General features: G+C 37.3%; 1 long non-coding RNA gene across 1 annotated transcript; it reads left to right on the plus strand.

Annotated features, from left to right (window-relative positions):
• Positions 1–29,046: 29,046 nt before the first annotated feature.
• LOC145540860 (uncharacterized) lies at positions 29,047–50,719 on the plus strand. The gene is made up of 3 exons (XR_014078601.1): positions 29,047–29,184; positions 34,664–34,783; positions 50,540–50,719. It is a non-coding gene; the product is annotated as an uncharacterized LOC145540860 (long non-coding RNA).
• The last annotated feature ends 21,370 nt before the right edge of the window (positions 50,720–72,089 follow it).

The raw sequence follows: 72,089 nt of genomic DNA on the forward strand, positions 1-72,089 counted from the left end.
TGGAAACGAGAAATAGATTTAAGGGACTATCTCTGATAGACAGAGTGCCTGATAAACTATAGATGGAGGTTCATGACATTGTACAGGAAACAGGGATCAAGACCATCAGCATGGAAAAGTAATGCAAAAAAGCAAAATGACTGTCTGAAGAGGCCTTACAAATAGCTGTGAAAAGAAGAGAAGGGAAAAGCAAAGGAGAAAAGGAAAGATATTCCCATCTGAATACAAAGTTACAAAGAATAGCAAGAAGAGATAAGAAAGCCCTCCTCAGCAATCAGTGCAAAAAATAGAGGAAAACAACAGAAAGGGAAAGACTAGAGATCTCTTCAAGAAAATTAGAGATACCAAGGGAACATTTCATGCAAAGATGGGTTCGATAAAGGACAGAAATGGTATGGACCTAACAGAAGCAGAAGATATTAAGAAGAGGTGGCAAGAATACACAGAAGAACTGTGCAAAAAAGATCTCCATGACCCAGATAATCACGATGCTGTGATCACTCACCTAGAGCCAGACATCCTGGAATGTGAAGTCAAGTGGGCCTTAGAATGCATCTCTACGAAAAAAGCTAGTGGAGGTGATGGAATTCCAGTTGAGCTATTTCAAATCCTGAAAGATGATGCTGTGAAAGTGCTGCACTCAATATGCCAGCAAATCTGGAAAACTCAGCAGTGGCCACAGGACTGGAAAAGGTCAGTTTTCATTCCAATCCCAAAGAAAGGCAATGCCAAAGAATGCTCAAACTACCACACAATTGCACTCATCTCACATGCTAGTAAAGCAATCCTCAAAATTCTCCAAGCCAGGCTTCAACAATACGTGAACCGTGAACTTCCAGATGTTCAAGCTGGTTGTAGAAAAGGCAGAGGAACCACAGATCAAATTGCCAACATCCACTGGATCATCGAAAAGGCAAGAGAATTCCAGAAAAACATCTATTTCTGCTTTATTTACTATGCCAAAGCCTTTGACTGTGTGGATCACAATAAACTGTGGAAAATTCTGAAAGTGATGGGAATACCAGACCACCTGACCTGCCTCTTGAGAAACCTGTATGCAGGTCAGGAAGCAACAGTTAGAACTGGACATGGAACAACAGACTGGTTCCAAATAGGAAACGAAGTACGGCAAGGCTGTATATTGCTACCCTGCTTATTTAACTTACACGCAGAGTACATCATGAGAAACACTGGGCTGGAGGAAGCACAAGCTAGAATCAAGATTGCTGGGAGAAATATCAATAACCTCAGATATGCGGATGACACCACCCTTATGGCAGAGAGTGAAGAAGAACTAAAAAGCCTCTTGATGAAAGTGAAAGAGGAGAGTGAAAAAGTTGACTTAAAGCTCAACATTCAGAAAACTAAGATCATGGCATCTGGTCCCATCACTTCATGGCAAATAGATGGGAAAGAGTGGAAACAGTGTCAGACTTTATTTTTTTGGGCTCCAAAATCACTGCAGATGGTGATTGCAGCCATGAAATTAAAAGACACTTACTCCTTTGAAGGAAAGTTATGACCTACCCAGACAGCATATTAAAAAGTAGAGACATTACTTTGCCAACAAAGGTCCATCTAGTCAAGGCTATGGTTTTTCCAGTAGTCATGTATGGATGCAAGAGTTGGACTGTGAAGAAAGCTGAGCGCCGAAGAATTGATGCTTTTGAGCTGCAGTGTTGGAGAAGACTCTTGAGAGTCCCTTGGACTGCAAGGAGATCCAACTAGTCCATCCTAAAGGAGATCAGTCCTGGGTGTTCATTGCAAGGACTGATGTTGAAGCTGAAATTCCAATACTTTGGCCACCTCATGCGAAGAGTTGACTCATTTGAAGAGACCCTGTTGCTGGGAAGGATTGGGGGCAGGAGGAGAAGGGGATGACAGAGGATGAGATGCCCGGAGCATCACCAACTCGATGGACATGAGTTTGGGTAAACTCTGGGCATTGCTGATGGATAGGGAGGCCTGGCGTGCTGTGGTTCATGGGGTCACAAAGAGTCGGACACGTCTGAGCAACTGAACTGAACAAATTGAAGGTCATCTAATTTTACTATGTGTCAGGTGGACTGCTATGATATATCAAAATGTTTATAGCTTCTGCACTGAGAAAGAAAATTTCCTTTTCAGGTACACAGCATTGAAGAAAGGTTTATATATAGTACTTACATTTTCAGCAACAGCTAAAAATTGCTAAAAATGCTGATCAAAATATTTTTTACAAATTCTCCTTAAAAATATCAAAGAACTGATTACATTTTAAAACTGACAGGATACTTTAAGAGAAAGAGCACACTCTGATTGCTACATTGAGTACTATACAACAGAACTCACACTTGTCCCAAAGAAGTATGATAATCCAAACTTGATTTGTGTTTTGATAGATTTCCACAGTGCTGAAATAGAAATTAACAGCCAAAAGGGTTTGCATACCATGGAGAAGTGGAGAGGAGATGTTCTCACATAGATTTGAGGCACTGAGTGTAACAGCCCTAGTATATCTGTAAAATAATATCTTCCACAGAATTTTAAAGGTTGTCTTGACACTGGGAAGCTCATGGGAGAAAGTAACTGTAAAAACATGTGAGTTCAGATCATCTGTGACCACAAAAACCTACATCTATGAACTTAGTGGTATTTATTACTAAATAAATGCATTCTTGCTTTAGTAAAGGCAAAAGGAGATATTCTCTAATGGTGAATTAAAAATAAATTTTCGTCCTAGGCCAAGAATCTCCAACAATAATGAGTACAGATGATAACCCTTAGCAGACAAAGCACCATGTGTAGAAACAATCAGAATCAAAACAGTAGATAAAAGCCCTCAAAGATTTCAGTTTTGGAATTTTTAGACATGTTACAAAATAATTATCACTTTTTAAAAAAATTTAAAGATAAGCTTGAAAATGTTTTTAAGTTTTAGACAAAATAAAATAAAAGCTAATGCATTAAGAAACAAAACACACTTGCAAAAGCAGGAAATAAATTTTTAAAATGATAATTACAAAATTTTTAAATGATAAATACAATAGTTTAAATCAGAAAGTGAACTGGAAGTTTCAACAGATTAGTCACCACTAACTTTATCTTTCTGATACCACTGTCCTCCTTGATTTGATGTCTGTTCTAGAATTAAACTGTGAAGAACATTTATTAAGCTTGATATATTTATATATTGTTAGTCACTATGGTGCTTATGCTTGGATATTAAAGAAATCTGTTTTGTGTATCAAAAATAATAATTTACCCTGCTGCTTTTAAGTTTGATAGTTTTCAGTCAGTGACTGAATTTGATCATTGCTATGGGCCAAAGGATCTTTCTCATACTCATATTTTAAAGAATAATAAAAATAATTAAATCTTCCCATTTTAAAACCATTTCTTCTTTATCCATTAATGAAAATACACATTTATTATTATTTGCATATAATATTGGTTCATATGTTCACCAACTTTAATATAACTATATATTTCAAGTCATAACGGAATGCTTGCTGACATTCTAGATGGTATTAAATAACCAGTTTATATGAAGTAATGGATAGATCTGTCATCCTGGTTTTCTGACCAAATGCCTTATGAAATATTCTTTCATGTTTGAGCACATTTGCCAGTCTAACAAAATCATGGGTCTTCAGTTGTTTTTTATTAAGGTCATGATATGATCATTGGTCATATGCAAGACTCTTTTTAAAAAGCTCCCATATATTTGCCACGATGAATGGATTGGAGAAAAACCCATATACCTATGAACTAAAAAGTGGATAGCCCCTTTAAAAATAAGAATCTGAAGCCACTGTAGTTCAGTTCAGTTCAGTCGCTCAGTCATGTCCAACTCTTAGTGACCCCATAGACTGCCCCACGCCAGGCTTCCCTGTCCATCACCAACTGCTGGAGTCTACCTAAAACCATGTACATTGAACCCGTGATACCATCCAACCATCTCATCCTCTGTTGTCCCCTTCTCCTGCCTTCAATCTTTCTCAGCATCAGGGTTTTTTCCAATGAGTCAGTTCTTCGCATCAGGTGGCCAAAGTATTGAAGCTTCAGCTTTAGCATCAGCATCACTCCTTCCAATTCAGGACTGATTTCCTTTAGGCCACTGTAATCATGTTTAAATTTCTTATATTAAAACACTTGAGTCTTCTTTAGAAATTTTATTGGGATCCTTTCAGGGGATCAAAAGGACTTTTTCCTAATAAACCATAATCTATTTTTAAATAATTTGTAAGAAAGCTACAAATATGTTATTTTATATCATTATTTATGTGATCGTAGATGAAAACATTGTTTCCTTAATTTCTATGTCTATAGTATTAGCTCTTAGTATTGATACTAATTTCCTAAGCTTGTTGATACAATTCTATGCAAAACACTTTTAATGAAATCTGTACTAAAATAAATGATTTAATCCACCAGTTCTATGTTATATCCCTTGGTAAGCTTGAGATGCTTACTATTAAATGGCATTCTTCTCTAAGGACTCTTTTGTCTCTAAAACTTCTTCCTAGTTCTAAACAAATATCTACTCTTTTCTATTTTTAATTTGTGAAGCTTTTGCAGGATCTATTTCTAAACATAACTGTTAGTTTTCCCATTTCTTAATTTTTCACTTCCCACCTCTTCACTTACAATTCAAGATACTCTTTTATTAGCCTCCTTTTCGACTCCTCACTATTTACTACAGTGGCCAGTAATGTCATATACCTTATACACTCTAGGGTGAAACTTATACATGTAAATGAACACTGAAGTATGTGAGAACAAATTCATTCTCATATTCTTCCAATATACATTTGTGAAAAATATGCTGGTTTGTCATTTTTCTGATATTCACTTAGATGACAGCCTGTCTTTTATGATCCATGGTTAAAGCAATTAACTTCAGTTTGTTTTCTAGAATACTTTTGTTCCACTTTCTATTATCTTCCCCATACAATTAACAAAATGTGTAGAATATGTGAATATAATTTTTACATTGTTTCAAAACAAAAAAGAAGGATAAATTTACCCACATTTTACCTCAATTTATTGTAGTGTTTCTGCTCTATTGTTGTCATTTCCAGGACTCACCTTTGAATGAACAGAAGTGAGGCATACTCTGCTTCAAGAAAGAGTTTTAGTAGCTGAAACTTACCACTACTTTACATAGTATTTTCACAAGTTGTAGTGTTCATTTTTATTTATAGACCTTAGTAAACTAACAACCATGTCTTGACTTTGAGTATATAAAATAACAAATAGTTATGTTATCATTTTGGAGAAGTTAAATCTATTAGTTTCAGATAAACACTCTCTGAAGTCACCAATTTTGGCATCAGTTCAAGATATTTGTTATTTGGACGTATTTTAAACTTAAATACTTTTTCCTTTTACAAATGTCATTTGGATAAAGATAATAATCCAAAATGAATAGCCATAACATTGTTTTTATCTAATTTAAATATATAAAAGTCAGAAAGAGACACAAACATATGGTCTCTCAAAATAGCATTAACGGGGTTTTCCTTCAGAATACAATGAAAATGTACACGGAAAACTAGCTATGGATGCTACACACATAAGCGACCTATCATATAACTCAGTGAGCATTCTTTGCTTGTTTTCATTCACACAAACAAGCAAACAAACAAAAAGAACAAGGGTCATCCCGGGGAAAAAGTTCAAATACCACTAGGAGATACTCCTTTTGTTTTTACTGTGAGTCATAAGTCATATTCCACTGCAGTGACACAAGAATATCATAACTGTTTAGCGAGTTATTTATACTTTTATTTGCAATGAATCTCTTTCAAATTTTATTGTAACCATTGAAAACTGCCAATTCAATTTGTTTTTTTAATAAAATTAAACGAAAAAGTTCAATTTTTGGAAGTAATGAAGATTTAGGATTTGAGAGCTGATATAAAAATCTCCATATTGTTCAAAGCAAGTAACTTGCAGGTTATATTTTATTTATTATTCACACATTACTTTGGGGTCATATCTACTTACAATGAAAAAGGAAAAAGAAAGGAAGAAAACTGTGATTTAACTTTTGTGGTATGTGAATAATATAGGAACAATGGCAATTTCTTTCTTAATGGAGAGATAAGCAAAATTCATTTAAAAATTCTCTGGATGTTCTTCTCTGAAAAGTAATTCTTATAGAATTTCTACCACTTCAGAAATTATTTGTCTCTGAACTTCATCTGCTACTCATAGTAAATAAAATGTATGAAAACATGATAAGACTAAATTATAAATGTCAGTTTCTAAGACCTAAAAAAGTTGATTTAGTTCATCAGTCTGTAATATGTCAAGTAACTCATCATTATCAAAGTTTAAAATGAGTATACCAATATTTTCAAAGCAGAGCTTCATTCATTTCAAATGGTATTTCTGAAATTCTAACAAAAACATGTTATTTCTGTATTATTAAATATTGGATACTATACTTATTACTTATATTGTTATATTTCATAAAATTATATTACATTTATAATATATTATTACTTATATTAAATATAGACTATAATTATATGAAAAGTACAGGTGTCCTCAGAGATATTGTAGGTTTGATTCCAGTCCCCACAATAAAGCAAATATCACAATAAAGCAAGTCACACAAATATTTTGGTCTTCCAGTGCATATAAACATTATGTTTATACTGCACTGTATTAACTATGCAATAGCATTATCTGAAAAATATCAATGTACATACTCAATTTAAAAATTCATTGTTGTTAAAAATGCTAATTATCTTCTTTAGCGAGTGGTAATAGTAGCGTTAAATATCACAGACTATCATAACAAATATAATAATAATGAAAAGATTTGAGATATTGAGAGAATTATCAAATTATGACACAGGAAAGCTAAAGGAGTAAATGTTATTGGAAATGGTGCTGATAGACTTGCTGGACACAGAGTTGCCACAAACATTAAATTTTTTGAAAAACAGTATCTGCAAAGCCAAGTATATGCAGTAAAGAGAAGCACAGTAAAAGGAGGTATGCCTGTAAGCATTTTCAGTGAATATGTTTTTTGAGTACTATTTATTAGATTTAGAAATAAAACTATTATGGTGAATACACTCCCAGAACTTCCAAGTTACAAGATGAGATGGACAAGATGAGATGAGATACAGTTCTACTGAGGTCCTGTTCAAGAAAACCAAAATCTGCAAATGTGCTGAAAAAATCCATTGTTTTCATGTAATGTAATTCTGAATTAGAAGCATTAAAAAATTTAAATGCACATTTTTCAAGGTTAAGAAGTACTATAAAGTAAAATAACATAAAGGATATTATTAATTTTCAAGTAAAAATATACCTTTTTTTTTTTGGCCATGATGGAGCAATTTTATAGCATTTTTCTGGAAAAATTTGCACTAGAAACATACAAGTTCCAGATAGACACAAGCAGTTAAAAAGAAATACTTGTTAAGAGCTTCCCTGATAGCTCAGTGGTAAAGAATCCACCTGCTAATGCAGGAAACACAGGTTCGATCCCTGGTCGAGAAAGGTCCCACATGCCACGGAGCATCTAAGCCTTTGCACCACAGCTACTAAGCCTGTGTTCTAGAGCCTGGAAGCGCCAACTACTGAGCCTGCATGCCGCAACTACTGAAGCCCACATGCCCTAGAGCCCACTCTCTGCAACAAGAGAAGCCACTGCAATGAGAAGCCCAGGCGCTTCACAACTAGAGAAAAGCCCAAGGAGTAGCAAAGACCCAGCACAGCCCCAAATAAATAAATTATGTTAAAAATACATATTGAAATAAGATATGATAATTATGTGAGGTAATATGGGTGCTGACTATCGCTACAACAGCAATCATATTAGAACTTATAACTATAAATTCAACATGTTTCAAACCTTAAATTTATGTAAGTTACACAGTCAATCATATTTCAGTGAAAATATAAACTACTAAAACTACTTATTGAATAAATGAAGTAAGCCATAAAATGTCATCTTATCTTCTCCGTCATTTTTCACCTGAGGAAACATGAGTGATACAGCAAGAAACCCAGTCTGGTCATTAGTAGGGCCAAGTACTTACTTGATCTTTTCATGTCTTCTGTAATACTTTGCTGAATTTGTGTGAAATAACTTATTTGTCAACCTATCACTGTTTTCCTTTGCCATTGATTATTACATATGCCATGCTCCTGGTAACATAGTTAAGACTATTTTAATAACATTGAATACACTATTAAAAAATTCAAATTGCATACATAGTGGCTAAATCTTTTGATAATAGACAGAAATCTGGACATAGGCACTGGAAAAAAATGTATTTCTAGTGCTGCAGCACAGCTGGGAGTGTGATCATGTCTTGTTTCATTGATGTTTATCAATTCATTATTAGAGTGATACTTAAAAGTAAAATAAACCGTGGCATTTTAATTGCACTGGAGATTTAAATGCTAACATACACTTTTTTTTTTTTTTACCTTAAGAGGAGACTTACTGTAACTTATTGTTATTCAGAAGGATAGAGCATTCTTATTATGGGTCATTCCATAGTCAGAGTGGCCCAGATTAGCTGACAGTGCAGAAGAAAAAATAATTTGGAGTTTAGCCATGTTCATTTTAACTAATGGATCATATTAAACAAGTTTTTGACATGTTAAAAAAAAATCCAATTCCCAAGTCAAGTTACTGTGCATTTAACATCTTGCTCAGCTAATAAAATTATCTTACTCTGGAATACATCTTCCTGATTTTTACATGCAAATAACATAATTAAACATTTTTGTCTGTGTCACAGAATACTGCCTAGACATGAATACTGAGAATAAGCAGGAAGGATATTGAAAAAGTGTAATGACTTATATTTAATAACTAGAGATTGTATGGGGCATTCCCTTATTAAATATTTACCATCTGCCAGAAAACCAGATGGCCAAGTTGTTCTTTGATAATATGGTTCACAATAATGCATTAGCTTTGCTCTGATATAAACAAATTTTTTTAACAAAAAGGAAAAGAAAAACAATCAATCTTTTTACATCAAGATTTTAACTATTAAATTTTAATCTTTTAAAAGTGAAATTTATTACGGTTTGTTACTAGGATACATTTTTCTTTAAAAAAGTTACATATTTTTTAATAAGAATGATTGAGCCAAAATGATTGCAACGTTTAGGTGCATTGGAATATCTAAGAACTTAGCTAAATAATGAGTGGGCTTCCCTGGTGGTTCAGTGGTAAACAGCCCACCTGCCAGTGCAGGAGACATGATTGATGTGGGTTTGATCCCTGGGTCTGGAAGATCCCCTGGAGAAGGAAATGGCAACCCACCCCAGTATTCTTACCTGGTAAATCCCATGGATAGAAGAGCCTGACAGGCTACAGTCCATTGGGTCACAAAGAACTGGACAAGCCTCAGCACAAATAATGAATACTGAGATAATTTGCTCAATCTGTTCGAGATTCATGGATTGTGTCTATTTGACCTATTAACTCAATATAGAAGGCCAAGAAAAATTTCCCTTTCCAGTTTTCACCTGAGACTACTGGGTATTAAGGATAACTAATATGTATCAACAGTAGATATGTATCATATGCTTTATGTGATTACCAATCACTTTGCCTGACTATAAAAAATTAACTTATTTTCAATTTTGAAAAAAAATCAATGGAATAAAATGTTTAAGTAAGTTTGAATTGTCTACACAATAAGGAAATTATGTGGACCTATGTAAATTAAAATATAAATGTAGTGAAATTCAGCTAGGAAATTATAGCATTCATGATTTCTTACCGGCATGAATTAGGATAAACCTAGAGGAAAATAGCACATTTATTTGCAGACATATAAGATATTTTATCAGCATTACACACAAAATGAAAAATAGATGACATAAGAAAAATTATGATTGATTGACACAGCCTTAAAATGATTTGTGACCTTGTGAATGCCCTCCCTTTGTTACACTTCTATAGTTAATAGCCCTTACTCTTCCGTCAGTAAATATCACAGTGAACTTGGAAGCGACACCTATAAACTTTGATGTTGATAATGTAACTAATTCTACATATTTTACATTTAAACACAAATAAAAGACAAAGGAAATTGGTTTCAAGGAATATATTTAAAATTTAATTGTGGATATAGCCTTAACGGCTTGATTCTAGTACATTTTTGGGCTATGGTGATTGCGTGATTATAATATTAGTGTTTTACACATTTCTCTCTGTAGAACTTGGGTGTTGTGTTGTATAAAAACCAAAGGAAGACCAATAACAATCTGAGTAAATTGTACACATCTCTTTCAAAGCCCACACGGAGAAGAAATAATCAGCTCCTTTCTTCAGTTCACTTCAGTTGCTCAGTCATGTCTGAATCTTGGTGAGCCCATGGACTACAGCATGCCAGGCTTCCCTATCCATCACCGACTCCCAGAGCTTGCTTAAATTCATGTTCATTGAGTCAGTGATGCCATCCAGTCATCTCATCCTTTGTTGTCCCCTTCTCCTCCTGCCTTCAATCTTTCCCAGCATTAGGGTCTTTTCCAATGAGTCAGTTCTTCGCATCATGTGGCCTAAGTATTGGAGTTTCAGCTTCAGTATCAGTCCTTCCAATGAATATGCAGGACTAATTTCCCTTAAGATGGACTGGTTGGATCTCCTTGCAATCCAAGGGACTCTCAAGGATCTTCTCCAACACCACAGTACAAAAGCATCAATTCTTCTGCACTCACCTTTCTTTATAGTCCAAATCTCACATCATACATGACTACTGGAAAAACTTTGACTAGACGGACCGTTGCTGGCAAAGTAACGTCTCTGCTTTTTAATATGCTGTCTAGGTTGGTCACAGCTTTTCTTCCAAGGAGCAGTTCAGTTCAGTTCAGTCCCTCAGTCGTGTCCAAATCTTTGCGACCCAATGAGCTGCAAGACGCCAGGCCTCCCTGTCCAACATCAACTCTCGGAACCCACCCAAACTCATGTCCATTGAGTCGGTGATGCCATCCAACCATCTCATCCTCTGTCGTCCCCTTCTCCTCCTGCCCTCAATCTTTCTCAGCATCAGGGTCTTTTCAAATGAGTCAGCTCTTCACATCAGGTGGCCAAAGTATTGGAGTTTCAGCTTCAACATCAGTCCTTCCAATGAACACCCAGGATTGATCTCGTTTAGGATGGACTGGTTGGATCTTCTTGCAGTCCAAGGGACTCTGAAGAGTCTTCTCCAACATCACAGTTCAAACGCATCAGTTCTTCGGCCTTCAGCTTTCTTTATAGTCCAACTCTCACATCCATACATGACTACTGGAAAAACCATAGCCTTGACTAGACAGACCTTTGTTGGCAAAGTAATGTCTCCGCTTTTCAATATGCTATCTAGGTTGGTCATAACTTTCTTTCCAAGGAGTAAGCATCTTTTAATTTCATGGCTACAGTCACCGTCCCCAGTGATTTTGGAGCCCCCAAAAATAAAGTCTCTCACTGTTTCCGCTGTTTCCCCATCTATTTGCCATGAAGTGATGGGACCAGATGCCATGATCTTAGTTTTCCGAATGTTGAGCTTTAAGCCAACTTTTCACTCTCCTCTTTCACTTTCATCAGAGGCTCTTTAGTTCCTCTCCACTTTCTGCCACAAGGGTGACGTCATCTGCATATTTGAGGTTATTGATATTTCTCCCGGCAATCTTGATTCCAGCTTGTGCTTCCTCCAGCCCAGCGTTTCTCATGATGTACTCTGCATATAAATTAAATAAGCAGGGTGACAATATACAGCCTTGACATACTCCTTTTCCTATTTGGAACCAGTCTGTTGTTCCATGTCCAGTTCTAACTGTTGCTTCCTGACCTGCATACAGGTTTTTCAAGAGGCAGGTCAGGTGGTCTGGTAATCCCATCTCTTTCAGAATTTTCCACCGTTTATTGTGATCCACACACTCAATGGCTTTGGCATAGTCAATAAAGCAGAAATAGATGTTCTTATGGAACTCTCTTGGTTTTTCGATGATCCAGCAGATGTTGGTAATTTGATCTCTGGTTCCTCTGCCTTGTCTAAAACCAGCTTGAACATCTGGAATTTCACTCCGAGGAGCAATAGTCTTCTAATTGCATGGTTGCAGTTACCATCTGCAGTGATTTCGGAGCCCAAGAAAATAAAGTCTCTCACTGTTTCCTCATCTATTTGCCATGAAGTGATGGGACTGGATGCCATGATCTTAGTTTTTTGATTGCTGAGTTTTAAGCCAGCATTTTTACTCTCCTCTTTCACTTTCTTCAAGAGTCTCTTTAGTTCCTCTTAGCTCTCTGCCATAAGGGTGATGTCGTCTGCATATCTGGGGTTATTGATATTTCTCCCTGCAATCTGGATTCCAGCTTATGCTTCATCAAATCTGGCATTTTCATGATGCACTCTGCATATAAAGTAAATAATCAAAGTGACAATATACAGCCTTGACATGCTGCTGCTACTTTTAAGTCGCTTCAGTCATGTCCGACTCTGCGACCCCTAGACGGGCACCCACCAGGTGCCCCCATCCCTGGGATTCTCCACGCAAGAACACTGGAGTGCATTTCCATTTCCTTCTCCAATGCATGAAACTGAAAAGTGAAAGTGAAGCCGTTCAGTCGTGTCCAACTCCCAGCGACACCATGGACTGCAGCCTACCAGGCCGCTCCGTCTATGGGATTTTCCAGGCAAGAGTACTGGAGTGGTTGCCATTGCCTTCTCCACAGCCTTGACATACTCCTTCCTAATTTGAAATCAATCTGTTGTTCCATGTATGATTCTAACTGTCCTTTATTGTGCCCATCTTTGCATGAAATGTTCCTTTGGTATCTCTAATTTTCTTGAAGAGATTTCTAGTCTTTCCTATTCTATTGATTTCCTCTTTTCTTTTCATTGATCACTTAGGAAGGTTTTCTTATCTCTCCTTTCCATTCTTTGTAACTCTGCATTCATATGGGTATATCATTCCTTTTCCACTTTGGCTTCATTTCTCTTCTTTTCTCAGCTATTTGTAAGGCCTCCTTAGACAACCATTTTGCCTTTTGTGCATTTCTTTTCTTGGGCATGGTTATGATCACCACCTGCTGTACAATGTTATGAACTTCCATAAATAGTTCTTCAGGCACTCTATCAAACCTAATCCCTTGAATCTATTTGTCACTTCCACTGTATAATAATAAGGAATTTGACTTAGGTCATACCTGAATGGTCTAGTGGTTTTCCCCACTTTCTTCAATTTAAGTCTGAATTTTGCAATAAAGAGTTCATGATATGAGCCACGGACAGCTCCCAGTCTTGTTTTGGCTGTTTAGAGGTTCTCCATCTTTGGCTGCAAAGAATATAATCAATCTGATTTCGGTATTCACTGTCTAGTGGATATCCATGTGTAGAGTCATCTCTTTTGCTGTTGGAAGAGGGTGTTTGCCCTGGCCAGTGTGTTCTCTTGGCAAAATTCTGTTAGCCTTTTCCCTGCTTCATTTTGTACTCCAAGACCAAATTTGCTTGTTACTTCATGTATCTCTTGACTTCCTATTTTTGCATTCTGTTCCCCAATGATGAAAAGAACATCTTTTTTTGGTATTAGTTCTAGAAGGTCTTCTAGGTCATCATAGTACCATTCAACTTCAGCTTCTTCAGCATTAGTAGTTGAGGCATAGACTTGGATTATTGTTATATTGAATGGTTTGCCTTGGAGATGAACAGAGATCATTCTGTTATTTTTGAAATTGCACATAAGTGCTGCATTTCAGACTCTTTTTTTGAATATGAGGGCTACTCCATTTCTTGTAAGGGATTCTTGCCCACAGTAGTAGATATAATGGTCATCTGATTTAAATTCACCCGTTCCAGTCCATTTTAGTTCACTGATTCCTAAAATGTCGATGTTCCCTCTTGCCGTCTCCTGTTTGACCACTTCCAATTTACCTTGATTCATGGACCTAACATTTAAGGTTCTTATGCAATAGTGTTCTTTACAGCATCAGACTTTACTTCCATCACCAATCATATCCACAACTGGGCATTGTTTTCACTTTGGCTTAGCCTCTTCATTCTTCCTGGAGCTATTTCTCCCCTCTTCTCCAGTAGTATATTGGGCACCTACTGACCTGGGGAGTTCATCTTTCAATGCCCTATCTTTTTGCATTTTCTTACTCTTCATGGGGTTCTCAAGGCAAGAATACTGAAGTGGTTTGCCCTTCCCTTTTCCAGTGTACCACATTTTGTCATGATTAATATGTTTAAGCAATTATAAAGAGATGGAGAATGCAATTAAAATTTTGTTGATGGAGTACTCCACTTCTGGTTAGTAATGTATTAATAAGGACTAGATTTATGATCTTGCTTGAGAAAAAGCAAAAAGTGTGTGCATGTGTGGTGATTTTCAAGACATTGGACATAAAGCAGTATATGGCAATGTATTAGGTTTCTAGGACTTCTGTAACAAACCATCAAACCGGATGGTTTAAACAAGAGAATTTTATTGCCTCATGTTTGGGAGATCAGAAATTCAAAATGAAGGTTTCATGGGGATAATTTTCCTTTGGAGGACTGTGAGGGAAAGACCTGTTCCATGCTTGTCTTCTAGCTTCTTGTAGCCTTAAATGTTCCTTGACTACTAGATGTCGTTCTTTCTGTGTCATCATGTCTTCCCTCTGTACATATCTGTGTCCAAAATCCTCTCTTTACATGAACAATATTCATACTAAATTAGGGCCTACCCCAATAACCTCATCTTAACTTGATCCCTTGCCTATTACTAAACAAGGCCACATTCTCAGATTCTGGGGGTTAGGACATAAACATCGTTTTGTAAGAAACAATTCACCCCATAACAAACAACTAAGGAAAGTAATTCTGAAAGACAAGAAACAAATGCCACATGAGCGCTAGCCCACACGAGCGCTATAGTTGCTTTAGCATACAGCTCCGAGGCCATTTCTAGAGCAGTACAAGAGAGGTAACTCATATGGAACCTAGTGAGCTCCTGGACTGAGGTGATAAAATAGATGCACCAAGATGGTAAAGTTTATAAGACAGAGGATCAGAGTAGAGAGAGCTGCATCAGAGCAATACTGGTCATTTGGAGGAGATACATTGAATTTTCAGCTGGTATTTCTAAGCAAGAGGATGAGAGGAAATTACCAGAAGCTGTGAAAGAGCTACATAAAAGAACTTGACATATAGTACCCAGTGCGCACCATGGGCCAGAGAGAGTTCCTGTCCCCACAGAACAGAATGGAGAACTTAGAATTCCTGAAGCATTGGGTAGAATATAGATAGGGCTCTTATCTGCTGCTGCTGCTGCTGCTAAGTCACATCAGTCGTGTCCGACTCTGTGTGACCCCATAGACGGCAGCCCACCAGGCTCCCCCGTCCCTAGGATTCTCCAGGCAAGAACACTGGAGTGGGTTGCCATTTCCTTCTCCAATGCATGAAAGTGAAAAGTGAAAGTGAAGTCGCTCAGTCATGTCCGACTCTTCACGACCCCATGGACTGCAGCCTACCAGGCTTCTCTGACCATGGGATTTTCCAGGCAAGAGTACTGGAGTGGGGTGTCATTGCCTTCTCTGGCTCTTATCTGAGTAGTGGTGAAATATTAGCCTTTAGCCTTAGACTGAGCACACTTAGGTTCCACTTAAAAATAAAAGCACTACTTGACATTTCCAAGTAGCTTAACTGTGGACAAGAACAGAGATGAGAATACTCACAGGAATAAAAAGTATCTGGAGCCAGACAAAGTAAAATTCACAATTTCTGGTGTATAATAACAGCAACAACAAAAATACTGAGCAAGTGAATAAGCAGGAAAATATGACCTATAATGAATATAAACATCAGTCAATCTTAAACCAACAGAAAAGTGACACAGATGTTAGAATTTACAGAGAGAAACATCAGAAGTTATTATAGCTCCACTCCATATTTTCAAAAATTAAGTGGAGACATGGATGATATAGAAGAGATCTAAATCAAATATCTAGGAATGACGATTGCACTATATGAAGTGGAAAATTCACTGGATGAGCTTAAAGCAAATTTGTTATTACAAAAGAAATATTAGTGAATTTGAAAAGGTACCTTAAGTACTATTTAATATTAAAAAAGAAAAAAGATAGAATAAAGAACGAAGACACGACCATAGCATTAGTGAGATGAATGCTTTCAAACAGAACTTTTATAAGTCAATAAGAAAAAGACAATCCAATAGAAAAATGCAAAAGGATTTTGGCAGCCTTGAGTTTAAAAAAAAAGTCATTGTCATCCAATGTCATCCAAATGTCATTAAGCATGTGAATGATGTTTATCAAACATAAGGGCAATACATATCACAATCACAATGTAAAACAAAGGTTGACGAGTTGACAAAGATTTGAACAACTCCCCCTATTGGTGGGAGTGTTAACTGATACTACCATTTTGGCAAATTATTCAGGAATATCTAATAAAGCTGAACCTAAATTGGAAAGAATCTGCTTGCAATGCAGGAGACTCCGGTTTGATTCCTGGGTCGGGAAGAGCCACTGGAGAAGATATAGGCTACCCACTCCAGTACTCTTTGGCTTCCCTTGTGGCTCAACTGGTAAAGAATCCACCTGTAATGCGGGAGACCTAGGTTTGATCCCTGGGTTGGGAAGATCCCTGGGAGAAGAGAAAGGCAATCCACTCCAGTATTCTGGCCTGGAGAATTCCATAGACTGTATAGTCCATGGGGTCACAAAGAGTTAGACACGACTGAGTGACTTTCAGTTTCACTTTCAGAATAAAGTTGAAAATATGCATACCTTGTGACCATGCATTAGTAATCCTAAGTAGATACTCAACAAAAAATGCACACATTCACATACATACAAACTTCCTAAGTACATGTGCATGGATGTTCATGTACACATTATTTTGAATAGCCTCAAATTTAAAATTATTTTTCAACTTTAGAATGAATGGATAGTTGATCACATATTCATCCAATATGATACTATAGAGCAGAGACAATTAGTGAACTACTACTATTTACAGCATTATCAATACAGTTCATAAACAGACACAAACTATTCATTCCATATGATGTAATTTATATGAAGTTTATAAAAAATATGATTTATGATGTTAGAAGTGAATTTGGCTGTAACGACTGGCAAAGGGCATATTTTCTTCTTTACTTTTACCTTGGATGAGGTTCAACTCAGTCCCAGTTCCAGAGATGGAAATGTGCCCCCTTCTCAGCCAGTTGTTCTATCTCCTACATTTAATCAGAAAGGGCAGGTGATTCTCCTTGGACCAATGAGAATAAGCCCAAGATACATATTGGATTTTTCAGATAGAGGAATTATCTCAGGAAGCCACCAAGTAGACTTACCTGAGAAACAAGATGAAATGGAGCAAAGCAAGACTAACAGATGTATAAAAATGATATGTAAAATCAAGACATAATGTCATTGTTATAAACTTTGTATTAAGCTCTGCACAAAGCTTTGATCAACTCACAGATTTATGTTACTGAGTCAATAATTTCTTTTGTTTTCTTTTAAAAAAAAATGCCAAGAAAAACAGACACATCCATCAACCTTAAAGGGGATTTTAACATACAGTAATTGATAAAATAAAAAGTCGTTAAGGACATAAAATTGAATTAAACATGTAGGTTTAGATGATTAGTAATTAATAAGTAAAAGAAAAGCAGCAAGAATACCCTGTCCAAATATGTACAAAATGATTCCATGTGGATTGAAAACTGAATATTGGCAGGCAAAAGTAAAATGTTTGAATACATAATATATGAAAATATCTGTATGAACTAGAGAGAGAAAAAACTTATATTAAACAATAATTAGAGAGAACATATCACAAAGAAAAGATTGATAAATTTTAATCCAGTAAAACTTAAAAGTTCTATCGATTAGAGTTTTGTGTAAAATATTGAAAAGATATCACAGATGGGAAGGACTTATTGACAATATGTACAAAATATATAATTAGCATGCTTAATTAAGTATTAAGTACTTCAGTTCAGTTCAGTCGCTCAGTCGTGTCCAACTCTTTGCGACCCAACGAATCGCAGCACGCCAGGCCCCCCTGTCCATCACCAACTCCCGGGGTCCACCCAAACTCAGGTCCATCAAGTCGGTGATGTCATCCAGCCATCTCATCCTCTGTCGTCCCCTTCTCCTCCTGCCCCCAATCCTTCCCAGCATCAGGGTCTTTTCCAATAAGTCAACACTTCGCATGAGGTGGCCAAAGTATTGGAGTTTCAGCTTCAACATCAGTCCTTCCAACGAACACCCAGGACAGATCTCCTTTAGGATGGACTGGTTGAAGTACTTAATTAAGTATTAAGTACTTAATTAGCATAAGTATAAATTAAACAAAGACCAGCTTTTTAAGCAAAGACCTATTTAGAGGAAAAATAAATAAATAAGCAAAAAACCTGAGAAAATACTTAATAAAAAGGGAAACTCTAATGACAAATAAAAACTAAAATGTACTAGCCACACTGGTAATCAGATAAATGCAAAAATAATGACGTAAACAAAATAAACCAGGTATATACATTTTTACCCATTCAAAGTCAGTAAATAAGCAAACATTTTTTAAATTGATAACTTCAAAAATTGACGATAGTGCAGAAAATTTACACACTAGACTTACACACTGCTAGCATGAATGTAAATTAGTACAAACCATTTTGAGAATGAAATTCACTTTGCACAGTAAATTTTACAATGTATATACTTAAATTCAGCAATTCACACCCGGGTTTGCACCTGAGAGAAAAACTTACACATATGCAGGGAAAGATAAAAAGACAATTTATAGCAGAACTCTTTGTGATAGAAAAATACTGAAACCTATTCAAACCCCGTCAATATCAGAATAGAATCAAATTCTCAGTTTATTCATCCCATGGAATATTAGCAGTGGAAATCTATAAACTACAACTTGAATAATATGAATACATTTTAGACACATAATGTAAAGTGTAAAGAGCAAACTGTAAAAATATACATGTACTATGGTTCTAATTTTTTTTAACAGTGAACCAAAATATGTAATAGATTATGTTTATTTATAAAGTATATGATAGGATTGTGAAAAATAAGAGAAAACATTAAATAGTGAGAACTCAAGATATTACTCACCTCTTAGGTAAGAGGGGGAAATGAGTTCAAAGAAGGGCTCACAAGAGCTGACAGATTTGAAGGGGATACTTAAAAATAAATCCAAAGATATACAGATATCTTTTAAATTATTTTAACCTACATATACACATTACATAAACATTCTATTGCATCTAGTAGTATTTAATATAAAGAACTTTAAATGCTGTAGAACCTTATAGATAAAGAATTTCTCATAATAAAATATGTACAGACATTTAATTCTTTTTTTCTGTTTATCTATATTCCACAGGAGGAGAATTTAATGCATATTTGCATAGCAACTTACCACATTTTTGTTAGTAAATATAGATGAACTGAAACATTAACTTCAAAATATAGCAGAATATAATTAGACTTCCATTCACATGCTAACCATGGATTCTGACACCCCATTGAAGAGCTCTCTGCAGTCCCACTCCACCAGCTGATCTTTATATGAGGGCATCTGTACAAGCCCCAGCATCCCCATCTAAGCTTTGGAGATGATTGAACATCTAGAAGGCAGATAACCCAAGCTACAGTTGGGTGTTTGGTCACTGAATGTACCCTATGAAAATGTAGCTGGAATATCACTTTTCATTCTCAGGAAAATGAATTCAGAAATACAAGGTTAATCAGCCATTAGCAGGAGTTGAAACTGAAAACATGCATGAGCTAGATGTACCTTGGTGTGGTGATTTTAATCCGAAGTTGTGAAAAAATAGGGGCTTCCCATGTGGCACTACAGGTAAAGAACCTGCCTGCCAGTGCAGGAGACATAAGAGACACAGGTTCAATCCCTGGGTGGGGAAGATACCCTGGAGGAGGAAATGGCAACCCACTCCAGTACTCTTACCCGGAGAATCCCATGGACAGAGAAGCCTACAGTCCACAGGGTGGCAAAGAGTTGGACACTACTGAAGTGACTTAGCAGACACACACATGAAAAAGTAGAAACTAAGTTAGAACTGGACATGGAAAAACAGACTGGTTCCAAATAGGAAAAGGAGTACGTCAAGGCTGTATATTGTCACCCTGCTTATTTAACTTATATGCAGAATACATCATGAGAAACACTGGTCTGGAGGAAGTGCAGGCTGGAATCAAGATTGCCAGGAGAACTATAAATAACCTCAGATATGCAGATGACACCACCCTTATGGCAGAAAGTGAAGAGGAACTAAAAAGCCTCTTGATGAAAGTGAAAGAGGACAGTGAAAAAGTTGGCTTAAAGCTCAACATTCAGGAAACTAAGATCATGGCATCCGGTCCCATCACTTCATGGCAAATAGATGGGGAAACAGTGGCTGATTTTATTTTTGGGGGTGGGGGGCTCCACAATCACTGCAGATGGTGATTGCAGCCATGAAATTAAAAGACGCTTACTCCTTGGAAGGAAAGTTATGACCAACCTAGACAGCATATTAAAAAGTAGAGACATTACTTTGTCAACAAAGGTCCGTATAATCAAGGCTATGGTTTTTCCAGTAGTCATGTATGGATGTGAGAGTTGGACTGTAAAGAAAGCTGAGCGCCGAAGGATTGATGCTTTTGAACTGTGGTGTTGGAGAAGACTCTTGAGAGTCCCTTGAACTCCAAGGAGATCCAACCAGTCCATCTTAAAGGAGATCAGTCCCGGGTGTTCATTGGAAGGACTGATGTTGAAGCTGAAACTCCAATACTTTGGCCACCTCATGCGAAGAGCTGACATGTTGGAAAAGACCTTGATGCTGGTAAAGATTGAGGGCAGGAGGACAAGGGGACGACAGAGGATGAGATGGTTGGATGGCATCACTGACTCAATGAACATGGGTTTGGGTGGACTCTGGGTGTTGGTGATGGGCAGGGAGGCCTGGCATGCTGTGGTTCATGGGGTCGCAAAGAGTTGTACACGACTGAGTGACTGTACTGAACTGAACTGAAGAGTAAAATAATCAGTACCTATGAGGAATGAAAAGAAAAAGAGGAGAGAATAAATCACCTGTGAGGAAGATCAAAGGAAATAGATACCTATAGAGTAATTCATTCATATCGATGATGGAAAATGAAATCTTAAGCCATAGACTTTTTCTGCTGAAACCTGTAAAAGGCCTTGCTCTCACGTCACCACTTCTGTACCTAAGTTCTAAGGTGTTTTGACCTTTCTTGACTTCTTATATATAGGTGGTTTTACAGTCTAGATTTTCTTGTGTCAAATTTAATTACATTAGCAGTTCTGACAATATATAGTAAGACCACTTAGAACAGTATAACATTTCTACCCAAACTATAATCTTAAATGTAAGGCAAAAGTTATCAATCATGTGAATAAGTATATATTTGTATGCATGTATGTATGCACAAACACATACATATATATGTATACATGAATACATAAAATTAGCTTTAATCTGAAATCTGTGTATTATTCTGACTATTCTATTATTGGGGCTATTGCCAAAAATTTTAAAATATTCTACATCCTGGTATATGCAGATGATATTGCCTATCTGTTCCTGGAGTTTAATAAGTGATGCACCATAATGCAAAAGGTAGCTCATTTTCATCTGTTCATCAAAAAGCTCTTGCCTAAAATATAAGATATGACCCCTCCCACTTCCCTCAACAAAAAATCCACCTGAGCCAAGTCCTGCATTAGAATATGAATTATGTGACAGCAGCTGTAGTTATGTTCAAGTGGATGCATATTCTGGCAAGCACTTTACATCAACATGGATCTGCTTGACATAAGAGTAGGCATATTTATATTCTCTTTGTTGAATACTGATAATGTAATATTTATAGTGTGAAAGGCATGCCTTTATTCTGATGCACATTACATTTATTAATTACATTTGCATGCAGAGAAGGGTGAAAAGATGGATGAACATGGTTGATCTCTATCTGAACACATTGGTCTATTTAATTTTCTTATTGCTTTACATGGTTAAGCCTCATCTAGGTTTACCTCTAAAATGCTAAAGTCTATCTAAAGCATTTTGGGTTATTGGAAAAAATTCATTTTCACACCATCTTACAATAAAAATTTCCCAGATTCACACATTATAATACTAATACAAAGTGTATGTATTCTCTCTATTCTTACCTCTGTGTGTGTGTGATCAGTTGAGCCTGAATATGTGTAGCTTCATGGACTGTAGCCTGCCGGGCTCCTCTGCCCATGTAATTTTCCAGGCAAGAATACTAGATTAGGGTGCCATTTCCTACTCCAGGGAATCTTCCCAACCATCCCAGGCATGGAACCTGCATCTCTTGCATCTCCTGCACTAGTGCAGCCTGGTAAGTCCCTTTCTTACTACCACTTTTGCTGTAATCTTTAAACAAAAAGCAGAGGAATAGAATAAGACCAAATATTTAAAATCTGACTTTAAGAAAATATGTTCTTGCTTACACAATGTAAGAACCTGAACAATGTACAAAGTTAGAGAACTCTTAAATGTTCTGAGATCTTCATTTTGTAAAGAATGTTCTTAATATATGGCTACTTTCAAACAATACTTCAGTAACAAGTTTTTATTTACACCTAATATGTGTAATCTACAATGATGTGAATGACTTACACATACACTACTGAAACCCAGAGATGCATACGAAAGTCATTTTGTAGCTCAACATTTCCAAGACTGTGTTTCACAGTCACTAGTATTTGGAATGTTACTGGTGTATGAAAGTGAAAGTGTTAGTCGCTCAGCCGTGTCCAACTCTTTGTGACCCCATAAACTGTTACCCCAGGTCGAAGGAGCGGAGGCTGCATGAGCACAGGAGGGCAGAGAGGAGTTACTCCACATTCAAGAACAGGAGGGGCCATTGTGAGTAGATACCCCTTGTCCAAGGTAAGGAGCAACAGCTGCACTTTGCTGGAGCAGCCGTGAAGAGATACCCCACGCTCAAGGTAAGACAAACCCAAGTAAGATGGTAGGTGTTGCGAGAGGGAATCAGAGGGCAGACACACTGAAACTATAATCACAGAAAACCAGCCAATCTGATCACATGGACCACAGCCTTGTCTATCTCAATGAAACTAAGCCATGCCATGTGGAGCCACCCAAGACAGATGGGTCATGGTGGAGATGTCTGACAGAATGTGGTCCACTGGAGAAGGGCATGGCAAACCACTTCAGTATTCTTGCCTTGAGGACCCCATGAACAGTATGAAAAGGAAAAAAGATAGGACACTAAAAGATGAACTCCCCAGGTCAGTAGGTGCCTATTATGCTACTGGAGATCAGTGGAGAAATAACTCCAGAAAGAATGATGGGATGGAGCCAAAGCAAAAACAATACCCAGCTGTGGATGTGACTGGTGATAGACGCAAAATCCGATGCTGTAAAGAGCAATATTGCCTAGGAACCTGGAATGTTAGGTCCATGAATCAAGGCAAACTGGAAGTGGTCAAACAGGAGATGGCAAGAGTGAACGTCGACATTCTAGGAATCAGCGAAATAAGATGGACTGGAATGGGTGAATTTAACTCAGATAACCATTGTATCTACTACTGTGGGCAAGAATCCCTTAAAAGAAATGGAGTAGCCATCATGGTCAACAAAAGAGTCCAAAATGCAGTACTTGGATGCAATCTCAAAAACGACAGAATGATCTCTGTTCGTTTTCAAGGCAAACCATTCAATATCACAGTAATCCAAGTCTATGCCCTGATCAGTAACGCTGAAGAAGCTGAAGTTGAACGGTTCTATGAAGACCTACAAGACCTTCTAGAACTAACACCCAAAAAAGATGTCCTTTTCATTATAGGGGACTGGAATGCAAAAGTAGGAAGTCAGGAAACACCTGGCGTAACAGGTAAATTTGGCCTTGCAGTACAGAATGAAACAGGGCAAAGGCTAATAGAGTTTTGCCAAGAGAACGCACTGGTCATAGCAAACACCCTCTTCCAACAACACAAGAGAAGACTCTGCACATGGACATCACCAGATGGTCAACACCGAAATCAGATTGATCATATTCTTTGCAGCCAAAGATGGAGAAGCTCTATACAGTCAGCAAAAACAAGGCCGGGAGCTGACTGTGGCTCAGATCATGAACACCTTATTGCCAAATTCAGACTCAAACTGAAGAAAGTAGGGAAAACCACTAGACCATTCAGGTATGACCTAAATCAAATCCCTTATGATTATACAGTGGAAGTGACAAATAGATTTAAGGGACTAGATCTGATAGACAGAGTACCTGAGGAACTATGGACAGAGGTTCGTGACATTGTACAGGAGACAGGGATCAAGACCACCCCCACGGAAAAGAAATGCAAAAAAGCAAAATGGCTGTCTGAGGAGGCCTTACAAATAGCTGTGAAAGGAAGAGAAGTGAAAAGCAAAGGAGAAAAGGAAAGATACACCCGTTTGAATGCAGAGTTCCAAAGAATAGCAAGGAGAGATAAGAAAGCCTTCCTCAGCAATCAGTGCAAAGAAATAGAGGAAAACGACAGAATGGGAAAGACTAGAGATCTCTTCAACAAAATTAGAGATACCAAGGGAATATTTCATGCAAAGATGGGATTGATAAAGGACAGAAATGGTATGGACCTAACAGAAGCAGAAGATGTTAAGAAGAGGTGGCAAGAATACACAGAACTGTACAAAAAAGATCTTCACGACCCAGATAATCATGATGGTGTGATCGCTCACTTAGAGCCAGGCATCCTGGAATGTGAAGTCAAGTGGGCCTTAGAAAGCATCACTACAAACAAAGCTAGTGGAGGTGATGGAATTCCAGTTGAGCTATTTCAAATCCTGAAAGATGATGCTGTGAAAGTGCTGCACTCAATTTGCCAGCAAATCTGGAAAACTCAGCAATGGCCACAGGACTGGAAAAGGTCAGTTTTCACTCCAATCCCAAAGAAAGGCAATGCCAGAGAATGCTCAAATTACCACACAATTGCACTCATCTCACATGCTAGTAAAGTAATGCTCAAAATTCTCCAAGCCAGGCTTCAGCAATACGTGAACCGTGAACTTCCAGATGTTCAAGCTGGTTTTAGAAAAGGCAGAAGAACCAGAGATCAAATTGCCAACATCTGCTGGATCATCGAAAAAGCAAGAGAGTTCCAGAAAAACATCTATTTCTGCTTTATTGAGATGCCAAAGTCTTTGACTGCGTGGATCACAATAAACTGTGGAAAATTCTAAAAGGGATGGGAATATCGGAATATCAGACCATCTGACCTGTCTCTTGGGAAACCTGTATGCGGGTCAGGAAGCAACAGTTAGAACTGGACATGGAACAACAGACTGGTTGCAAATGGGAAAGGAGTACGTCAAGGCTGTGTATTGTCACCCTGCTTGTTTAACTGATACGCAGAGTACATCATGAGAAATGCTGGGCTGGAAGAAACACAAGCTGGAATCAAGATTGCCAGGAGAAATATCAAGAACCTCAGATATGCAGATGACACCACCCTTATGGCAGAGAGTGAAGAAGAACTAAAGAGCCTCTTGATGAAAGTGAAAGAGGAGAGTGAAAAAGTTGGCTTAAAGCTCAACGTTCAGAAAACTAAGATCATGGCATTTGGTTCCATCACTTCATGGGAAATAGATGGGGAAACAGTGGAAACAGTGTCAGACTTTATTTTTCTGGGCTCCAAAATCACTGCAGATGGTGATTGCAGCCATGAAATTAAAAGACACTTACTCCTTGGAAGGAAGTTATGACCAACCTAGATATCATATTTAAAAGCAGAGACATTACTTTGCCAACAAAGGTCCTCCTAGTCAAGGCTGTGGTTTTTCCAGTGGTCATGTATGGATGTGAGAGTTGGACGATGAAGAAAGCTGAGCGCCGAAGAATTGATTCTTTTGAACTGTGGTGTTGGAGAAGACTCTTGAGAATCCCTTGGACTGCAAGGAGATCCAACCAGTCCATCCTAAAGATCATTCCTGGGTGTTCATTGGAAGGACTGATATTGAAGCTGAAACTCCAATACTTTGGCCACCTCATGGGAAGAGTTGACTCATTGGAAAAGACCCTAATGCTGGGAAAGATTGGGGGCAGGAGGAGAAGGGGACGACAGAGGATGCGATGGCTGGATGGCATCCCCGACTCGATGGACATGAGTTTGGTTAAACTCCGTGAGTTGGTGATGGACAGGGAGGCCTGGCGTGCTCCGATTCATGGGGTCGCAAAGAGTCGGACACGACTGAGCGACTGAACTGAACTGAAACTGTAGCCTGTCAGGCTCCTCTGTCCATGGCATTGTCCAAACAAGAACACTGATTAGGTTGCCATTTCCTTCTCCAGCCGATCTTCCCGACCCAGGGATCAAACCTTCGTCTCCTGCATTGCAGGCGGATTCTTTACCATCCAAACTGACGGAGTCTTTTGGCCTAGAAAAGAAAACAACAGTCTCTAAGGCCCTTGCTGAATCATCTAACTTCGGGGAAAACAAAACCAAACTTTAGGTCCCGCCCTGATGCTCCAGGCCGGTTGCATCTACCTGGGACTTATCACCCCCTGTCCAGAAACCTTCCACCCCCTACATCTGCCAGGGGCTTATCATCCCCTGACCAGAGGACTTATCACTCCCTGCCCAACTACAAATGCTATCTGAACTAAAGAATACCCAAAAGGTCCCACCTGGCTAACACTTCCCTTATCGTTTCCACAAACCTCCCTTTAAATATGAAGCCCCCCGATCCCTCTTGCCCTCTCAGCCTGGTCGTTAGGCCGACTGTCACCTCTCCTTGCCTGAATAAAGGTAACCTACCTCCGCTGAGGTCATCTCTCCTTCTTTTCTGCCTCGCCCGAACTATACCTTACATGAACCACCAGGGAAGCCCTATTAGTGTCCATGTAAAACCATAAACAATGGTTAAAGGTGATGGGGAATGCTGAATTATGAACAAATTAAAGAGATTCCTTTATTTTAAGATTATTCATAACAATTAGCATGCATGGTGCATGGCTGAGAGAAGAATGTCCCATGTAATGTCATCAAATTTATTTGACCAGTATTTTTTTTTAAACCGATTAAACGGCCTACTTAAAATTAAAGTATAACTTTCTACCAATTTTATCCTCTACCAACTTCATCCTTTTAGGATGGTTATTTTTATAGTTCAATTTAATTGAAAACTTTTTAGAAATGAGTACTTTCTGGTTGATATTAAACTTCAAGTTGTAGTAGAAGAATTTACAAGTAAATAGTACACCATGCAGTACATTAACATAAAACTCTCAGTAAAACTGTAAATCACACAGAGTTTATTGCCTTAGCTAGCAGTTCCTATTTTCTTAATGTAGATTTTGGATTCAAAGATATTTGAGAAACAATGTTAGTAAAGGGTCTTTTTAGATAGTTATTGTTTGTCTTTCATGAATGTTAAACAATTCTTTCTTGGACTTTTGTTAAATCATAATTATAAATCATAAAATTTTTCCATAGGAAAAGATAATCAGTTATTTGCCTTTATATTCTTATTTTAAGTATATTTCATCTTATTACATGATTTTAAGCATAAATGCAATAGGTATAAGCAGGTTGTTAATAAAATAGGTTGTAATTTTTAGTAAACATACATCTCAATGGTAGGTGTATATGTGTGTAGGTGTACATTTAGTAAACTAGATGTTCATAGTTCAGTAGACTAGCTAGTCATCTTTAGTGTACAACCGACATAGCACAGACCATTTATAATAAAAAAAGGACATTGAATAATCTGGCAAGTCCATTCATTAGAAGTTTAGAGATAGTCTTCTATAACATTAGTTTACATTTTGCTTTATGTAGCAGAGAAAAATAATGTTATATCTTGGTTAAGTAACAAACAATCTGAAGATCAACAAAGAGTGGGTAGGAACACTTCCTTCTAAGGTATACTGCATAAAACAAATGAGTACTCATCTGTTAAGAAACTGCTTAACAGAATGATAATGATGTTTGGCATTCAGTAGACAGAGTTTGTTAAGTCATTGAAGAAGTGAATGATTAAACTAATATTGATAATTTATGAATTTTACTGACACAAAGGATAGATGAATCATATGTATTAATATAATATGCAATGCTCACCTTAATCTGGAAGAGGAAATGGCAACCCATTTCAGTATTCTTACCTGGGAAATCCCAAGGACAGAGGAGCCTGGTGGGCTACAGTCCACGGGATTGCAAAGAGTCAGACATGACTGAGCACACACACACGCTCACCTTAATAATCACCGATCTAACTATCCTATAGGAAGGCATATAGGAGTGGGTGCAAGTGTACTTATCAACTAGTGGTACATGAGGGTGGAGCTATCTCTTGGTATCACATATATGAGGAAGCCCATTCCATTCAGTTCACTTCAAAGAACAATATACTACATGCTGAAACAGCTTAGAAATGATACTAAAACTTTATATAGCCTATAAAAGCAAAATCAGAGCCATGGCCATGAGTAAAATTCAGTTTAACAAGAAAAAGCAAATTCTTATCAGGAAAACTTCAAGGTTCTGTATCGAAGGTTAAGAATTGCTAATTGCGAATTAACAGCAAGGTGAGAACAGTAATTATTTTCAGAAAGTTTGAAGTAATATCTTTAAAAGTTGTTGTCCTTGGCAATTTACTTGAAAAGCAGGGATCTACAACTGTGGGAACTCCTGGATGTGTCCAATGGCATAGCTCATTGATCCTGTCACTGAGCACATTAGTGCTAAGCCATTTATGACTTCAAATATGACATTTTTCTGTTCTTTTTGAAATTCTATCTCATATTTCTATTCATTAAGAATAATTTCTCAGACCATGGGGAAAATTTTTTTTAAATTGTGTTTGCATATCTTTTAATTCAGAGCTACATTGTAAGATTTTTTTCCCCTAACTCTCTATTTTCATCTGGTTTAAAATTCTTTATACTTCACCTCTCCATCTCTTTTAACGTTCTGTAACAATAGAGCAAACTGAGTACCACACTTAGGTGACGCAGCGGAATCAGAAGGTGAAGTGGTTGCCTAGCAACATCACCTGTGAGTAATTAAGCATCTCTTGAGAATTTCTGAATTTTGCTTTAAACTCTTGGCCTTGTTACAGATAGCTATTTGGACTAGTCGGACTCTGCCTATTGCATTAAAGATTGTAATGCCCAAGATGGAGAATCAGGTAAGAAGATTCTATCACAAATTGTTTTTTGACAAGTTCACATCTCACTCCTTTCCTTGCAGTCTGCCTAAGGCACATACCAAGATAAGTACAGATGACTGTGATTATCACAGACAAAAACTTACTTCCCCTCTAAGCAATTTACATTACAACACTATATTTTGATTCCTAGCCATTCATTGTCTTACTCTGGCTTAAGTCAGTGCTAAAAATATGTGGAAGCATCCAATTCAGGTGAACTTTTAGTATTCTTCCAAATCTGAAGACTTAAAAATCATTTCAAGCTACAAGAAGCATGTTGTATGGAATTCTATCACATTTTATAACCCTTCAATCATTATGCTCTTAGGCAACTTTTCAGAACACTCCTTTCCTCAAAGAAGCACATTTTCATCAAAGAGCATCCTCTGAAATACGTTATGAGAACAAACACTTTGGAATGCTCTCAATTTACTCAAGATGCCTAACATATCTTTATAGAAATATATATGACTGTGGGACTTCATATATAAATGAAACATCTAAACCATGGGATTTAAATAAAGTCAACATGATAATAATTGTTGACATGACAATAATAACAAACTGTTTCAATAAAACGCCAATAGTTAAAACAACAATGAAATAAAGATTAAAATGATCCTAACGCAATAAAGAGCAAAAATGAGCTAAGGATACTGAAATGTTGGGTATCCTTTAGGGGTTCTGAAGAGCTCTAGTACCATAGTACTTTATGTCTCAGCACAGAAAGGATTTTGTGAGAGGCAAAGTGGTACATATACACAATGGAATATTACTCAGCCATTAAAAAATACATTTGAATCGGTTCTATTGAGATGGATGAAACTGGAGCCCATTATACAGAGTGAAGTAAGCCAGAAAGAAAAACACCAATACAGTATACTAATGCATATATATGGAATTTGAAAGATGGTAACGATAACCCTATATGCGAGACAGAATAAGAGATACAGATGCATAGAACAGTCTTATGGACTCTGAGGGAGAAGGTGAGGCTGGGACGTTCTGGGACAATAGCATTGAAACATGTATATTATATGTGAAACAGAACACCATTCCAGGTTCAATGCATGAGACAAATGCTCAGGGCTGGGGCAATGGGATGACCCAGAGGGATGGGATGGGGAGGGAGGTGGGAGGGGGGTTCAGTATGGGGAACACATGTGGACCCATGGCTGATTCATGTCAATGTATGGCAAAAACCACTACAATATTGTAAAGTAATTAGCCCTCAACTAAAATAAATAAATTTATTTAAAAAAAAAAGAAGTGAATGAGATGGCTTCACAGGTGAATTCTACCAAAAGTTTAGAGAAAAGTTAACACCTATCCTACTCAAACTCTTCCAGAAAATTGTAGAGGAAGGTAAACTCTCAAACTCATGCTAAGAGGCTGTAAGGGGAAACACACTGATTGAAACCGCCCACCCTGGCCAGGAACCATAGTAACTATTTGCATGAGTTGTTTTACAACAGGAGGTCCTGCTAAGGAACACAGAACTAATAAGCCACCACCAACCGGAAGAGTTCGAGAAAGGTCAAAAGGAGGCACCACATGTCTGACCACCTCCCAGAATCCTTCTCTCTGGCATCCATCTTGGCTGAACAAGGTGTGCACCACCAGGAAGGACTCTGAGTCAGAATGATTGGCTAAGGACAACCCGGAAACTAATCCCATCACCATAAAACCTGAGACTGTAAGCCATGTGGCAGAGCTGTTCTCCTGGGTTCCCTTACCCTACTGCTCTCCACCCAGGTGCCCTTTCCCAATAAAATCTCTTGGTTTGTCAGCACATGTGTCTCCTCGGACAATTCAGGTCCCCCTTCCTGCAACAAATGCTGACTCTGGCGGAGACTCTTCTTCTCTGCGACTGACACCCTGACCACTTGGGGGTACTCAGGGACCAGCTTGCCCACAAATTGACCAGACCCAGTGGCCACAACTGGGACCCTTTGTCCCTGGTCTTCTCCTGACATGGACAACTGGCCAGAGTGTCCCGACCTGGTAAGGAACAAGAGACTTTATTGACCTCTCTCCCCTTCCCTCTCGCTTTCCTCTCCTTAACCCTTTCTATTCTTCCCCTTTTTTCTAGTCCCCCAGTCCTGGATACAGGAATCTGGTCTGAGGCCCTGAGCTGAGGATTGGAGACTGATCACCTCCTCTTGGCAGAGAATTGGAATTCTGGTTCTGTTCTGTGTTCTGATCTGATTTCTGGTAGGGCCAAGTTCCAGTCCTCCCTTCTCTGGAGGCCCAGGGTAAAGTCCTGTAACACCTGGGTATCTGCAGGTGGCAAGAGACGTCTGTAAGGCCAACCCTTTTGCCCCTCCTTTCCCGCCTCCTCCCCCTTCTTTTTTCAACCTGGCTTCCTTTCCTCCCTTTGAAATGTTTGATGACCTGAGATATTTTCATTTACTCTGTTAGTACTTGGATCTGAAATTCTGTGTCTTTATAGGAGGTTTTCTGAGAGACTATTCTTGTATTTACGGAAGTGTCTGATGAGGACTGCCAGGTGTGTGTTTTAACTCTGTGTTCTGTGTTGTGATTTGTGATGGCCATTTTGCTTTGTCTGGCCACCATTTGGTTTAGACTTGCCTGCCATTTTGTTAGAACTTGAATTTCTTTCCCTGTGCCTTGATACCAGGGCTCTGGTATCACTTATTTAGACCATCTCTAACACCTGAGACTGAGGAAAAATGGGAAAAATCCTTTAAAAATTTTATTTATTACAACTGCTCCTTATAAACTAGTAAATTTTATATTGTAATATCTAATTCATGACTAAAATTAGAAAATGAAGCTAGATCTTGCACTGTGTCTGTCTAAATATGTCTTGGTATATCATTGTGTCTGGGTAATATTTTTGAAGTAAATTTGTAAATGAGCTCTACGTAATTGGCTTAAAGAAAGGTAAGGCTTACAAATCAAATAATTCTAAATTAAACAGTAAATTCCAGGTTCATGTGAACTGGTAAATATTCAGTATTAAATACTTGATATTAATGTTTGTTTGTTGACCTATCTAATATAGGCATGTCTTACAGTAATTAACCTTAAGTAGAATATTTTCATTGTACCTAGGTTTCAGTTCAGTTCAGTCGCTCAGTCGTGTCCGACTCTTTGCTATTCCATGAATTGCAGCACGCCAGGCCTCTCTGTCCATCACCATCTCCCGGAGTTTACCCAAACTCATGTCCATCGAGTCAGTGATGCCATCCAACCATCTCATCCTCTGTCGTCCCCTTCTCCTCCTGCCTCTAATCCTACCCAGCATTAGGGTCTTTTCCAATAAGTCAACTCTTTGCATGAGGTAGCCAAAGTATTGGAGTTTCAGCTTCAACATCAGTCCTTCAAGTGAACACCCAGGATTGATCTCCTTTAGGATGGATTGATTGAATCTCCTTGCAGTCCAAGGGACTCTCAAGAGTCTTCTCCAACACCACAGTTCAAAAGCATCAATTCAGCGGTGCTCAGCTTTCTTCACCGTCCAACTCTCACATCCATACATGACCACTGGAAAAACAATAGCCTTGACTAGATGGACTTTTGTTGGCAAAGTAATGTCTCTGCTTTTAAATATGGCTATCTAGGTTGGCCATAACCTTCCTTCCAAGGAGTAAGCGTCTTTTAATTTCATGGCTGCAATCACCAACCACAGTGATTTTGGAGCCCCCAAAAATAAAGCCTGACACTGTTTCCACTGTTTCCCCATATATTTCCCATGAAATGATGGGACCAGATGCCATGATCTTAGTTTTCTGAACATTGAGCAAGTTAAATATTATCATATCTGTTACAAGTTTGTCAACAAGGACATTACCTCGAGTGAAGAAACGTCTAATAAAAACTGTAAATGAGATATGAGCTTTTGGATAAACTCTATTAAGAATAATTATTCTTTAGAAATATCTGTCTAAAATAGTCTCTCCTGATGGACGTAACTTGAATTTCTAAGGGTTGTGTTAAACAAAGTGTTGGAAGTGTATTGAATAGTTAGGTCATTTCCAAATAAAATAAGATTTTGAAACATTTACTTACTAAACACTAATTTCCATTTACAGAGAAACAAAGAGACTTGGGACTATAAGTGAATAATGTTTGGTGCTTTTCTAAAATGTTCTAAGAAAGCAAGGGTTTTAGAGATTATCACTGGTATTTATGCTCACCAATCTATAAAATGCTAATATAAAAGTTCTTGACTGCTAAAGGAAAATAGGAAGTGTGTTTTCAGTAAAAAAAAAAAAAAAAAAAAGTATGAAAAAATACTAAAAAGAGTTATGCATGATCAGGATTTTCTAAAATTGGATTGCAATTAGTTAGATAAATGGATTTTGTTAGGAATGGCACAGCCATAAGAAAACTGGTTAGAGCCAACTAGGTCCAAGATGATGGAGCTGACTTTCACTAGACCTTGAGCCTCGGTATTTACACCCATTGTGACCTATCAACAAGCTAAATGATACACCCATCAACACTGACTAAATCTGATCAAATGTTCTAAACCTTTTTAATTGATCTTTCGATAAAACTTTCTAAATCAAATCCTTTTGAAGATCCTTTAACCTCTAGCTAACTTTGGAATGCTTCAGAGGGCACCTGAAACATCCCAAAGAGAGATAAGAAACTGTGTTTATTTGGTTGGTTAAATTACATGAAAAAGATTATCAAATGAGTAATAAATCCACTCATGTCATAATGTATGGTAAAATTACTAATACAGATATCCTAGAAATTATATGGAGTTCTTAACATTCTGATATGTCCTGGTATTCTAATGGAGACTGAATGAACCAGCGAATATGCTTATAACTTTTTATGGTTTCTATCTAAAAAAATACGGGTTTGAATCTTATGTTTTCTGGGAGTACGGAAAACCTTCCTCTCAAACTAATTATGACAATACTTTGGTAAAATCATATGTTATAAACAAAACAATTGTATTTTCTCTCTATCTGACTTCTCCAGAAATTGGAAACTCTTAGGTTTCCAGTAAGTTTATCAAATGAGTTAGGAAGGTTATCTCACTAACAGGTACAAAAATCTCAAGGAATTTTTGAGACCTTAAAAAGGGAAGAATTCACCTAGATTTGTTAGGCAAAATCTGTGTTAGGCCTTTGGTGTGAGTTTCCCAGCCCTGTTTTATTTTACAAGTTTAGTCTGAGACTATAAATGTCTCAGCAAAATAAAAAGTCTATGATCAATTATGATTATATAAATCATCAAATCAAAATTAGTGAGAACAGAACTATTTTGCAAACAAACTAGCCTTAATTTGGTTATATTTGATAAAAATGAGGGTAATTTTAGGGAGAAAAAGATGTTTCAATAAATGTTAAATTTCAGTTTGTTAATGAAGGTCTGCATTTAGTAAGACTCATTTCTTGGATAGTTCTTTGCTATTTTGTGATATTAATGTAAAATGTAATTGAATTCTTAAAGAATACCCTGTTTGTTTCTGAAGCTTATCTCAGTAATCTATCTTTGGATGAAGATCAGATGCCTCATGACCTGCAACCAGAACTGGGAAAAGACATAATTTAAGGGACTATCTCTAACCTGGATGGAAGGACTTTTCTATCAGGTACTCTTAACTAGCTCATGCATGGAACTGAAGGGAAATTAACTTTTAGATTAATTCCCACTTCCAAAGGCCCCTACCCTGGATTGGTCTATAGAGAAGACAGCTGACCTGTCGCATCTTAAAATGATGCTCAAGCAGAGGAGAAACTACACTACACCAGGATGAGAAGATGATGACATCAGAGGCAGACAGCTTGCCTAAGATGCTGGACCTGATTCGTATGATCATTTATAATGTTTTCTTGACTTCTTAGACGTTTACATACAAATCAAATGCTTTTCTATCATAGTATTTTATAGGCCTGATCCTATGCTAGTTTTAGAAATCAATCCAATTGTTAGGTTTGTGGCCAATTACCTGTGTCTAGTTCTGGGTTACCTTGGTAAATTTCTCTACTACAAGGCTCTAACTGGCTGGCCCTGAGAAAATTTACTTTAAAAAAAATTATAGTCATATTCAGGTCACTGTCATATTACTAGATGGGATCCCCTCACCAGGCCAATTAATAATGCCTGCTCTGACTCTGGCCATAAATTTGAGCTTTCTTCTATTACTCAAGCTCAATCAGAGCAACAAGCAAAATTTCAGCAAAGGAGGGAAAAAATCTCCCACAACTATGGGATGGATTTATATAGATAACACCAGGCTATGGCAATTTAAGTTTAAAATCTCCTCTATTTTGGAAACAATTAAATCATACTAAGGAAGGCGATGGCACCCCACTCCAGTACTCTTGCCTGGAAAATCCCATGGACAGAAGAGCCTGGTAGGCTGCAGTCCATGGGGTCGCAAAGAGTCAGACACGACTGAGCGACTTCACTTTCACTTTTCACTTTCATGAAGCTGAAACTCTAATACTTTGGCCACCTCATGCGAAAAGTTGACTCATTGGAAAAGACCCTAATGCTGGGAAGGATTGCGGGTAGGAGAAGAAGGGGACGACAGAAGATGAGATGGTTAGATGACATTACCGACTCGATGGACATGAGTTTGGGTAAACTCTGGGAGTTGGTGATGGACAGGGAGGCCTGGCATGCTGCGATTCATGGGGTCACAAAGAGTCGGACACGACTGAGAGACTGAACTGAACTGAAAGGTAGAATCTATTCTCTAAACTCTTTCATGCTGCTGAGACCTTACAGTGAACAATGTCAGATTCATGATCTCCAAAGAAGAAAATTTAGCTTCAGAATCAGAGACCAGGTTTAACCACTCAGGGCTCTTGTGTGGCAGAAGTTTTATTTCAGTGAAAAGGGACAGAGAAAGCTTCTGACATAGACATCAGAAGGGGGCAGAGAATGCCCTCTCACTAGTCTTAGCAAGGGACCTATATACTTTTTTAATTGGTTATTACAGTGACTAAAACTAAGGTATGTAGGAAAAAACAAACAAAAAAAAGTTGGTCCTTTTCTCCTCCTTGAAAACTCTAGATCCCTATCTCCTCCTCCAGAGCCCCAGACCTCTCTCTCCTCCTCAGGGACCCTGGATTTCTTATCAATCTGCCTAGGAATTGACTCTCTCATTACTTCCTATGTACATGCAATATGCTTGGTGGTTCTACCATCTGCTATAGATGCTACCAAGATTTGTCACTCTGAGGAAGGTTTGAATAGCTTATTACTCTCTCTAGCATCTCTGTGTGGGACTTATTGCTTACTTGAGGTCAGCCTGATTTACAGAGTTGGCAGTCTAAATTTCAAAATAAAAACTACTGGAGGTCCTGGTTTTACATTTTGAACTCAGATATGTGTTCAGAAGGAAATGGCAACCCACTCCAGTATTCTTGTCTAGAGAATCCCATGGACAGAGGAGCCTGGCGGGTTGCTGTCCATAGGGTCGCATAGAGTTGGACATGACTGAAGCGACTTAGCATGCACGCATGCATTGGAGAAGGAAATGGAAACCCACTCCAGTATTCTTTCCTGGAGAATCCCAGGGACAGAGGAGCCTGGTGGGCTGCCGTCTATGGGGTTACACAGAGTCGGACACGACTGAAGTGACTTAGCAGTAGCAGCAGCAGGAATTCCATCAAAATCTATTAGAATGTTTCCCAGGCTTTAATAAAATAGAACTTCTTCCCATTTGTCTTTCATCCCCTGTGTTTTAATTTTATTTCTGAATATTAGTAGTGAGGATGCCTGCAGTGTGTGCATGCTTAGTCGCTAAGTCATGTCTGAGTCTTTGCAACCCATGGAATGTAGTCCATCAGGCTCCTCTGTCCATGAGATTCTCCAGGCAAGAAAATGAAGTGGGTAGCCATTCCCTTCTCTAGAGGATGTTTCCGACGCAGGGATTGAACCCAGGTCTCCCACATTGCACACAAACTCTTTAACATCTGAGCCACCAGGGGTCCCAGTAGAGAGGATGGGAGAGTTATAAAATATCAGTATCAAGTCCATTTTAAAACCAACTTTTATGATTACAAATTATCTCAAAGGGAATGTTTTTCCTTTTTATATTCAATAAATTATCATTAAGAATGCAATAATAAAAATAATAAAATAAAATCTCTTCTATAGTGAAAAACAAAGAGAGGTGGTGGAATGAAATGTTTTCATCATAGAAAAATTAAGCCATCACCATAATGATGATAATTAAGAGTACTTCACCATGAAATAAGTAATTGGTGAGAAGTAATTAACTGAAAATGATTTGGTATAAACCTTTGTATGTTAGTGCAAAGCTAGACAAATATAACAGAACAGAATCCAGAAATAGTCTTAAACACACATAGTCACTTAATTTACTACAAAGATGCCTATAAAACTCAATGGGAAAAGATTTTTTCAAAACTATTGAGTATGTATAATGTATACTGTATATATCATGTATAATGCATATGCCAAAAAATTGATGCTTTTGAACTTGGTGTTAGAGAAGACTCTTGAGAGTCCCTTGGACTGTGAGGAGATCAAACCAGTCAATCCTAATGGAAATCAGTCCTGGGTGTTCATTGGAAGGACTGATGTTGAAGCTGAAACTCCAATACTTTGGCCACCTGATGCAAAGAATTGACACAATGGAAAAGACCCTGATGCTGGGAAAGATTGAAGTCAGGAGGAGAAGGGGACAACAGAGGATGAGCTGGTTGGATGGCATCACCGACTCAATGGACATGAGTTTGAGCAAGCTCCAGGAGCTGGTGATGGACAGGAAAACCTGGTGTGCTGCAGTCCATGAGGTCCCAAAGTGTTGGACATGACTGAGCAACTGAACTGATCCTATTGATTACCTATAATACACAAAGTTCAGTTCAGTCGCTCAGTCGTGTCCGACTCTTTGCGACCCCATGAATTGCAGCACGCCAGGCCTCTCTGTCCATCACCAACTCCCGGAGTCTACCCAAACCCATGTCCATCGAGTCGGTGATGCCATCTAACCATCTCATCCTCTGTCGTCCCCTTCTCCTCCCGCACCCAATCCTACCCAGCATTAGGGTCTTTTCCAATGAGTCAGCTCTTCGCATGAGGTGCCCAAAGTATTGGAGTTTCAGATTCAACATCAGACCTTCCAGTGAACACCCAGGATTGATCTCTTTTAGGATGGATTGATTGGTTCTCCTTGCAGTCCAAGGTACTCTCAAGTGTCTAATACACAAAAGTACATTTAAAATGGATGGTAATGGTGAAGTGGAAAGTTAAAATAAGAAGTACTCCAGGAGAAACACCCAAGAATATATCTTTATAACTTTGGGATAGGGACTTGTTTTTGTTTTCTTTTTTTGGAAGCAGGACACAAAATTCACCAACATTAAAGGAAAAGATTCTTGAATTGGACTACATTAAGATTAGGAAACATTGCATACCATTTAGAGTAAAAACAATGTTATAAAATAGGACAGAATATTTAATAAAAACTGACAACTTACACTTAGATTTTATAAATAATATCTAAGCATCAATAATAAAAAGACAGACAATACGAAAGAGAAATGTGCCAATAGACCTCAGTCAGCACACTACAAAAGAGTATATCAAAATGGTCAAAAATATGAAAATATTAAAACATTTAAACTCATTGCTCACCATAGAAATGCAAATTGAACCACAATATGATACCTCTTATGCCCATAGAAGAGTTTATTTCTTTAAAAATTCATAATACAAAGTGTACAGAGTGTTAGCAAAAATTTGCATGTGCACTCAGTTGCTCTGTCGTTTCTGACTCTTTGCTATCCCATGGAATTATAGCCTCCCTGTCTCCTCTGTCCATGGAATTTTCCTGGCAAGAATATTGAAGTGGGTTGCCATTTCCTACTATTTGAAACAGTTCAAATTCTGATTCCCTACTGGTAGAACACAAATTAAAATAGTATGTCCATTCTGTAAAACTCTTTGGGGGCATCTACCAGAAGGAAAAATACGCAAAATATATAACTAGGAAATATCACACTTTGGTGGGTATCTATGTCTATATCTATATAAAAACAAAAGACATAAAAATTTTCAGAGTAGGATTCAGTTCTGTTCAGTTGCTCAGTCATGTCCGACTCTTTGTGACCCCATTTATATTCTATTGTTGATGGACAATTGTTCATCAACAATAGAACATAAATTGTGGACTAGTCATACAATATAATCTGTACCATAACAAGAAAATAAAATACTATTACTATCTAAGGGGTAAAACTCAAAATATTATGAAATGATAGACATAAAATAACATGTAGTGATGGAGTTTCAGCTTCAACATCAGACCTTCCAATGAACACCCAGGATTGATCTCTTTTAGGATGGATTGATTGGATCTCCTTGCAGTCCAAGGGACTCTCAAGAGTCTTCTCCAACACCACAGTTCGAAAGCATCAATTCTTCTGTGCTCAGCTTTCTTCACCGTCCAACTCTCACATCCATACATGACCACTGAAAAAACCATAGTCTTGACTAGACGGAATTTTTTTGGCAAAGCAATGTCTCTGCTTTTAAATATGCTATCTAGGTTGGCCATAACCTTCCTTCTAAGGAGTAAGCGTCTTTTAATTTCATGGCTGCAATCACCATCAGCAGTGATTTTGGAGCCCAAAAAAATAAAGTCTGACACTGTTTCCCCATCTATTTCCCACAAAGTGATGGGACCAGTTGCCATGATCTTAGTTTTCTGAACTTAGAGCTTTAAGCCAACTTTTTCACTCTCCTCTTTCACTTTCATCAAGAGGCTCTTTAGTTCTTCTTCACTTTCTGCCATAAGGGTGGTGTCATCTGCATATCTGAGGTTATTGATTTTTCTCATGGCAATCTTGATTCCAGCTTGTGTTTCTTCCAGCCCAGTGTTTCTCATGATGTACTCTGCATATAAGTTAAATAAGCAGGCTGACAATGTACAGCCTTGACGTACTCCTTTTCCTATTTGGAACTGGTCTGTTGTTCCATGTCCAGTTCTAACTGTTGCTTCCTGACCTGCATACAGGTTTCTCAAGAGGCAGGTCAGGTGGTCTGGTATTCCCATCTCTTTCAGAATTTTCCACAGTTTATTGTGATCCACACAGTCAAAGGCTTTGGCATAGTCAATAAAGCAGAAATAGATGTTTTTCTGGAACTCTCTTGCTTTTTCGATGATCCAGTGGATATTGGCAATTTGATCTCTGGTTCTTCTGCCTTTTCTAAAACCAGCTTGAACATCTGGAAGTTCACGGTTCATGTATTGCTGAAGCTTGGCTTGGAGAATTTTGAGCATTACTTTACTAGCATGTGAAAGTGCTGCACTCGATATCTTTGTCTAAAGTAAGGCAATACCAAAAAAAGCTCAGAGTACTGCAGAATTGCACTCATCTCACATACTAGTAAAGTAATGCTCAAAATTCTCCAAGCCATCGACAAAGGAGGCAAGAATATACAATGGAGAAAAGACAATCTCTTTAACAAGTGGTGCTGGGAAAACTGGTCAACCACTTGTAAAAGAATGAAACTAGAACACTTCCTAACACTGTGCACAAAAATAAACTCAAAATGGATTAAAGATCTAAACGTAAGACCAGAAACTATAAAACTCCTAGAGGAAAACATAGGCAAAACACTCTCCGACATAAATCACAGCAGGATCCTCCATGACCCACCTCCCAGAATATTGGAAATAAAAGCAAAAATAAACAAATGGGACCTAATTAAAATTAAAAGCTTTTGCACAACAAAGGAAACTATAAGCAAGGTGAAAAGACAGCCTTCGGAATGGGAGAAAATAATAGCAAATGAAGCAACAGACAAACAATTAATCTCAAAAATATACAAGCAACTTCTGCAGCTGAATTCCCGAAAAATAAACGACCCAATCAAAAAATGGGCCAAAGAACTAAACAGACATTTCTCCAAAGAAGACATACAGATGGCTAACAAACACATGAAAAGATGCTCAACATCACTCATTATTAGAGAAATGCAAATCAAAACCACAATGAGGTATCATTTCACACCAGTCAGAATGGCTGCTATCCAAAAGTCTACAAGCAATAAATGCTGGAGAGGGTGTGGAGAAAAGGGAACCCTCTTACACTGTTGGTGGGAATGCAAACTAGTACAGCCACTATGGAGAACAGTGTGGAGATTCCTTAAAAAACTGGGAATAGAACTGCCATATGACCCAGCAATCTCACTGCTGGGCATATACACCGAGGAAACCAGAATTGAAAGAGACGCGTGTACCCCAATGTTCATCGCAGCACTGTTTACAATAGCCCGGACATGGAAGCAACCTAGATGTCCATCAGCAGACGAATGGATAAGGAAGCTGTGGTATATATACACAATGGAATATTACTCAGCCATTAAAAAAATACATTTGAATCGATTCTACTGAGATGGATGAAACTGGAGCCCATTATACAGAGTGAAGTAAGCCAGAAAGGAAGACAACAATACAGTATACTAATGCATATATATGGAATTTGAAAGATGGTAACGATAACCCTATATGCGAGACAGAATAAGAGACACAGATGCATAGAACAATTTTATGGACTCTGAGGGAGAAGGTGAGGGTGGGACGTTCTGGGAGAATAGCATTGAAACATGTATATTATCATATGTGAAACAGAACACCATTCCATGTTCGATGCATGAGACAAGGGCTCAGGGCCGGGGCAATGGGATGACTCAGAGGGATGGGATGGGGAGGGAGGTGGGTGGGGGGTCCAGGAAGGGGAACACATGTAAATCCATGGCTGATTCATGTCAATGTATGGCAAAAAAAAAAAGAAAAGCAAAAAAAAAAAAAAAATTCTCCAAGCCAGGTTTCAAAATACGTGAACCGTGAACTTCTAGATGTTCAAGCTGGTTTTAGAAACGGCAGAGGAACCAGAGGTCAAATTACCAACATCCGCTGGATCGTTGAAAAAGCAAGAGAGTTCCAGAAAAAAACCAATTTCTGCTTTATTGCCTATGCCAAAGCCTTTGACTATGTGGATCATAATAAACTGTGGAAAATTCTGAAAGAGATGGAAATACCAGACCACCAGACATGCCTCTTGAGAAACCTGTACTCAGATCAGGAAGCAACAGTTAGAACTGGTCATGGAACAACAGCTCAGTTTAGTCGCTCAGTCATGTGAGACTCTTTGTGACCCAGTGAACCGCTGCACGCCGGGCCTCCCTGTCCATCACCACTCCCTGAATCCACCCAAACCCATGTCCACTGAGTCAGTGATGCCATCCAACTATCTTATCCTCTGTCGTGCCCTTCTCCTCCTTTCTTCAATCTTTCCCAGCATCAGGGTCTTTTCTAATGAGTCAGCTCTTCACATTAGGTGGCCAAAATATTGGAGTTTCAGCTTCAGTATCAGCCCTACCAATGAATATTCAGGACTGATTTCCTTTAGGATGGACATGTTGGATCTCCTTGCAGTCCAAGGGACTCTCAAGAGTCTTTTCCAACACCACAGTTTAAAAGCATCAATTCTTCTGCAGTCAGCTTTCTTTATAGTCCAACTCTCACATCCATACATGAGCACTGGAAAAAACATAGCCTTGACTAGACAGACCTTTTTTGACAAAGTAATGTCTCTACTTTTCAATATGCTGTCTAGGTTGGTCATAACTTTCCTTGCAAGGAGTAAGCATCTTTTAATTTCATGGCTGCAGTGATTTCGGAGCCCAGAAAAATAAAGTCAGCCACGGTTTCCACTATTTCCCCATCCATTTGCCATGAATTGATGGGACCAGATGCCACGATCTTAGTTTTCTGAACGTTGAGCTTTAAGCCAACGTTTTCACTCTCCTCTTTCGCTTTCATCAAGAGGCTCTTTAGTTCTTCACTTTCTGCCATAAGGGTGGTGTCATCTGCATATCTGAGGTTATTGATATTTCTCATGGCAATCTTGATTCCAGCTTGTGTTTCTTCCAGCCCAGCGTTCCTCATGATGTACCCTGCATAAAAGTTAAATAAGCAGGGTGACAATATACAGCCTTGACGTACTCCTTTTCCTACTTGGAACCAGTCTGTTGTTCCATGTCCAGTTCTAACTGTTGCTTCCTGACCTGCATACAGGTTTCTCAAGAGGCAGGTCAGGTGGTCTGGTATTCCCATCTCTTTCAGAATTTTCCACAGTTTCTTGTGATCCACACAGTCAAAGGCTCTGGCATAGACAATAAAGCAGAAATAGATGTTTTTCTGGAACTCTCTTGCTTTTTCGAAAATCCATTAGATGTTGGCAATTTGATCTCTGGTTTCTCTGCCTTTTCTAAAACCTGCTTGAACATCTGGATGTTCACGGTTCATGTATTGCTGAAGCCTGGCTTGGAGAATTTTGAGGATTACTTTACTAGCATGTGAGATGAGTGCAATTGTGTGTAGTTTGAGCATTCTTTGGTATTGCCTTTCTTTGGAATTGGAATCAAAACTGACCTTTTCTAGTTCTGTGGCCATTGCTGAGTTTTTCAAATTTTCTGGCATACTGAGTGCAGCACTTTCACAATATCATCTTTGAGGATTTGAAATAGCTCAACTGGAATTCCATCACCTCCACTATTTTTGTTCGTAGTGATGCTTCCTAAGGCCCACTTGACTTCACATTTCATGATGTTTGGCTCTAGGTGAGTGATCACACCATCGTGATTATCTGGGTCATGAAGATATTTTTTGTACAGTTCTTCAGACTGGTTCCAAATAGGAAAAGAAGTATGTCAAGGCTGTATACTGTCACCCTGCTTATTTAACTTATATGCAGAGTACATCATGAGACACACTGGGCTGGAAGAAGCACAAGCTGGAATCAAGGTTGCCAGGAGAAATATCAATAACCTCAGATATGCGGATGACACCACCCTTATGGCAGAAAGTGAAGAAGAACTAAAGAGCCTCTTGATGAAAGTGAAAGAGGAGAGTGAAAAAGTTGGTTTAAAGCTCAATATTCAGAAAACTAAGATCATGGCATCTGGTCCCATCACTTCATGGCAAATAGATGGGGAAATAGTGGAAACAGTGGCTGACTTTATTTTTGGGGGCTCCAAAATCACTGCAGATGGTGATTGCAGCCTTGAAATTAAAAGACACTTACTCCTTGGAAGGAAAGTTATGACCAACCTAGATAGCATATTAAAAGGCAGAGACATTATTTTGCCAACAAAGGTCTATCTAGTCAAGGCTATGGTTTTTCCAGTAGTCATGTATGGATGTGAGAGTTGGACTATAAAGAAAGCTGACCACAGAAGAATTTATGCTTTTGAACTGTGGTGTTGGAGAAGACTCTTGAGAGTGCCTTGGACTGCAAGGAGATTCATCCAGTCCATCCTAAAGGAAATTAGTCCTGGGTGTTCATTGGAAGGACTGATAAAAAGCTGAAACTGCAGTACTTTGGCCACCTCATGTGAAGAGCTGACTCTTTTGAAAAGACCCGGATTCTGGGAAAAATTGAGAGCAAGAGGAGAAGGGGATGACAGAAGATGAGATGGTTGGATATCATCATTGACTCAATGGACATGAGTTTGGGTAAACTCTGGGAGTTGGTGATATACACGGACGCCTGTCATGCTGCAGTCCATGGTGTCGCAAAGAGTCGGACACAACTGAGCGACTGAACTGAACTGATATTTATATTAACTATACCTATACCTCTATCTGTAAAAATCAGTACTCACATTTAAGGACCCTCTAATTCATGATGGTTGGATGGCATCATAGACTCAATTTACATGAGTGTGAGCAAACTGTGGGAGATAGTTAAGAACAGGGAAGCCTGGAGGTCTGCAGTCCCTGGGGTTGCAGAGTCATACCCGACAGAGAGATGAAAGAACAACCATGCTAGGCATTGTGAGCAACACAAAGATGAAAAAAAACATGTCTATCACGCTTAGAATTTTGTGGTGTATTTAGAAGAAAGCAAAGCAGTGTCTCTTGGTTGTGAAAGCAACTCATTTTACCTACCATATGTTATTTTTACATGTATTTTGTGTAATTTTAACTCAAAATGCATGAGAGATTAATTTATAGTATGAAATTTTCTTTTTTTTTTTTTTTGCCAGAAATAACTTAAAGGCATTTCAGAGTTCTTCTGAAAATGTTATATATTCTCTCCATGCTGAAAATATGACAGACCTTGTGAATGAGTCGTTCTGGGTCATATATGTTAATATGGAAACAAAATAGTTCATGAAAACTGGTAGTAACTATTATTTTTATAAATGTATTTTCTTTTTTTTTCTGTGTACTGTCAGAAAAATATTCTTTTAAGTCTTTGCTGATAGCTGCCTGTAAGCAAATTATATTAGTGCAATCAATTAGGCCAAACATAAAGCATAGCTGCTTTTTAAGACAATCATTCTGGAGCTTTCATGAATATCCCTAGAGTATGTTAATCTATTATTTAGGAATTCTATTCCACTAGTCCCCAATTCCATATTTAATGATAGAGAATCAATATTGTCTTACTTTAGAAATTAATTATAATACATACTTCTGAAAACTTTTTTCCTATGTATACAATTTGAGTATTAGTAACTCTGTTAACTCAGAGTTCACTGTTTTTAGCCCAAACATGTCGGTGTAAAAGACAGTCTCTACAGTGTCCTCTGCAATCCACCCCTGCCATAAGGAAAAGAAATAAAATCTAACAACGCCCAGGTGAACTTCGGTTCACACAAACAACACATTTTCTAGTGAGCATTTTTCTACTCTCCTGCATAACTCCAACCTACACACTCTTCTCTCTCCCACTGAGCATGTGGCTCTCACCACTAGTATGGTTCCTCTTGATCACTGCCACAGTCTCTTTTTAAACATCATTGTTATTCACTCATTCTTTCTCCCCTCTCTCTCTTTTGACCCCTTCCACTCTTCTTCTCTATGCCTTTCCTCCTCTCTTGCTTCCCTGTCATTACATTCTTCTATCACAAATAGAAACTCCCCTCCAGTCTCTTAAAGGATAGTCAAGTCTCCCATTGTTGACTACTGCTGTGTCACTGCCCATTGACAACAGTGGTATCATGGTGTCCGGGCTGTATGGTAGTTCCCAGAGAAATAAGAAAGTGCATCTTTGCTTTTCTTTTTTCCTTAGGCAGTTCCAACATAGTATTTTTTGTTGTTGTTGTAGTTAAGGGTCTATAGTTTATGTTTGTGTTTTTTAAAGTTTTGCTTACATTTACCCCTTTACCCCAGAATGTTTTTTGCTGAATTACTGATATACTAACAGGTCCCAGGTTTTTATCTCCTGGAGTGGGTCTTTTCCTAGGAGACAGAACATTTGCAGTTGCATCAGCCTTCTGGCTTCAATGTGCCAATTTATCATCAAGCCTTGTGCTCATGCTCAGTTGCTTCAGTCATGCCTGACTCTTTGTGACCCTATGGACTGTAGCCTATGAGGCTCCCATGTCCATGAGGATCTCTAGGCAAAGACTGGGATGGCTTGCCATGCCCTCTTCTAGGTGATCTCCCCAGCCCAGGGATTGAACTGGAGACTCCTGTATCTTCTGCATTGCAGGCAGATTCATTATCCACTGAGCCACCTGGGAAGCCTAAATATATCTAAATCCTTCTATTGAACATAACTGACTCAATCTTTAATATCTTCCTACATACATAATTTTTTGGAAGGGGAAATATTAAAATATATCAATGTCAAATAGAGCATATGCTTAGGTATATTTCTTTAAAGATTTATTCTACTGTAATGCTCCAAACTGGTAGTTATTATTTCTTAAACAGTTTTCATTCTTTGTATTATTTATTGCATAAATTTCTTGAGACAGAATAGAATATCAATAAATTATATTGTAATCAATATCAAATTTATCTTAATATGATCATTATCTCAATAATGATATTGTTTCAGTTTTAATTTTAACTACTAAAAAATCACATTAGTGATAGTCATAGAAAAATAAAATTTACCTTTGTCTTAGTAATATGAATTCTAATAGAAATAGTATAGCATATAATTCACTAGAAAACTATTTAGCACTCAAGATTCAGAAAATTAAAACAAACTAAAATTCCTTAAATATAAATTGTAATAAATGATGAAAATGGGTATATATGAGTTGCATTTGTTTGAACAATAACACTTTAATATTTGTATGTTCAACATTTGTTAACCTGCTTAAATCTCAAGAGAGGAAGAAATCATTCTAAGCTGCCAGTTTTTCTCCCACAATGGGATATCATATTACAAAGTCCTTAATTTTTTTTAACTGAATAACCTGCTATGGAGTTTTATAGTACAATTATTTTATTTAAAGTTTCTTACTAATGAATATTGTAACCATCTCAAACAGCTTTTTCAGTTTCCCATTAAACCTTTAATAGGAACAAAAACAAAAAAGGAAAATACAACAATAGCAACAACAAAACACTTCAATTACAAGAGTACAATTCACCCAAACTCTCATAAAAAATAGTAACAAAAAATTATTGGTGAAAATAATTAGTTTTGTAAATGTTTATAGCACTTGTTACCTAACAGTCGATACAAAATGGTCATGTGCCTTAATTAATATAAAAATATGATTCTTTGTGTTGATGTTTTCATCATTTCTCTTTTTAGTTGTTTCAAATTGATGTTCTTATGTAGAGTGTCTAAGGACAACAACTAAAAACAAATGTAAAGTGAAATGAAAGTATGAGTGTAAAGAAAGAACCGTAGATATATAAGTGCCTTAAGGAGACTGGGAAGAAATAAAGGGAACATTTATAGGCAGTAGAGAATCCATGGCACTCATTGCGTGTTTTCGCTCTGTTAAACTGCAGTGTTGAAAAGGATTTTGAAACAAATTCTTATACCAACTTTGAGTTAAGGTTTATATTAATTCTTTTTCCAGGGTACTTGGAAAATGAATTTTTTTTGGAAAATGAATTTTTTATTAACATTAATCCAGATTGTTTAGAATAGTTGCTAAATTGACTGGTATTACATTTTGTCTTTTATAATGTGCTTTTTCTAGACACTTACTTTGTTTAGTATATTTACAATATTCTATTGCCCCCCCCTCACTGGCCAACCTAGTATAATAAACTTAAATTATACTAATTATAATTGTGTTTGAACATTTCAGGACTATGTCACATTCTTTTAAAACAGCATATATTTTTTAATACAAGGCACTTCCAAAAAAAGAAATGCAAAAAAGCAAAATGGCTGTCTGAGGAGGCCTTATAAATAGCTGTGAAAAGAAGGGAAGTGAAAAGCAAAGGAGAAAAGGAAAGTTATACCCATTTGAATGCAGAATTCCAAAGAAAAGCAAGGAGAGATAAGAAAGCCTTCCTCAGCTATCAGCGTAAAGAAATAGAGAAAAACAATAGCATGGGAAAGACTAGAGATGTCTTCAAGAAAATTAGAGATACCGAGGGAACATTTCATGCAAAGATGGGCTCAATAAAGGACAGAAATAGTAGGGACCTAACAGAAGCTATTAAGAAGAGGTGGTAAGAATACACAGAAGAACTGTACAAGAAAATATTCACTACCCAGATAATCACAATGGTGTAATCACTCACCTAGAGCCAGACATGGAATGTGAAGTCAAGTGGGCCTTAGGAAGCATCACTACGAACAAAGCTAGTGGAGGTGATGGAATTCCAGTTGAGCTATTTCAAATCTTAAAATATGATGCTGTGAAAATGTTGCACTCAATAACCAAGCAATTTTGGAAAACTCAGCAGTGGCCACAGGACTGAAAAAAGTCAGTTTTCATTGCAATCCCTAAGTAAGGTAATGCCAAAGAATGCTCAAACTACCACACAATTGCACTCATCTCACACATTAGTAAAGTAATGCTCAAAATTCTCCAAGCCAGGCTTTAGCAATATGTGAACCATGAACTTCCAGATGTTCAAGCTTGTTTTAGAAAAGGCAGAGGAACCAGAGATCAAATTGCCAATATCCGCTGGATCATCGAAAAAGCAAGAGAGTTCCAGAAAAACATCTATTTCTGCTTTATTGTTTATGCCAAAGCCCTTGACTGTGTGGGTCACAATAAACAGTGGAAAATTTTGAAAGAGATGGGAATACCAGACCACCTGACCTGCCTCTTGAGAAACCTGTATGCAGATCAGGAAGCAACAGTTAGAAATGGAAATAGAACAATAGACTGAATCCAAACAGGAAAAGGAGTATGTGAAGGCTGTATATTGTCACCCTGCTTATTTAACTTATATGCAGAGTACATCATGAGAAACGCTGGGCTGGAGGAAGCATAAGCTGGAATCAAGATTGCCAGGAGAAATATCAATAACCTCAGATATGCAGATGACACCACCCTTATGGCAGAAAGCGAAGAAAAACTAAAGAGCCTCTTGATGAAAGTGAAAGAGGAGAGTGAAAAATTTGGCTTAAAGCTGAACATTCAGAAAACTAAGATCATGGCATTTTGTCCCATCACTTCATGGTCAATAGATGTGGAAAAGTGGAAACCGTGGCTGACTTTATTTTTTGGGACTCCAAAATCACTGCAGATGGTGATTGCAGCCATTTAATGTAAGCATTAAAAGATGCTTACTCATTGGAAGGAAAGTTATGACCAACCTAGATAGCATATTGAAAAGCAGAGACATTACTTTGTCAACAAAGGTCTGTCTAGTCAAGGCTATGGTTTTTCCAGTGGTCATATATGGATGTGAGAGTTGAACTGTAAAGAAAGCTGAGTGCCGAAGAATTGATGCTTTTGAACTGTGGTGTTGGAGAAGACTTTTGAGAGTCCCTTGGACTGCAAGGAGATCCAATCAGTCCATCCTAAAGGAGATCAGTCCTGGTTGTTCATTGGAAGGACGGATGTTGAAGCTGACGCTCCAATACTTTGGCCACCTCATGGGAAGAGCTGACTCATTGGAAAAGACCCTGATGCAGGGAAAAATTGAGGGAAGGAGGATAAGGGGACGACAGAGGATGAGATGGCTGGATGGCATCACCTACTCAATGGACATGAGTTTGGGTGAACTCTGGGAGTTGGTGACAGACAGGGATGCCTGGCATGCTGTGGTTCATGGGATCGCAAAGAGTCAGACACGACTGAGCAACTGAACTGAACTGACTCCTTGCCTTTTAGATTCAAAAGTAGAAAATATTTACTCTGCCAATCTTTACACTATGGACACTTACCAAGCTGCTTGAGTGCAAAATATCAGTTTTTATTTTAATCTTATAAAACATAATGGATGCTAAATCTTTCGATTCCATAATAGTTTTTTGTTTTTAAGTTTTCTCTCCACAATAGCTTAAAAGATCACTTGAACAAAGATCCAGATACATCTGATTTAAATGTGATTGCTTGAAAATATTTCATTCTTTCTTCATATCTCTGGTTGCACATGATGATGTTGATCTTTGTGTTTCATTTTCAGGATATGGCTTGATAATTGAAGAACTAGCCTGTGATGAAAAATTTTTATAAAAGTGAGAATAATTTAAATGACATATTTCCATCAAGACAAACATGATGTGTGTGTGTGTGTGTGTATGTATGTTCACATATATGTTTATAGCTTATTTTATATAGAATAAAATAAATTCATATATGAATATATATAGATATCAATTTTAATGTATTGATTATTCAAGTTAATTTTAAATTATGATGGATAATTTGGCAAAGTAAATTAGCACAAAACTTACTGAAAGAAGTCATAGAAATAGTAAAGAAAGACATAAGTCTTTAATTTCTGTCTATATACCAATAATTAAAAAGCTTTGTTGCAAGATTTCTTCTGAGTACCTACAATATATAATCACCTGTCACCAGATATATCACATAAACCTCAAAATAAATTTGTAAGAAACCATAGTATGTATTGACATATTATTACTTTATTATACCTATCTCTGGCTTACTTTTTATAATAAACTTTAGCAACTTTCACTAGTTCTCAAGGGATAGTCTCATTATTTTGCACATCGCAAACTGCTGACCTAGTTAGTGACTCCTTAGTCCACAGTAATTGTTCCAGGAAATAGACACCTGGGCTAAATATATCAAACAAGATTGTTTTCAAAAAGTTTCTTTTAATTTGGCTATTTTCCTCTGTGATCCTGATCTCTAAATTGCAGGCAGCCATACTGTCACTTGCTGTTGGAAACTACTTAAGAATTAAACCATTAAAAGAAGTCAAATCCATGGTATGTAGAAAGAGAAACAGTGACTTGAAGATGTTGTGTCTAACAGTGATCATAGTTTGATAAAGTCTTTGAACATACCAGAGACATGGATCACTGATTATACTCCAAGGGAGTCTATCACCTACAATTGAGAAAATCCTATTTTTATTACTCATCATTATCCACAAATTTATTCCTCCTCCTTCATCAACAATGGGGTGTGATACTGCATCTTTGTTTTCCTATTAACAATTTATTTGATCTAAGACAGATTTTCTGTGTTCAAAGTATTTCACTTACAAAAGAGAAATACAACATTTATATTGTAGCATTGTTTTGAGAATAAAATGAGTATAGTGCATGTACTTTAATAGTGATTAGTTATCCATTGAAGTGACTAAGACTCACCTTTGAGTTTTCTTAGTCTTTGTCTAATATTTTATCAGCCTGCTTATATCTTTTTGATCCACTATTTCTTCACGCTTACTGATCCAGTGTTAAGTAAGCGTATTTTGTTAATATATTATGGTGGTAACAGGAAACCCAAAATTTCAGTGGTCTCCAACATAAACATTTCTCTAACTCTCATGTTAGCTGCCAGCAAGTGCTGGCAGACTTACAGCCTCTGCTGCACACGTTTCCACATTCTGATATTCAAGCTGAAAAGGCAGCCTGGGTGTCAAAACTCTTTGGGACTTACTCTTATTATTGCAGAAGAAAATGGGTGAGTAAAAGGAAAATGTACCCATTGACTCTTAAAACATTTCCATGGAAATGATACTGTGTTACTCCATTTACAGTTCATGGGTCCAAGCAAGACACATTGCCAAGCCAGTCAGCAGGCCAGGGAAGTCTACATAGTTTAGAGGGAATCACTGCAAGTCACATGGGGAGAGGTGTTATTTTCCTAGAGTGAAGAATAAGACAATCTATCACAATCAGGCTTTATTCAAGGCTCATGTAACTTATGGTTAACAATCTTTTTTACAGGCTTTCATTGTATCCGGTCAAAAAAAAAAAAAAAGAAAACATATCTTTTCATACCACTCCCTTTCTTACCACCTTACTCCAGTTTCCCTTCATCTTAAGAATAAAATTCAAACTTCTTTGTGGACCACAAACCTGCAGGAACTTATTTCTACCTGTTGACACTGCCTCATATTTTAGATTCTATTTCCTAAGCACTTCTCATTCATCTCCATAGCATTGCATATGTTTTTCCCTCTGCCTGAAATACCATCTTTTCTTGTCAACTCCTTGTTTCTTTTCAAGGGGTGTAGGAGAATAAAACAAACCCCCAAAACAAAACAAATTTATTTCATGTATCTTTTGTGATTATCCTTTCATCATTCAAACATTATGTTAAGCATTGGTACAATTAAATCTTTCTCCTTTAGCAAGCAAGTCCATAACCTCTACCAATAAAACTATTGCAAAAATGTTTGCATTGATGAATATTTAGCACTAAGCTTAACAAATAAAACAATAGGCTCCAATTTGGACCCTAGAAGACAGTCTTGTCATTTTCATGGTATTATGTTGCCAGCTTGGATTGGAAATCTATTCATAGTCCTCCCACATTTAACTTGTCACCTTCCCTATAAACAACTTGGGAAATGAAGTAAAGAATAGCTTTTGATTTTGATGTGCCATTTGAAGAATTATCTCCCAACTGAGTCTAAAAATGTCTGTGGTCTAATTGAGACTTTCTAAATATGTATATACTCTCGTCCTCTTTCTCCAATGGTTTCCTGTGCTATTATTTTTCTACCCTTGGTACTTAGTTTCACTCAGTTAACCCTTATTCTCATTATGAATTTACATTTAAAAAAGAGCCTACACTGTAAAGCATTTACTAACTGGAAAACATACTTTTAATCAGTGTTAGATATTCATACTTAGTTGATGTGGAAATTGATTTAAAGATACACTAATTAATTTGCCCCAAACTACACAACCAATAATCTTTAGAAGGAGAGCTATAATCTCAAACCAGTAAGACAAAAAGGTAGTAGACAGAGGGACACATCATTGGTTTTATTCATGAATAAAACCTAAGTTGGAGGACATGTCTTATGTTTACGAACAAGTTGTTGTTCAGTCACTCAGTTGTGTTTGACTATTTGCGACCCCATGAAATGAAGTACACCAGGCTTCCCTGTCCTTCACCATCTCCCTGAGTTTTCTCAAACTCATGTCCGTTGATTCAGTGATGCCATCCAACCATCTCATCTTCTGTCACCCCTTTCTTCTCTTGCCTTCAATCTTTCCCAGCATGAGGGTCTTTTCCGGTGAGTTGGCTCTTAGCGTTAGGTGGCCAAAGTATTGGAGCTTCAGCATAAATGAATGAATATTCAGGGTTGATTTCCTTTAGGACTGACTGGTTTGATCTCCTTGCTCTCCAAGGGACTCTTGAGAGTCTTCTCCAGCACCACAGTTCAAAGGCATCAACCCTTCGTCGCTCCAGTGTTGGGCAGTGATGAACCAAGACAGATCTCAGCTTTGAAGAAGCTTTAACCCAGTTAAATTGATGTCAGGTCCTGGAGGAATGAAGGAGACAGCTTGCTCACTTCAAAGAGATTACTGTCAAGTGGAAATAGGTGTAACCAACCTATACCTTTCCACTGTATCATTTTAAAATTTTCCAATATGCTTTTCTACCTCTCTAGGGACAAAATGAGTAAAGGATCAGAAAAAACCTAATGGAGTAAAGCAAATAAGGTTCTTTATGCATGGGAGAAGGCAATGGCACCCCACTCCAGTACTCTTGCCTGGAAAATCCCATGGATGGAGGAGCCTGGTGGGCTACAGTCCATGGGGTCGCTAAGAGTTGGACACGACTGAGCGACTTCACTTTCACTTTTCACTTTCATGCATTGGAGAAGCAAATGGCAACCCACTCCAGTGTTCTTGCCTGGAGAATCCCAGGGACGGGGGAGCCTGGTGGGCTGCCATCTATGGGGTCGCACAGAGTCGGACACGACTGAAGTGACTTAGCAGCAGCAGCAGCATGCATGGGAGAAGGGTGAAACTCCTGGAATAAAGAAGTGTTCCTTCTTAAGAATGATTATTTCACATTTTTTTCCCCATTTTACACTTTTCTGCCCTCCTATTGTGCTCCGCTGATGACTTTGCTTCATATTACATCAAGAAATTTTCATAGCTATCACTTCTATGTACCTGGGGCCAGACACTGTTCCAAGAGCTTTACATATATTAAGTCATTTAATGAAATGGAAGCAATTAGGCAGAAACTCCCTCTGTTGCATAATGCCAAATCTACAAAATTTCCCTTCTTACTTCGGTAATCTTCTTTGTTTAATGTTGAAGTTCATAAACTTTTCTGCTTCTATACTGGGCTACACAGTATAGAAGCAGAATACCACTCCAAACCCATGCTCATGTTTGGACTGATCTGCCTTTATTTTCTGGAGAAGAAAATGGCAACCCACTCCAGTATTCTTGCCTGGAGAATCCCAGGGACGGCGGACCCTGGTGGGCTGCTGTCTATGGGGTCTCACAGAGTCTGACATGACTGAAGCGACTTAGCAGCAGCAACCTTTATTTTCACAAGAAATTTACTCCTGAAATTATGTCATTTTCTGACTGAATCTTTAATAATCTCCTTACTCCTCAATCATAACCATCACATCTCTGTCTATAAAAATAATTTCCCTCAAATTTTGCTATCTGAAGGGGTCATAAAACTCTGTTGCCATTTCCTCAACTCTTTTTTTGGCATTAATCTAGCCCCAGATTACTCCCCCATCAACCAGCCTAGTGAAACTAATCTTGTCAGGTAGAACAGCTTCCATAATGTAAAATTCTGTGAGCACTTTTCTTATGGCATATTCTTTCATCTTAGCATTGTTTTGCCTCACTTAGAACTTTATGTCTCTCAATCCTCAGTTCTTTTTTGATATATGTTCACATGACAGTATGTTCTCTCTCTTTTTGTTTTCTTTTTTTTCACTGACCACTTCTTAAACTTTTTTGCTGGATCCTCTATAATTAAAACTAAATGTTGAGATGTGCCAGAACACACTTTTAGGTCCAACTCCCTCTAATGCTTTTAAAGGCATCTATGTACATGTGTCTTTCTTTTTTTAATTGCAGGATAATCTTTCCTCTTGAGCCCCTCTCCCACCCCACCCCTCTAGGTCATCACAGAGCACTGGGTTGGGCTCCCTGTGTTATACAGCAGCTTCCCATTAGCTATCTGTTGTTAACAAGGTGATGGACACAGCAAGGGAAGAAGAAGGTGAGATGAATCAAGAGAGCAGTATTGACATATATACCTGTGCCTTAAAAGTGTTTGTCTCTTTAGGTCTTCTGCTATATGTTTCAAAATATTTTTTCTAGCTACTTCCTAGTATCTCCAATTGCTTTTTCATATTAGCACACATCATGCCTTATACTTGTTTGCCCTTCCCTCAGGCCTACTTTTCTCCACATTCTTCATATCTTACCAGATGACTCCACCATCAACAGAGATGCTGAATGCAAAAACTCGAGACCTTCATTATTCTTTTTTTTAAGTACACTGCCATGTCTAGTACAAACACAAGTCCTTTCAGTTCTATCAAAATATAACTCAAACTCATCTTCCTTCCATCTCCACTGCTACTTTTTTCATCTAAGTGACATGAATTATCTCAATAGTCACATAACTGGATTCTCTGCTGTGTCTTCGGTATTTTTGCAATCAGTTTTCCACATGATTTTAAGAATGACCATTTACAAATGTGTTTTGCTATGTCTCTCATAAAAAGCCTATTAATTAGAAAAAAATATAAACAACTTTTTATGAGCTATATGATTCCAATTATTTAGTCACTGACTAAATTTGGGCTTTCACATGACCTCATATTCTTTGGTGACAATATATGGTCCTAGAGGCCTTCTCTGGCCACCCATTCTATTGTATTCCACCCATCAAATCACTCTGATACATCATTAAGTTTCTTCACAGCATTTATTTGCTCTCCAAATTTCGTATTTTAGAGTATTTGCTTTTGTTTACTTATTTTGATGTCTCCTCTGACTAGAATATAAGATCTAATGGACAGGACATTATCTGCTTTCTACATTATCATGTTTCCAGTAGTAAAGTAGAGCTCGACACAGATAGGTACTAAATAATATTTTACTGGGCAAGGGGTGAATATGCATGGAACAGTAATTGGAAGAGCATATGCCAAAATAAATAATGGGAAATAATTTTATTCATTTTTTAGTAATGTATTAATGATTTTAGAGTAAAAGTATTAACACTCTACTCATATGCATCTGGAAGGAATATAATAATGTACTTGTGAACAAAGCTAGTGGAGGTGATGGAATTCCAGTTGAGCTATTTCAAATCCTAAAAGATGATGCTATGAAAGTGCTGCACTCAATATCCAAGCAATTTTGGAAAGCTCAGCAGTGGCCACAGGATTGGAAAAGGTCAGTTTTTATTCAAATCCCAAAGAAAGAAAATGCCAAAGAATGCTCAAACTACTGCACAATTGCACTCATCTCACACGCTAGTAAAGTGATGCGCAAATTTCTCCAAGCCAGGCTTCAATAATATGTGAACCGTGAACTTCCAGATGTTCAAGTTTGTTTTACAAACAGCAGAGGAATCAGAGATCAAATTGCCAACATCTGTTGGATCATTGAAAAAGCAAAAGAGTTCCAGAAAAACATCTACTTTTGCTTTACTCAGTATGACAAAGCCTTTGACTGTGTGGATCACAATAAAATTGGAAAATTCTGTGGAAAATTCTGAAAGAGATGGGAATACCAGACCATCTGACCTGTCTCTTGAGAAACCTGCATGCAGGTCAGGAAGCAACAGTTAGAACTGGACATGGAACAACAGACTGGTTCCAAATAGTAAAAGGAGTACATCAAGGCGATATATCGTCACCCTGCCTATTTGCCTTATATGCAGAGTACATCATGAGAAACGTTGGACTGGAGGAAGCAAAAGCTGGAATCAAGATTGCCAGGAGAAATATCAATAACCTCAGATATGCAGATGACACCACCCTTATGGAAGAAAGTGAAGAAGAACTAAAGAGCCTCTTGATGAAAGTGAAAGAGGAGAGTGAAAAAGTTGGCTTAGAGCTCAACATTCAGAAAGCTAAGATCATGGCATCTGGTCCCACCACTTCACGGCAAATAGAAGGGGAAACAGTGGAAACAGTGGCTGACTTTATTTTGGGGGCTCCAAAATCATTGCAGATGGTGATTGCAGCCATGAAATTAAAAGACGCTTGCTCCTTTGAAGGAAAGTTATGACCAACCTAGACAGCATATTAGAAAGCAGAGACCTTACTTTGCCAACAAAAGTCTGCCTAGTCAAGGCTATGTTTTTTCCAGTGGTCATGTATGGATGTGAGAGTTGGACTATAAAGAAAGCTGAGTACAGAAGAATTGATGCTTTTGAAATGTGGTGTTGTAGAAGACTCTTGAGAGTCCCTTGGACTGCAAGGAGATCCAACCAGTCCATCCTAAAGGAGGTCAGTCTTGGGTGTTCACTGAAGCTGCAAGTCCAATACTTTGGCCACCTGATGTGAAGAGCTGACTTATTTGAAAAGATCCTGATGCTGGGAAAGACTGAGGGTAGGAGGAGAAGGAGATGCCAGAGGATGAGATGGTTGGATGGCATCACTGACTCAATGGACATGAGTTTGGGTAGGCTCCGGGAATTGGTGATGGACAGGGAGGCCTGGCATCCTGCAATTCATGGGGTTGCAAAGAGTCAGACACGACAGAGCGACTGAACTGAACTGAACTGAATAGTAGTTTCTGAAAAAAAAAAAGTATTTTAAATAAAATGAGGGATTACATACAAGAATGTAGAAAAAAATGAAGAAAGTCAAACAAGATCAACAAGATTATTAAATGCTTGAAGAAAAAAATACTAAAGTATAAGATATTTACTTATTGGGTATATGCTTTGAGCCTTCTGAGATTTTGAGTTATTCATCATAAGTACAATGATGAACAATTTTAAACTTACATGCACAAATTATAGGTGTTTCTAGTGCTGGAAGTTGAACAGTATTATATTCATATTTGTGACATGCAATATGGATTTCTAATAGAAAAATCCATATAAAAGCCAAATTTCAACAGAACTGAACATAACTAACATTTTAAGATTCAATTTAAATTCGGATTTTTTTCTGTTCTCTCCACTTTAATATCTTATGTGTAGTTTAAAAAATTGATTAAATTACAGCTTTGTTTATATAAATTGCTGTGATAAATATATCTCTATTTATCTATCTACCATCTATTTGTCTATCTATAATCTGTATATCTAGTTATATTATTTCTTATTGTTCTCTTTTTTTTTAAATAAAACATAGTGTCATATTAAACAGCTATATTTCTAAAGGGGGAAATTAGTGATCTATGATTGACTGTAATTTTCAGTTTTTAATGCTCCACTTTCTTTAGAAATAAATAAATAAATTATAAATTTCCTCTGAGGAATTATCACCCCCATACACACTCACTCTTTGAACTTTTAAGTGGAGATAACTAACTCTAGGAGCAGATTTACATGCCTTATTCCATCACTACATCCGGTCCTCAAGACAAAAATTATTGGGATGAATTAAAATCCAATCAGAAGCAATGATACCCCATGATGAATAAAGAGGTTTTTCTTTGGAAAATGAGCATAAAAATAGGAGATATATGGAATTGTTTATTCCTTTGTTTCCAGGATATAGGTTAAAAATATCAAATAGGGAGGTGTCTGATTATAAATCATCAAAAGATCCAGGATGAAATGATGGAAGGAAACTTGGCTGCTGAATAATTCTCACTGACAAATTGACAAAAATGAAAGCTGAGGAAATAATAGTAATATAAGCATATGGAAAACAAAGTAGAATTTCCTTATAGTATAATAATTTGAACTTCCACAGTGTAATGGAGTTTAGTACAACATGTAGCTAGCAACTGCATATTTGATAATATTTTCATCAATATTTCCTCTACTTAATTATCAATGCAAATTAGATGGGGTTAGAGAGGGTGAGATGGTTGGATGTCATCATCGACTCAATGGACATGGGTTTGAGTGGACTCCAGGAATTGGTGATGGACAGGCAAGCCTGGCATGCTGCGGTTCATGGGGTCGCAAAGAGTCGGACAAGACTGGGAGACTGAACTGAACTGAACTGAACTGAGACTAAGGCTTATAAGAAAGAAGGCTGAAATAAACAATCCTACTCCCAGAGATAGCTATTAGAGGCAATATCTTTTCTCCAGGTTTCACTCTTTTCCAGTAAGAGTATGATACATTCCATCCCACTGTCCTATGACTTTCTGTCCATCCCAATGATGTCGTATTTAGCCTTGACTAAGAACAGATTTAATGTACACTATATCTGAACAGATAATTTGAGAATCTCTTCATGTTTCCACCCATTTTGCTCCTTTTATTCAGGAATGAAAATATAACATGGAAAGTAAGAATGTCTATATTCTAGACAAAATACACATAGAGAAGACCAGCAGCTCATCCAGGGTGACCTTTAGTTGCTACGCAACATTTGTCAATATATGTTGCTGATGTTTTGATGTTATGTGTTACCATAGTAGAGAGGACTAAATCTAGAGAATTTGATTCAGGCATTTGAATTCTGTTATTGCTTTGCAAATTAGTAATAGATGACATCTATGAAATAGATGACACAGTTGGATAGATAGATACATCTGTGTGTGTGTGTGCTCAGTCACTTCAGTCATGTCTAACTCTTTGCGACCCCAGTGCAGACTGTAGCTGTGGGGAGAGAGCAAATTAGCCAAGATAGTGTGTTCAGATTCTCTGGCTCCCCGACTGTGTGACAGCTCAGATCATTTATAGCACTGTGCATGAATGTCACGAGGCACTTGCTTGGTCAAGGGCTACTTTGTGTGGTGCACATATATGAGTTCAACCTAAAAAGTGTTGGCATTACTGCTGCATCATGGCTGTATCCTTTGGGTCAACCACAAGAGGAGAGAATATAGAGTGTCTGCTGCTATGGCTGCTGCACCAGCCAGGAGAGAATAAACGTTCTGTCTGCAGTTCCTATGGCTCCTCCAGGCTTCTTCCAGCTTCCCTGGTCACCCCTTTCCTACCATGGGTTCATCAAACAGTGTACACAGTGAAATTCAGCAAGACAATTGGCATCATGAACAGGATTAGTGATACAGTAGCCCACCAGGCTCCTCTGTCCATGGGATTCCCCAGGCAAAAATATTGGATTGAGTTGTCATTCTCTCCTCCAGGGCATCTTCCTGACCCAGGGATCGAACCCACATCTCCTGTGTCTACTGCTTTGCAGGCGGATTCTTATTTCTGAGTCACCAGGGAAGCCCAGATAGATACATACATAAATAGATACATAGAGGGACAGACATAGATGACTGAGGGCAAAGCTAAGTACAATTGTGAATGGAATAAATTTTAACAGATCAATTTAATTTTTTTTTCATTAACTTCCTTAATCAGTCATGGATAGCCATCAACTATATTTGCTTCTCCAATAAATTTGTCTTAATAATTCTGGAAAGTTAAATAGTTCTTTAAAGTTAACTTTAAAGTTAAAATTATTTAATTTAGTTCTGTTAGTCGCTCAGTCTGGTCAGACTCTTTGTGACCCCATAGACTGTATACCCACCAGGCTCCTCTCTCCATGGAATTCTCCAGGCAAGAATACTGGAGTGGGTAGCCATTCCCTTCTCCAGGGCATCTTTCTAACCCAGGGATCGAACCCGGGTATCCCACATTGCAGGCAGATTCTTTTTTGTCAGAGCCACCAGGGAAGCCCTGATAGTTCTGGAAAACTACATTAAATGTAAGTTATAATTTAGTCCTCTTGATAAATCTTATTTTGTATATTTCTGCATTAGTTAGATAGCATGTTTAAAGTAAGAAAGAGACTTTAAATTAACACAGTGGACTTAAAACTTATTTCTGATTCTTTTTCTTCGACATGTTATTAACCTGCCTTGAGGTTTTCTTGTCATTTCTGAAATGAGAATAGTGTTTGTGCAGCATAGTGTTGTGAGGCTTAAAGGTCATGAGGGCGTCCACTAGCCTAGAGTATAGGGTTCCAGGGGTTCTTTCTGGATAAAATGATGTCTAATTTAAGGAAGAAGAACATGTAGAAGCTGGCTGGATGAATATGGAATAGGGAATGAAGAGGCATGCTCCAGGGAGTGGGAAATAGATGGATGATGGTGGGATAAAAGAGAATGAAAGCCAGTCACATGACTGTAGTATAAAATTAAGAAGAATGAAAAGCAATCAATAGAAGAGGTGGCAAGAATAGAGACTTGTAAGCTAAATTCAAGATTAATCTAAGCATAAGTATATGTTACTGAAGAATTTCAAGCTTTTGATAAGATCAGATTATTGCAGTGTTTTCTCTTTTCACAAGGAGAAAAATTAATTCTGGAGAAGAAAGATAAAGGACTGACAAACTAATTAGAAACTGTGTGTTAGTTGCTCAGTCATGTCTGACTCTTTCTGACCCCGTGGACTGTAGCCCTCCAGTCTTCTCTGTCCATGGAATACTCCAGTCAAGAACACTGGAGAGGGCTGTCATCATTCACTCCAGGGGCTCTTCCTGACTCAGGGCCCAAACCTGGGTCTCCTGCATTGTAGACAGATACTTTGCTGTCTGAGCCACCAGGAAAGCCCCAATTAGAAACTATTACAATGCAAATTTTCCTGAGTGGCTTAAAGATAGCACCACTGGGGACAGGTAGATGAATTTAAAAGTAATCTAAAGGTAGCACTGTGGGGATTTAATTTGTAGGATGGCCTGTGAGGGGGGAAGGAGGACACTTACGAAGTGCCCAGGTTCTAGCTTGAGCAGTAAATTATGTCATTGAACTTATACATTAGAAAAATGATCAAGTTTGAAAAGGCAGTTAGAAATCACAGCTGTTTTCCATTTAAATTTGTGATTCCTGCAAAAGATGCCAGTGGAACTGACTAAAGTTCAGGAGAGAAATCTGGTGAGGACATAATTGAAGCCATAGGAAAGGATTTTGTCATTTCTAGAGAGCAGATAAACTAGAGTAGAAGGGAAGACAGTTTACAGTAAAGCAGTTAGGAACAAGTCTATAATGACTGAAAAAACAAAAATGACAATGCGAATAATTGTGAAAAGATTCAGGAGAATCAGAAAAAGAAATCTTTCAAGTTTGAGTTAAAATTGTAGCATAAGTTACTTTAAGAGGAGAATGGGTAGTACTTCAAATGCTGTGAGAGAAAACTAGGGAGTGTTTTGGGACTTTTACAATAAGGAAGCCACTGATGGTCTTGCTTACACACATTTTGGAGGGAGGGAGATGATAAGTGGGATGACAGATTGCAATGGGTTGAAGACTCCACTTATGTTCTGCTATCACTCTTAGTATCCATCTTTGTTTCTCTACTTTTATACATATACAAAACCATATGACTACTTGTGGTTTTATTCATCATCTCTCTATCTGTGTATCATCTACTTATAAGCATTCCATTTCTAATGTAAATTGTGCAGAATTATGTTTAATGTACTAAATTATTTTTAATTGACATAAAAATTTCATAAATTCATTTGATCACAAATAAAAAGTGTTTTGATGGTTTAGGCTTCATACTTCAGCTATATTTTTGCATATTCTTATGATTTCTTGCTATCTTTGTATTTTATTGCAATTTTCAAAGGGTCCTGATAAAAATAAATATAACCAATAAATAATATGGGTTTAAGCAATATACAAATATACTAATACACATGGTTTTAAACCAATCACTAATACGAAATAAAAAGCATTAACTGTCAGTTCAGTGCATGCACAGTTCTCAAGAAAAGGAAAATTAGCTCCATCATTTTTATTGCTCTGTTGTATTAAAATTGCCTTAATATTGTAATGCCTTCTTACGGTTTCTGACTGACTGGGCCTAGGAAGTAATGCAACATTCAGTTCAGTTCAGTCGCTCAGTCATGTCCAACTCTTTGCGACCACATGAATTGCAGCACGCCAGGCCTCTCGACTGTCCATCACCAACTCCCGGAGTTTACCCAAACTCAAGTCTATTGAGTCGGTGATGCCATCCAGACATCTCATCCTCTGTCATCTCCTTCTCCTCCTGCCCCCAATCCTTCCCAGCATCAGGGTCTTTTCCAGTGAGTCAACTCTTCGCATTAGGTGGCGAAAGTATTGGAGTTTCAGCTTCAGCATCAGTCCTTCCAATGAACACCCAGGACTGATCTCCTTTAGGATGGACTGGTTGGATCTCCTTGCAGTCCAAGGGACTCTCAAGAGTCTTCTCCAACACCACAGTTCAAAAGCATCAATTCTTCGGCGCTCAACTTTCTTCACAGTCCAACTCTCACATCCATACGTGACCACTGGAAAAACCATAGCCTTGACAAGACAGACCTTTTTGGCAAAGTAATGTCTCTGTTTTTTAATATGCTATCTAGGTTGGTCATAACTTTCCTTCCAAGGAGTAAGCGTCTTTTAATTTCATGGCTGCAATGCTACATAAGACAGATTAAAAAAAAAAGAAAAGCATGCAAATGTTTACATGTACATGGCATTCCCCATAAAAATGAAGACAAAAAAAATGGCTCTGCCTGTGTTTTTATATGAGGTTAAATGAAGACAGACAATTGTAGATAGGTAACTAAAATGAATTAAAGCAGGGGGTAAAAATTATTTTAACAAGTCCTGTTTGTACACATTTCTCTTGGCTTCTACCCCCAAACTGTAGAAATGAGAATGTTTCTTTTTCTTCCTGGAGTAGAGAAGACATCTTTCAGATGAGAGTTCTATCTCCTGCTTGTAGGTAAAAAGGAGGAGGTCAGAGTGCTCTTCTTGCATATGCTATTTTTCAAGTGTATTTAATTGAAAATAATCCTTATGCCAAATGGGCATATATTAAGGCATCATCCTTCAAAATTTTAGCCTTGATGGCAGAGAAGAGATATTTTTTAAGCTAAATGTTGTTTATTTTTAATTTCACACTTTTGAAGGAATGACATTTTCCGGAGGGGTATTTTTAAAAATGTGTCCATGTTAAATTTCCTGGCCTGTCTTTCATCTTTCATTCTGCTCAGCTCTCTTAGGAGAAATCTCATTAAGAAAATGAAATTGCCCTTAATTCTATCACTGTAGACAGGTCTGGATGACATAGAATTAATGCTGTCCCAGTACACATCTGAAACGCAAACCAATCAAGCTTTTTTTTTTTTTACTGATGAGGCACATTTAATTGACAACATTTAACTAAAGATAGGATGAATGATATTTGACAATTTTAATGTAATACTTCGACATCCTTCAAGCAAAAGAAGTAACTCTGATGGCTTCTTTTTAATTTGAAACAGATTTTAAATATTACCAACATATGTAACTATGCATAATGACCTCTACATCCTTGGTAAAACATATTTTACAAATTATTATTAATTATTTTTGCTATATATTAACAGATTGAACTGCTAGTAAAGGTTACTTTTTAGAAAAACTCTTTCAGAAGGTGTTACACTCTGTATATTACACAGGATAAGGTGATAAGAAGGTGTTTTTCATTATCCATTCAACAATTCTAAAATCCTCCAAAGACTCAGAAATGTTTCCCAAGTTTCTCAGATTATACTTATCTACACATGCAATATATGTATATATGTGTGTATGTAAAGTATATAATTTTATTTTAGATAATTATGCAAAAAATCCACATGAACATTTCCTGAATCATTTGTATAAGCAATTTAAATCAAGTGTTACAAAGCAATTTCTGTAGCTGTATTGGTTTTTCATTTATAGTTATATTGGTCTTGTTAATACTACCTTAGTGTACCTGGTAAAAGATATATGCAAACAGAAATGGGAAAAGGACAGAGGTGATTTTTTTTTTTCCAGAGGTGATTTTTAATGTAAATACTATATTCAAAATGAGTAAGGTCAAAAGAAGCCATGATTTGCTAGACAAACATTTTGGCTTTGCAGTACTTTGAGTAGAAAAATATAGTGGGAAAATTAAATTATGAACCAATATCTAGAAGTATAGACATCTAAAATTCAATAGAAAGTGCATTGCAGACATCAGTGTCATATACACTGTACAAAGAAATGTAATCACAGTAGAACACCCTCAGTTCTACTGAAGTTAAGTGAATTTGATTTTTAGCTTTTTTATTTTATGTGTTAATACTAAGTCAATTATAATTTTATATTTATGTGTAATTAAGAAATATTGTAATAAAAATAAAGTCATACATACTGGATGAGTAATAAAATACTTATCCCTTTAAAAAGTATTTCATACACTATTAGTGAAGATAGCTTACCTAAATGTCAACATGAAATAGTTTAGCAAATGACCAATAGGCCAGATCTTCCCATTCTTCATTTTATAATAAAAACAAATAAAATAGTGTAACAGATGGTGTGGAAGGATGTTTCTTGACCTGATTCTCAGTCTTACTTATATATTGCATTATATTATATATTGGCTGAAATCAGTTATTAATGGCCATTTCTACATCATCCAACCAAAAGTTCTCATTTTTGTGAAAAGGTGTTATCCACCCATGCTTGCGATTTGCTAGAGGACGTGAAAATGAAGAAAAGCAAATGAACTGATTGAGTAAATGAAATAGCACCAGGCATTATTCTTCTATTCACATAATTTCAGACTATCATGTTCATGTGAAGATAGACAATTTTTTTCTTTTGTTTTTGCTTTGTTGCAAACTCTACTAATTTTTCCTTGAAAAATATTCTTCCCCTTAGTCTATTATATTGGACCAGCAGAATTCATCCTAAATCAAATATATTGAATTTTTATATAGAGAGCATGTTATGACAGACAATAAAATCATATTTCAAACTATTTCATATGTGATTCTCATTTAAAACCCAACAAAAACCATCACATATACCCGATCTCCCTCCAAGAATCCCATTTGAATGGAGAAAGAAAATATGAAAATTAATAACACAATAGCACTGAAAAATAAAACAGGAAGCATGTCACTGGTAAATGAAAATATTTAAGGCATTTCAGGGAAATAGCAAACAGATGACACTTGGTTGAAAAAAAAATTAAGACAGAGAAAAATATAATTGAAATCAGCTAGGACATAGTGGAGAATGCTTCTTCCTAGGAGATCCCCAAAGAGACTCATTGTCAAGAATCTAGTGAACAATCAGCATTAAGTTTATCATCAAGATATAATGGATGAATGGACAACCTGAAAAACAGGGTGGTACCTATACCTGCCTTTCAAACCCAAATCTCCAGTTAAAGTAAGCAGGTTCAGCTCAGTTTAGTCACTCAGTCGTATTCAGTTCTTTGTGACCCCATGGACTGCAGCACACCAGTCTTCCCTATCCATCACCAACTCCCGGAGCTTGTTCAAACTCATGTCTGTTGAGTCAGTGATGCCATCCAACTATCTCATCCTCTGTCTTCTCCTGCTCCTCCTACCTTCAATCTTTCCCAGCATCAGGGTCTTTTCTAATGAGTCAATTCTTTGCATAAGGAGGCCAAAGTATTGGAGTTTCAGCTTCAATATCAGTCCTTCCAATGAATATTCAGAACTGATTTCCTTTAGGATTGACTGGTTTGATCTCCTTGCTGTTCAAGGGACTCTCAAAAGTCTTCTCCAACACCACAGTTCAAAAGCATCAATTCTTTGGCGCTCAGCTTTCTTTACTGTCCAACTCTCACATCCATACATGACCACTGGAAAAACCATAGCCTTGACTAGATGGACCTTTGTTGGCAAAGTAATGTCTCTGCTTTTTAACATGCTGCCTAGGTTGGTCATAGCTTTTCTTCCAAGGAGCAAGCTTCTTTTAACTTCATGACTGCGGTCATGATCTGCAGTGATTTTGGAGCTCGAGAAAATAAAGTCTGTCACTGTTTCCACTGTTTTCCCATCTATTTCCCATGAAGTGATGGGACCAGATCCCATGATCTTTGTTTTTTAAATGTTGAATTTTAAGCCAGCTTTTTTACTTTTTCACTTTCATCAACAGCCTCTTTAGTTCCTCTTCGCTTTCTGTCATAAGAGTGGTGTCATCTGCATATCTGAAGTTATTGATATTTCTCCCAGCAATCTTGATTCCAGCTTGTGCTTCATCCAGCCCAGCATTTTGCATGATGTACCCTGCATATAAGATAAATAAACAGGGTGACAATATACAGCCTTGATGTACTCCTTTCCCAATTTGGAACCAGTCCATTGTTCTACGCCCGGTTCTAACTGTTGCTTCTTGACTTGTGAACAGATTTCTCAGGAGACAAGTAAGGTGGTCAAAGCAAGCAAAGTACAGGAGAAAAGGGAAGGGTTGGTGAGAAGCAGGAGAAATTATATAGCCTATGAGGGATTGATAATCAAGCCTAAAGTAAGTTTCAGTTTTCAAAATTGATGTGCAATAAAAAGACAAAGTTTTTGTGCATAAATGAAACTACAAAGGCTTATGAATTAAAGTCACTGGGGACACTCATTTTCCTTTTATATGCACATACTTCCTAAAGAGAAGTATGCTAGTCAGAATACCCTAATCATTCCTATGCAGAACATTATATTTATAATTTTCTATTTGGAGGAAATAGGGTCATGGATTGAGATTTAGACACTTGTCAAGGGAATCTTTCTCTCCTCCCCATATTGTGTAACCTTATCCATTATCTACAGATAATTTATCAACGATGATTTCTAAACGTTTGAAGCAAATAAGATCATAAATAATCCAGAATAAGAAACTGAACAATAGCTACATGAGAGGATTTGAAAGCAGTTATAATATGAAAGGGAAAAAATTAAAAATAAACTTGCAGATTTAGAACAGCTTGAGATTGATAGAATTATTGTGAAGATAGTGTAGACATTTTTCCCTATGGTCCACACTGTTTCTCTGTTATTAGTATTTTATATGGGTATGGTGCACTTGAGATTATTATTAACCTAAGTCCATACTTCATTATCATTTCTTCAGTTTTTTCCTAATTTATTTTTCTGTTCTTAGATTCAATTCAGATTACATTCTATTCCATAACCATGTCTCATTAGGCTTCTTCACATTGTGAAAGTTTTCAAAATTTCCTTGACATTTTGAGTTTTTTTTGTTGACCTTGACAGTGTTGGGTATTACCAGTCAAATGTTTTATAGGATATCTCTCAATTGGGATTTATATGACATTTTCCTCAAGATTGGACTCGGGGTGTTTTGGGAGAAAGACTATAGATGTACACTGCATTTTCATCACATCCTATTAAGCGTATATTCAATCAATATGACTTATTGCTGTGATAAAAACCTAAATCACCTTTCTTGAGATAAATTTTGTCAAGGTTCCTCCACTGTAAATTTACTCTTATTATTTCTCCAGTCCATAGTTTACTTTTGGGAAGAAAGTCACTATATACAGCCCAAAGTTAAGAAGTAGAGATTTATGCTAGAACTCCTAAAGGCAATAGTATCAAAAAATTATTCTGCAAAGGATATTTATTTATTCTCTCTCATTTATTTATTCTGTCATTGATAGATATCAGTACAGACTCGTGGACATTTATTTTGTACTACTCATTAGTATTGTTCACATTGTTAACTATTTGGTCATTGGGGACAATTTCAGTGTTTTTATGTGTCTCTGATACAATACTCCCTTATTTATTTAAACACTTTAATTTGCTTGCACTGCAAGATGAGCCAGTCTCATCCTATATTTCTGCTCTAGTCCTTGAGGCATTTTTTCCTAGGAGATGGATGGCTGTTAACTTACCTTTATGTGTACAATACATGTGAAATATTTCTATATATATGTAACCAGATATATGTATAGTAAACTAAACATGAGTTTATACTAATGACTCCAAATCTAATCTGTTACCACGTAAGTCTTTTTACCTATTTTCTCCTTGCCTATCTGTAATCTCCAATTCCAACAGTGAGAGACTTGTCTACCAACATGCTACCCCCTCCCAACCATTTAGTTAATAAGTTAAATTCCCTTATTCAGGTATACTGATTGCAGAATTATTATCCCACACTCTGTTGAGGAGGTAGCGGATTGAGGAAAAGCATTTTCCACTAGAGCACAGTGCTTATGTACAGTTTTCTTTTTCTTTATTACCACTTGCTTCTAAAATTTCTGAGGTCAATACCTTATTCCCTTACTGTCTTCAGTAAGTTTATTTCATATATTTGTAATATATTTAGATCCTTTTGCCACAGCCTGCATCATTCTGGGATACTCTGACCTCTTAAAAATATATTTTTTTAATTTACATGGATTAAAGGATACTCTTTATAGTATAAATTTCAATGTTTTGATACATGCATAGGGTTAAGTATTCACAGTTTCAGTATCACGCAGAATGGTTTTACCACCTTAAAAAATCCTGTACTTCAGTTATTTAAATAGCTCCTTGACTTCCAAGCTTTTGGTAACACCTGATCTGTTTATTATTGTCTTTTTGTTTTGCCATTTTATGAATGGCATATTATTGAAATCATAAACTGTGTAGCTTTTTCAGACTGTCTTCTTTTACTAGCAATATGAATTTAAAGTTTTTCTATATCTTGTCATGGTCGAATTCTTTACTTTTTTAAATTATTAAATAATATTCCATTATATGAATATACCATCATTTATACATATGTTAATGTTTACTTATGAACCCATTAACATTGTGAATGCTTCTATTTTTCTGCAGTTATAGGTAAAAATTATATACATATATATTTGTTTATTTACAACAACTAAAATAATAGACTTTTATGTACACATGAGTTTTCAATTGAATTGGGTAAACACCAAGGATGTGCAATTGATGGATTATATGGTAATATAATTGTTGCTGTTCAATTGTTAAGATATGTCCAACTCTTTGCGACCCCATGGACTGCAGCATACTAGACTTCCCTGTCCTTCACTATCTCCTAGAGTTTCCTTAAACTCACGTCCATTGAGTCGGTGATGCTATCAAAACATTTCATCCTCTGCTGCCCTCTTCTCTATTAGCCTTTAATCTTTCCCAGCATCAGGGTCTTTTGCAGCGAGTTGGCTCTAGGAATCAGGTGGCCAAAGTATTGAAACTTCAGCTTTAGCATCAGTCATTCCAATCAATATTCAGGGTTGATTTCTTTCCCATTCTCCTAATTTATATCCCCTCTCTCTTCCCTTTGATAACTGCCGGGAGCCAGCTCACAAGATCCCATCCATGACAGAGTCATGAGAAAGAGGACTGTCGAGCATGGCTTCTCAGGCCTCAGGGATTCTCGGGAGGCTGCCTCAGCGCTCACCTTAAAGATGATATCTGTCTTTCTGATGTTTGCTATAATAAACCTCTTCTTATTTTCTATGACTTAGACAAAAGGCTTTTCCCGATTCTATTCTAAAATAGATCAATCTGAAACCTCAATCGACAAGGCCCCTGAACGGTAGCACCCTAATAAAATTATCTAGGATATAGAGTATGCTAATCTAAACTCCTCTTGCTAGCATATTGGTTTGTTTAATAAATGTACCTGTGCCTTTGGAGCTAATGTGCATGACAGCTCCTTAACAATAAACAATACTGAGAGCCTCCACACAGAAAGCCCCAATGGGCACAGAGCCCTTTGTAGGAAAAAAGGCTTATTAGAAAATATAAGAGATATTGCTTTATGAAACTGTTACTTAGTCTATATTTACTCACTATGTTTTTGCTCTTAACATATTTAGCCTATATAATGAAAGCATAATAGTTAGAGATTTATATAAATAGAAGTTTAGCTTTAATACAAATAATAAGACGATTGTTAATTCAGCTGGTGATTTTGCTAAGCACTGACCTTGGTGTTTTCAGCTTGCTGTGCCATGACTTTATGGGACCATATTCTTCTCTGTTAGGCTCAAGGCATAAGATAGAGTACAGAAAACAGGTTTTACCCTGAAACTCTGAGTTTGTGAATTCTTTCTTTGTCATAATCTGCTGTGCCTGTATTCTTTAAAAAAATATGTAACCCTGGTGCTTTCTGTACCTGATGCAAAAGTGTCCTGGCTGATCAACCCTTATCAATAAAAGAGTCACCAGATGTTAGCAGGCCTCCAGGCCAGAAGATGATGTAAACAACTTTAAACTTTTTGTAACTAAAAACACAAACAGTGTCCTGGTTCCAATAAGGGTCAAAAGCTGCTGACCCATTGATTTCATTTGGCATGACTTTACACTTTACATTTTTCTCTATGTACAACTAAAAATATAAAAGCTGCCTTGAGAATAATAAAGTCAGAAGACACTTGGAAACACTGAGACTCTCTGTGTCTTCTCATTCTTACCGCCAACGCCGTCCATCCTGAGGGAACCCCTGGACCAGCTGGAGCAGGACTCCGGCAGATAACCATAGTAAGTCTTCTATGTCTATGAGTCTGTTTCTGTTTTGTACATAGATTTACTTATATTATTTTTAGAATCCACATATAAGTGATATCATATTTGTCTTTATCCAACTCACTTCACTTAGTAAACTATTTTCTAGGTCCATTCATATTGCTACAAAATGCCATCATTAGCAACTGAAACTGTCTATTTATATGTAGAATAATGTCTAGATTGAATTTTAACATCCAGTATAGTTTTGAGTAGTGCTATAAAAGCACAGGTGTAGGAAAAATTAGAGAATTTTTAGAAATCAGAAAAAGCAAAGTCCCTATTAAGACTAACAATCTAACCTTAACTACAAGCTAAATTTTTATTAACCATTGTCAAACCTTGCCCCAATCATCATTATCATCTTAAA

The sequence above is a fragment of the Giraffa tippelskirchi genome, chromosome 3 (genome assembly GCF_054371585.1).
Source record: "Giraffa tippelskirchi isolate mGirTip1 chromosome 3, T2T-mGirTip1v1.2.pri, whole genome shotgun sequence".
Taxonomy (NCBI): Eukaryota; Metazoa; Chordata; class Mammalia; order Artiodactyla; family Giraffidae; genus Giraffa; species Giraffa tippelskirchi.